We start from the raw sequence: 71,815 nt of genomic DNA on the forward strand, positions 1-71,815 counted from the left end.
TGGAACTACCCGCAAAGAATTGAAGCGGTATGCGGGGGCCATGAAGAACAATGAGGTTTGGGAGGTTACTCACCTCCTAGCTCAAAGGCCCTGGCTGATGGATCAACCCATCACGTTCACGGAAGAAGACACCAAGACAGTGCGTTTTCCCCACCATGACCCGTTGGTCATAGAGACCCCCATCGCCAATAAATTAGTGGCCAGAGTCTTGATCGACAACGGAAGTTCTGTGAATCTACTTTTCAAAGAGGCCTTCACTGCAATAGGCCTGACGGACCGAGACCTCTCACCCAGTGGTTCCCAACTCACGGGGTTTAACGGAACGACACTTATCCCAATGGGGAAAGTGAGACTTCCCGTCACCTTGTGCCTGGATACCCCCCAAAGCACGTTCAAGTACTGCACTTTCGTGGTGGTAGACTGCCCAACCGCTTACAACGCGATCCTCGGCCGACCGGCCCTGGTAGATTTCGGCGCAGTCACATCCATACGACACTTGTGCTTAAAGTTCCCAACCCAGGAAGCTGGAATAGGAACGATGAGAAGAAATCAGGGGGAGGCGAGGCAATGTTACAACGTTGCAACTCACCTGCCCGTACTGATGGTCCGGGAAACCATTGAGCCAGAAATGGCTGAAGAAGATGAGTTGGATCCCCGCGTGGGGTCCGAGAAAATTGTAGAACCTATGGAGGATGTCGAGGAGATATCAGTGTGCGACCTCGACTCCACCAAGGTACTCCGGCTAGGAAAAAGCCTAGACCCGGAGGAAAAAGAAAAAATAATAAAGACACTGAAGGGCGCCATCGACATTTTTGCATGGCGCCAAGAGGACATGACTGGCGTAAGTCCCCATGTCATCACCCACGTCCTCAATGTCAACCCGGACATGCCACCAGTCCATCAATTCAGTAAAGGCCGAGGCTTTAGAGAAAGAGCTGGATAAGCTTTTAACAAATAGCATGATCCGCGACGTATACTATCCAGAATGGCTAGCCAATCCGGTATTGGTGCCAAAGCCTAACGGAACTTGGCGAGTCTGTATAGACTTCACCGATCTAAACAATGCTTGTCCGAAGGACTGTTTCCCTTTGCCCAGTATAGATCAGATGGTAGACGCCACTTCTAGATTCAAGCTACTATCCTTCATCGACGCCTACGCCGGATTCAAGCTACTATCCTTCATGGACCGATAAGGGGGTATACTGCTACCTGGTCATGCCTTTCGGACTGAAGAACGCTGGTGCGACCTACCAAAGAATGGTCAACCGGATGTTCAAAGGCCTCTTAGGGCGAAACATGGAGGTGTACGTAAACGACATGCTCGTCAAGTCTAAAGCATGCAGTAGCCATGCAGACGACTTGGAAGAGTGTTTCGAGGTAGTTCGGAGATACGGAATGAAGCTCAACCCAAAGAAATGCACCTTTGGGGTCAAATCAGGAAAGTTCCTGGGCTTCATCGTCAGCCAGTGGGGGATTGAGGCAAACCCGGAAAAAATTCAAGCTCTCCTGAGCATGCCATCCCCAAGAAGCATAAAGACGTGCAGAGCCTAACCGGAAAGGTTGCTGCCCTGAGCCGCTTTATCTCCCGATCTACAGACAAGTGCATTCTCTTCTTCAACATATTGAAGAAGTGCCAAAAGTTTGAATGGTCGGACGAGTGCGAGGAGGCATTCAAAAAGTTGAAAGAACACATGGCCAAGCCTCCAATCCTGTCGAAACCCCTTCTTGGAGAGGACCTGTTCCTATATTTGGCCGTCTCCGAGCACGCGGTCAGCGCTGCCCTAGTCCGGGAAGAAGAGAAAACTCAACATCCCGTGTACTACGTCAGCAAGTGCATGATAGGGGCGGAGACGCGGTACCCCATCATCGAAAAATTAGTTTTCTACCTCCTGATGGCCTCAAGAAAATTAAGGCCGTACTTCCAAGCACACCCAATCAAAGTATTGACCAATCACCCGCTCCGAGTCCTGCAAAAGCCAGAGGCGTCCGGAAGGCTCCTCAAATGGGCAATGGAGTTAAGTCAATTTGACTTACACTACATACCCCGCATCTCCATAAAAGGGCAAGCCTTGGCAGACTTCATCACCGAATGTAATGAAGCCGAGACAACCGCGAATGCGCCAATACCATCGGTCCCCACATGGAGAGTATTTGTGGACGGAGCCTCTAATGAAAACGGGTCCGGAGCGGGGGTTGCGATGATATCCCCGACCGAACTTCGACTCCAGGCAGCCCTACAGTTTGACTTCTCAGCTTCAAACAACGAAGCCGAATATGAAGCCTTGATAGCAGAGCTGAGATTAGCAAAGGCCGTGGGGGCCAAAAGAGTAGAAGTCTACAGTAACTCCCAACTGGTTGTAAACCAGATATCGGGAGAGTATCAAACACGTGGCGAGCGAATGGCTGCATATGTAACAATAGTCCAGGAACTGCTCCACGAGTTCACAGACTACAAAGTAGAAAGAATCCGCCGCTAAAAGAACGCTCACGGGGACTGTCTGGCTAAGTTAGCTTCAGACAGTGAAATCGAAGGACTGAGGGTAGTACTCGTGGAACGCTTGGCAGAGCCAAGCATCAAAATAAAAGAGGCCATAGTAATGGTTGGGCAGGAACCCAACTGGATGGTCCCCATCATAGAATACATAATAAAAGGTGAGTTGCCCCAAGAAAGGGCACTGCCTAGAAAGATCCAGTACCAGGCTCATCGTTATGTAATGATGGATAAAATTCTCTACCGAAGAGGACTCAGCATGCCTTATTTAAGGTGTGTATCGGACCCTGAAGCTAGGCAAATTATGCTAGAGGTCAACGAAGGGTTCTGTAGAAATCATACAGGAGGACCCAGTCTCTCAAAGAAAATATTGAGACAGGGATACTTCTGGCCAACAATGAAAAAGGATTGCATAGAATACGTCCAAAAATGTAATTCCTGCCAAAGGTTCGCGAACATACCGAGAGCTCCTCCCAATGAAATTACCCTGATGACTAGCCCCTGGCCCTTCGCGGTCTGGGGAATAGATCTTATTGGGTCCCTGCCAACAGGAAAGGGAGGAGTAAAGTATGCAATAGTAGCAGTAGACTACTTCACCAAATGGACGGAGGCTGAGCCCATGAAGACTATAACTGCTAAAAAAGCACTAGACTTTGTTATCAAAAACATAGTGTGTCGATATGGCTTGCCTCACAAAATAGTCTCTGACAATGGAAAGCAATTTGATTGCGAAGAGTTCACTGACTTCTGCAACCAACACGGAGTCGTAAAAAGCTTCTCCGCGGTGGCAAGGCCGCAAACAAACGGACAAGCAGAAGCAGTTAATAAAATTCTAAAGGTCACCCTAAAGAAAAAGCTACTGGCCTGCAAAAAAAATTGGCCCGAAGAGTTACCAAGAGTGTTATGGGCCTATCGGATGACCCCAAGAACCACGACCGGCCACTCGCCTTTCTCAATGGCGTACGGTTGTGAAGCGATTGTCCCGGTAGAAACGTTATTCCCGTCCCACAGGATAACGACTTACAATCTAGCTACAAACCAAGGTTTATTACAAGAAGCGCTAGATCAAGTTGAAGAACTCCGGGACGAGTCACAAATACGAATGGCAGCTTATCAAAAGAAGGTGACCAAATATTTTAACTCCAAAGTTAAAAACAGAAAATTCGCTATTGGGGATATGGTCTTAAGAAGAGTCTTCCTAGCCACCCAAGAACCCGGAGTGGGGGTACTTGGGCCAAATTGGGAAGGACCATATGAAATCGATGACGAAATCAGTTTAGGCACTTATAAGCTAAAAAGGATGGATGGAACCATTGTGCCAAGGGCCTGGAACGCCAATCACCTCCGAAAATATTACCAATAGTCCAAAAGTGTAACTTAGGCTTTGTTTAAAGGGTTTGTACCGTCTAAGTGTACGCAGCCTCTGTATTTTAAATAAAATGAGTACCTTAAAAACAAAGTTTTCATGCCACTCAGGGGGGTACTAAGGCATACAACACGGACAGACAAAAAACAGGCCAAAAGTAAAATATCCTGACCTAAAGGGCAGGTCCAAAAAGAAAAAAAGAGTATGCACCAAAAAGAGCATATATATAAACATCCTGACCCAAAGGGCAGGTCCAAAAAGAAAAAATTTGTGCATAAAAAAGGATCATATATATAGAAACCTGGCCCTAAGGGCAGGTAAAAAAAAATACAAAGGGCCCGGGGATAGGTCTTAACCATTGTTTCCCCTCAAAAAATAAAACAACTATTAAATAAAGATTGTCTTAAATAAAAGCAAATTAGCTGTAAATAAATAAATAAAAAAAAAAGAGATAAGAAAAATCTGGGTTGTAATGGGTTGGATTTGGAACGGCCTAGTCAATGCGAGGAGGAAGGCGAGGACCAATGCATGCCTCTAACATGGCGTCAATCTTCTTCTTCTTCTCCCGGAATTTGGCAATCATCTCAGGAGGTTTTGGGTAGAAGTCGAGCTTGATACTCTGGCCATTTGTTGACCAGGCCATGTAGACGCCATCATCGAAGCGCTAGATGCAACGGCTGCAGGAGATAAGAGAAAGGAGCTCATCTTTCTTAGCCTTCTTCAAGGATTGGTCTTTAAAGTCCTTAAGCTCCTTCAGCTCCACGGCCAAGTTAGCCCTGGACTCCAAGTCCGCCTGGTGCAATTCCTCTAAGGACTTTACCCTAGCGGCCATTTCGTCTAAGGCCTCCCTAGCCTCCCGGAGCTCGCGTTTGGCCTTGGCAACAGCCTCGCCCTCCGCCCTCAATGCTTCCCGGTGCTTTACCTCCAGCCTATCCCTCCGAAGGACCTCCTCTCGGATCATCGCCTCCGCTTGGGCTTCCCTTTGCTTAGCCTCTTCCTCGAACTTGGCCTTAGCAAGGGCCTCCTGTCGCGCAACCTCCTCCTGGAGCGACCGCCTTTCAGCAGACAGGTCCTGCAGGATCTTCACGACTTTATCTATGCCCCCAAATTCGGACAAGACGAAGCCGTGATTAATTATGTTTTTGGAAAGGCGGCCGGCCTCTGCAGCAAGCTGGAAAAGGAAGCAAGAGTGAGTAAAGGCCTTAAGCAAAATAATGAAAAAAGAAGTAAATCACAGAATACTTACCGCGGCCAAGGAGTGGCTGAGATCCTGAGCTTGGAAGACGGAGTTCAAGGATGCACAAGCAGCGTACCGCTTAGGCGCGCACCGGGTTAGCTGAGAGATGTACTCGTCGGTCATCTCCGCGACAAAAGGAGCCAAGGTAGGCCCGAGGAAACGATTGAACCAGTCCGTCAGGGGGTCCAGGTTTAGATCCCACGGGTTCTGGTAGTTCTCCTCGTTAAGGAAATTTTGCACCTCCTCTCGCAAAACCCTCCTCAAGGCCTCCACCTCAGCATGCCCTCGGGACTACTCGTCAAGGGCATAATTGTACTTGGCTATCTGAAGCTCCTGCCTCGCCTCATCTCCGAGAACCGAAGTCAGCACAATGCTAGGAGGCACTGTAAATTCCTCCGCCTCGGGAGGGATCCCGAATTCATGGCTCGGAGCCGGAGTGTCCACCCTCTGCCGCCGTTTAGGTGTCTCCTCAGCTACCATCTTGCCTTTGCGCTTGCACACCAAAGCAACCTCTTGCTCTTCTTCACTTTCTTCAACTTCCCCAGGAAGAGCCCATTGCTCTTCTTGACCTTCTTTAGCTTCCTCAAGAAGTACCTCCTCCTCATCCACTAAGTCTATAGTGTTTGGAAGGGCACTGAAAGAAGCTTTTGTTGGAAATTATTTTACCAGGATCTTAGATCTACTCACAAGTATGTTTATTAACACCCTAAATATGAACTTTCTAAAACGATGAAATAAACACATATAAAGTTTAGGAAACCTTACATTGGGTGCAGCGGAACATAATGACTCCTTCCGTTCAGATATCTAGCCCTTGATTCCTTTCTGTTGCAGAGCATTATCAATATCTGAACGTGGATCTCTTTCTCTGAATCTTTGATGCTGAAACTCCTTCTTGCTGAAAGTCTTTCTTCACGATCTTCCTCACTATGATTGAGGTATCACTTGCTGTGTGTGGGCACTACTCATACACTAAGGTAATTTCGAAATTCAAGAGGAAGAGAGAGAGAGTGGGTTCGGCCAAAGATAGGGAGAGAGAAGGCTCAGGTTTTTCTGATTCAGAAAGTGTCAGAAGAAAAGTGTAATTTTCCTGAAGCCTTCACTATCTATTTATAGCATTCCACTAGGGTTAGGTTTGAATTATTTGGCATTAAAATAATGAAAATATCAGAGATAAATTCCTATAAAAGTGGCCGGCCCTATACTAGTGGATTTGGGCCTCACTTTTTGCAATTTTGCAGTTTTATCTTTTCTGCATCTGATTTTCTGAAAAACGCCAATTTTCTAATTCAACCATTCAAATGCCAATTCTAACTATTTAATAACTATAAATAATTATTAAATAATATTGTCATTTATCATATTTATTAATTGAACCATACAAAGTATCATAATTAACAAATATGCCCCTAATAACTCTTTCTTTACAATTTCGCCCTTACTTAGTGAAAATTTCACAAATAGACATAGTCTAATTTGAGAATTATAATTGATTAATCAAAACCAATTATATGAGTCTTACAAGCAATATTATCTCAACTAGTGGGGGGACCATGGGTCTATATAACTGAGCTTCCAATAAGTAGATCAAGAATTTAGCACTAAAATTCACTGACTTATTAATTCTTCGTTGAATCCACGCATAGAACTTAGAATTGCACTCTCAGTATATAGAATGCTCTATATGTTCCACCATATAGACACATCATTAGTTATCCATTTTTATAATCCTAATGTGATCAATGATCCTCTATATGAATGATCTACACTGTACAGGGATTAAATTACCGTTACACCCTACAATGTATTTATTCCTTAAAACACTTGACCCCGTATAAATGATATTTCAACTTATGTGAAATGAGTACTCCACCATTTATGTTCGTTTGGTCAAGCTCGAAGGAGATCATCCTTTGCTTACTATTCGCCAGATAGAAGCTATAGATTCCATGTTTATGATAGTGCTCCCACTCAATTGCACTACCGTGTTCCCAAAATGTACGTATCACCCTGACCTAAAAGTAGGCTTAACTAACAAATCAAAGAACACGAATACCCTCTCGACATTGAGCCTAATCATAACAGGATTAAGAACATTTGATCTAGGATCAACTTGGCGATATTGACTTGAATAGATTTTACGGTAAGTTTAATTAAATCTAAGTCAAAGTTCAATATCGGCCCCTTCCGATGCATACTCCATGCATCCAACCTGAGCTTTACTTTAACCAATGCTCTGGAAAGAACATAGCACTTCTCCAACTGCAAGTAAAATCTGTTGTATATTATCATATCAGTAAAACTCTATGTCTGATAAATCTAGGAAACTTTATTCACATAGTCATGTTTACTTTCCAATGTGTTGACGGCACAATAAACAGGATCAAGTATGTGAAAAGGGTTTCAGATGAATTTATACATTATGTACATATAATCATGAAATAAATCATGTGAACCTTGCAACATTAAATGTTATTTCTGATCTATATTAATAAGTAAATCTGATTATATTGAAATGAGTTATTTAGGGCATAAAACCCAACAGCTTTCATGGGGGTGACCATCTGGGAAGAAGTTGGAGGAAGGGAAGCATCACGACTATGGGCTCCGGCAAGGGTGGCCAAGATCGCCTCCATGGGATTAGCTGCTGCAACAAGAGAAAAGAGTTAAGTGTTAGAATATCTGTGAAAGCAGTAAACACTTAAAAAGCAATCAAACTAGTCCTACCCTGACCCTCTAATTCGGCCCTAGCAAAGTTCCGAATCTTAACACTGGCTGCATCATCCCCGAGATAGCTGTCCAAGGGACGAAACCAGCTAAAAGAAAGATAGGCTGAAGGATCCAAGGGGACGGGCACCGGAGGTCCATAACCCACCGACCTAAATAATCTCCTAAGTTGGAGAAATAATAATCCTTTGCATGATCCCCCCACCGGGTCGAGGGCATCCTAAACCTAAGGAGACGTTCATTGAACCCTACAGGCCTAAGGCTAGCATATTCGCAAACAGAAGGGACGTAATGTATTGTTAAAGGGGACTTACCAGAGCCGGAAGTACTGGCATCAAGAGCCCCCGTATTCGGTACCTGGACGGTAGGCCTTGGCCTGGGAGCCCTCTTCTCAACCGGGCTCCCAATGCGAAGGGGTCTCCCGACAGCCGCCTGGGTCCTCCTCTCAACCGGACTCCCAACGCGACGGGGCCTCCCCGCAGCTGCCTGGGCCTTGGTGTAAGCCTTCTCCTGGGCCTTCCAGTCGAGATACTCTCGGTACTTCTCTTCTGCAGTGGCAATGATCTCATCCCGGAAGGTCTTCTCCGCGGCCGGAACCCTTACGTTTGGGCAGATAACCTTAGAAAGGTTGGAGTCCTCCACCAACTGATGCCCTAGGATCAGCTTGGCCTTCCAGTAATTCTCCGTCGTGACCAATCCCCCGACGCCAAGATCCTTCTTGTCATAAGTGGCAAAGGTCTTGGCCCGTTGGTGGAAGAGCTGAGTGGGCGCGGTCCGCTCATACGGAGGGATCCTAACCCATTCCGTGAGAAGCTCCGGGTGCTCCACAGCTCAGAACCCGGAGGAGAAGAAGAAGCGATGGCAATACTCCTTGACGTGTTTTTGCTGGTTGAAAGGGACCGAGCCCTCATTCAAAGGGTGGGCCCGGAAGCCGTAAAAGCCGTCCTTAAGTTTGTCCCCCTTCTTGGGGACAGAAACGAGTTCATAAAAGTACAAAATCTCTGCCGGACTGGGAGAGCCCCATCCCCGGGCAGAGTAAAAAATAAATAAGCCTGAAAGCAGGCGGTAAGCTTGTGGAATAAGTTGGTATGGCGCAAGGCCGACAAATACAAGGAAATTAATGAAATAATTCTGAAAGGGAAGCATAGCCCCGGTCATCAAATGCGTCTGGCTCCAAGCATCGAAGCCTCCGTAATTGTGATTGGGCGTCTCCGCGTCACGGGGCGGCCGGTGGTACGTCCCGGAAGTCGCAGGCTTGATGCCGACCACCACCACAATGTTCTCCAGTTGGTGAGGGCAAGTTAAGGTGGAGTGAAGCTCGGTCGCTTCCCACCCTGTAGCACGAGGCCTATACCCCTCCTGGGCGACGGGACCCACCATCACCTCTTATATTGGGTCTTGATTCCTGCCATAAACAGTACGATCTTGTATTCGGTCTTGATTCCTGCCATAAACAGTTTGTATATTCTGATTGTATTAAGACACAATCGAATTTAATAAGGAAAAATGCAATAATTAAAGTTTCCTTTAAGAACTAACTTTCCATAAGAGAATTGCTTCTCTTACAAGAAGTTTCCATACAAGAAAAGTCCAGCTGAAAATGCATCTTTCCCAACATAAAAAAGAGCAATAAAAACCGAATAAACAAGGTAAGAAAATTGATTATGAATGCAAATAGATCTTACCATAAAGTAAAAAAATATTTTTGCATCTAACTTGCCAAAAAAAGACTTTACAAAACATATATAAAATTTAAGAATATATTTTTTTTGATGAATCAGAATTTGTATTAGCACAAGAAACAATTTGATTACACCCAAATAGCACCCAAATAGACCTATAAAAAAGAGCTATACAATTACAATATATTTACAAAGTTTGGAACCATTGAGTGTCTACTTTTGAGACTTTTTTTGGCCAAAACATTTCAATTCTAAGCTTCAAACTAGTTTTTAACTCCTTGAGAATTACTGAGCTTGACTTCTCTTCTTTGGTCCACAACTTCCTATTTCTCAGCTGCCATACAGTGTACACCAAACCGGCAACAGCTGCTGTAAAAACCAGCAGCTTGAATTTTGATTCCTTCAATCTTCCTAGCCATTTGATGATGTTGGGAAGGTTTGTATGCATTGTTCTCATTCCGAGCCAGCTCTTGATATCCTGCAAGTAAATTAGTGTGTTCGGACAAGCAAAGAACAAGTGTTCTGCAGTTTCAGATCTATCACAGCAGAAAATACATGTTGTATCTGTGATGATTTTCATTTTGAAGAGCCGATCTCTGGTTTTGAGTCGTTGATGCATTGCAAGCCATAATATGAAGCAGTGTTTTGGAGCATTAAGACGGCTCCAAACCTGTCTTGTCCACTGAAGCTTAGGTGGATTTTGCACCAGCAACTTATACCCTGTCGAGATGGTATACTGCTGCAACATCATGGGCTGGTTACTCATTTTAAATTGATCCTTGAGCCTCAATAAACATCTCCAATACCAGCTGGTTTGGCTTGATGTTTCATAGGCCCACCAATCACCATTATGAAGATAGACACTATTAATCCACCTCATCCATAAACTATCTTCTTTGTTAGCAATAGCCCAAATGTACTTCCCCATTGCCGCCTTATTCCAAGAGCCTATATCCTTGAAACCAATTCCCCCAGCTACTTTTGGTTGGCAAATAAAATCCCAAGCAATTGCACCTGGCCCATGGTACTCAGCTTTGGCATTCCATAGAAAGTTCCTGCATATAGCTTCAATATTGGACACCACTTTCTTAGGTAGAATCATTACCTGACACCAATAAGAGTGAATGGCCATTAAGACAGAATTGATGAGAACCACTCTCCCCGCAAAGGAGAGATTTCTAGAACTCCACACTTTGATTCTTGCTGTCATTTTCTCAGCTAGGATCTCACATTCCTTCCCAGATATTCTCTTTGCACCAATGGGAACTCCCAAATAAGTAAAGGGTAAGGATTGGTGCTGAAAACCAGATATTGCCTTAATTCTCCTAACTTGATCTTCAGGCATATTACAAGTGTACATAGCCGATTTTGTAGCATTTGGATTCAAACCAGATGTTTCAGAAAATAACTTGAGACCTTGTAGCAGATAGTAAACACTCTTGAGATCCCCATTGCAAAACAGTAATACATCATCAGCAAAAGCTAGGTGGTTTAGAGAAGTGGCTGCACATCGGTCATGATAATAGAAGTCTTCTTTGTCACCTATTCTCCCCATTATTCGAGTGAGGTACTCCATTCCCAACACGAATAGAAGAGGAGACATTGGATCCCCCTGTCGAAGACCTCTTTTTGACTCAAAATATCCATGTAAAGTGCCATTAAACATCAATGAAAAGTGAGGTGTTCTCACACAGTTCATAACTAGTTTAATGAACTTAGGTGGAAATAAGAGTCCCTGCAACATTTCTTCAATAAAATCCCATTCTATAGTGTCATATGCCTTCTGCAGATCTAATTTGATAATACATGAAGGTTTATTATTCTTCCTCCCATAATGTCTCAACAAATCCTGACAAATCATAATGTTATGTCCTATGAATCTCCCTTTAATAAAGCCTCCTTGGTTCAAGGAGACTAAATTAGGGAGAATTAGTTTGATTCTAGAACACAAAAGCTTTGTTGCAATCTTATAAATAACATTACAACAAGCTATTGGCCTAAAATCTTTAACTGTGTTAGGACATTTTTTTTTGGGGACTAATGTCAAGATTGTAGCATTGATCTCTTTAAGAAGATTACCTGATTCCAGAAAAGAAGTCACTGCCTGAAATATGTCGTCTCCCACTATCTCCCAGCAATCTTGGAAGAAAAAGCTCGAGAAACCATCTGGACCAAGGGCCTTGTTTCCTGGAATGTCAAAGAGAGCAGCTTTAACTTAATCTTTAGTAAGATTCAACATCAGATCTTCAGCTTGTTGTGTAGACAGAACTGCACCCCTGCTAACTATCTTCTTGAGAACAGTCCTTCTGTTAGCCATGCTTGTTCCCAGCAACTCCTTATAGTAATCAACAAAAGCTGTTGAGATCAGATTGGGGTCAATGATCCTAGAACCCAGCTGGTTTTCAATGGAGAAAATCTGATTATGTCTTGCTCTTTGCTTGATACTTGCATGGAAAATTGCAGTATTCAAGTCTCCATTTTGGATCCAAGTGACCTTAGCCTTCTGTTGCAGAAATGTTGAATAGTCTTGCTGCACTCGGATTAGCTTAGTTCTCGCAGCCAATTCTCTATCAATCATCTCAATATCAAGCGGATCTTGCTGTAGTTGTTGTTGCACATTTTCTAGATCACCCTGGGCTCTTTGGACAGCCGTGTGCATATCAGAGAAACCATCTTTGTTAATCTCTTTTAGAACTGGCTTTAGAGCTTTGAGCTTGGATATCACTTGATACATCTTGGTCCCATATACCCGATTGTTCCATACATCCTGAACCTTATTGCTGAAGTTCAGGTAACTACTCCACATTCTGAAATACCGAAATGGTCTCCTTGTTGGAATATATTTTACCAGGATCTTAGATCTATTCACAAGTATGTTGTTTAAACACCCTAAATATGAACTTTCTAAAACGATAAATTAAACACATATAAAGTTAAGAAAACCTTACATTGATGCAGCGGAATTAATGTCTCCTTCCACTCAGATCTCTAACCCTTGAATCCTTTCTGTAGCAGAGTATAATCAAGATCTGAGCCCGAATGTCCTTCTTCTTCAAGTTTGATCCTTCACAGTCTTCCAATCTATGATTGAGTTACTGCTTGTTGTGTGTGGGCACTTACTCTTTCACTAGGGTCGAAAAAGATGAAGGAGAAAAGAGGAGAGAGGGTTTCGGCCAGGTATAGAAAGTGGGGAAGCCTCAGTTTTTCTGAAGAGAGAAATTTCTGTCACATTACTAATGAAAGCATTGTATGAGACTGAGCCATCACTTTCTATTTATAGGCAACTACTAGGTTTAGGTTAGGATTTATTTGGCATTAAAAGAATGAAAATATTAATTTGAAAAACTAACTTAAGTGGCCGGCCATGGTGTAGTAATGGGCCTCACTTGATTTTGCAGTTTTATCAAATTTTATCTCTATTTTCTCAAAAACGCCAATTTTCCAATTCTAACCTTTTAAATGACAAAACTAATTATTTAATAACTAAAATAGATTATTAAATAATATTGTCATTTAATTTAATTATTAATTAGACATATAAAGTCCATTAATAAATAAATAAACCTAGAATCTTTTTTCTTTACAATTTAACCCCTGCTTAGTGAAAATTCATAAAATTAGACATAGTCTAACTTTAGAATTATAATTGATCAATCACGAATCAATTAATGAGTCTTACAAGCAGAATGTTCTCAACTAGAATGGGGACCATGGATCTATATGCTGAGCTTCCAATAAGTGAACCAAATTTACCAAGTAAATTCCTACTTATTAATTCTTCGTTGAATCCACTCTTAGAACTTAGAATTGCACTCTCAGACTTATATAGAGCATATTGTATGTTCCACGATATCAATATACTATCTCATTTATCCATTGTTATAATCTTATTATGATTTAAGGATCCTCTATATAGATGATCTACATCGAGATGGGATTTCTTTACCGTTCTCACCCCTCAATGTATTTTGCCACTTAAAACACTTAGCTACCTGTAAATGGTGTTTAGTGATCTAATAATTAGTCAGTTAAACAAGAGCTCATCCATTTACTTCTATTTGCTAAGCTCGAAGGGAATCATCACTTGACTTCTATACACCAGTAGAAGCTATAGATTCCATATTTATGTTCACCACTCCCACTCAATCATACTATCATGTTCCCAAAATATACGTATCACCCTGACCCAAAAGTAGGCTTAACTAATAAATCAAAGAACATGAATAGCACTCCTGAGTTGAGCCCAAGCATATCAGGATTTAGATTCTTTTAATCTTAAGATCAACTACTGATATTGACTTGGAAAGATATGTGTAACGGTAAGTTTGTAATATCTTAACTTAGTTGCAATATCGGTCCAGTCCAATGTATACTCCATACATTCGAAACTAGTATACTTTACTAATGTCCTGGAAAGAACAGAACACTTACTCCAAGTGTAAGTACACATCATCGCTGATTATCACATTAGTGTAAATCCATTAACACTGATGAAACAGGGACCAAAACTTTTGATTCATATGATCACAATCACATTCCACTGTGTTGACAATACTGTAATTGTGAATAAACATATGATCTGGATTTAACTGATTTTGTGTGTAAATGTAATAAACATATTAAACCATTAGCATGTAAAATTCATGCAAACATCAATCACTTCAAATTTCTTATATTGATAACTAATCAGATTGTAAAGAGTTTTATTTAGGGCATAAAACCCAACAAACTCCCACTTGCACTAATATAAAACAAACTGTGCAAATAGGTCAATCTGATGTCTTGATCTTCAGATCAAGTGTAGTATATTTGAATCCACCCAAACTTCTGGAAACTAGTTCATAAATACTCTTATGAAACATCCTTTACTATATGCTTTACTCATCAAGGGATACTGAAATCTTTACTGTTTTAAAAGTACATCTGAATTAACAGAAGACATATCTCTCATATTTTAAAATATGTAATTGAGATAATACAGTGTAGACTTTTCTTCAGTGATATAACTTTCTGGTATTTTCGAATAGACCAAGTTACAATTCTTCTCTGGTAGAGCTTGAATTATTATTCAATAATTCCTCCACCCCCAAAGTAAGCACCATCTCATATAAATCGAAATTAGATGGTGAGATACAAAGACAACTGATACACAGTTCCTTAATATCTAACATATAGATCACTTTCATAAATCTTTCTTGAATATCTTCTAATGTTCCCTATTTGATTACATCTCAGATAGCTCCCACTCAATAGCAGATGTCTGGTTAAATAATACTTTTAACCTCTGATTGTTTAGAGAGTTACCTAGTTGTGACTTTTGTATTAGTCTTAAAACTTTAAGTTAAGACTAAGTCATCAACATAGCAGACTAGTATTTGAAGTGAAAAATACATGCCAGAGATAAAGTAATCAAAATTAAGATACCATCAAATTTTATGAGGATTAAGAATTCTTGGTTCAAGTCATTCGAATGGACTGAACTAGAGTTCTTTATCTTATTCTCATAATTCTGATAAGCTATACCTATCCATGTGAATGGTTAGATTTGCTTTTCAGTAGTGTTCTTAAGTACCTATCACAATTATTAACCTAATGAAGATGGGTATAGAACTTTAAAATTCTCCCACTCAATTAAGGTAGTGTGAAACTTTAACAAAGAACTTTCAAAGGTATCAAACTTTTACTTTCAACAGTAAAATCGAAATGGAACATACAATCAAAATCAAGAATTTATATTGACAATAGCTGACTCATTATATTACTTCTATGTTTAAACAAGATATGTGTTTCATAGGGAATTGTGGAATAGACTCCACCCCTAAGAATATACATATAGGGTACTATGGATAACCTCCACCCCTAAGTATATAGAGATTATGATCCACCCCTAAAGGTTGTAAAGATCATGATTCTCTTAGTGTGATAGAGTTTATGTGGAGTTGAATACTATCCAGAGTTCATTAGATATAAAAGATCGTTGAACTGCATAGTTTTCTTAACTTTTCTCCACCCCTATCAGATCATAAGATCCTTTTATTAAACAAATTCTTAATAATTGTATGAGAATTAACAATTATTGATAAACATAGAAATAATTTCTAGTGTTTATATAATATAACTCTATGAAGAGTTGAAAATATTATAGAATTTGCATCAATAATAAAAACACTTACACATACAAACATACAAATATAATGTGGTAATAATTGATGAAGATGAAATAAATGAAGCTCAATCTCATAATTTGCAATGGTGATTTCAAAAATAAAACTTTATTAATAATAAAAAAAAAATGTATTGCAACAATATGAGAGAAACAGGGATAAATATCCCTGACTAAAATTTGAAATCCAAATTGTCTTTAAACTAAAACAATTAATTCAAAAAATTGAAGAGCTTCATCTTCATCTGGACGATTTCACCCTTGGTCCAGCTTTCTGATCCAACTCAATTGAGTTCAAGTAGCTTGGCCTATAAGAAGAAGAAAACAAATAAACAAAGTTTAGTCCAGAATCATAAATCCAATTGGATAATAATTCACTAAAACTCTTAAAGTTTATAAATGGAAATACCTTGTTTCTTTGCAAGAAGTTTAGGACACTGGGGTTTCCAATGACCTTTCTCATTGCAGTAGAAACACTTTCCTTTAAGTGTAGCATCACCGGAAGGAGCAGCCTTTTTATTGGCTTTTGTTCGCTTCTTGGTGTTGTGCCACTTCCTCTTCGATTTGGGTTTTGAAGCAGAGGCAACATTTGCTTCAGGTTTCATCGTCCCATTACCATTCCCAGGATTATGAGGTTTACTCCCTTTCTTCTTGGATCCTCCAATCAAATTTTCATAAGTTTGAAGGTCATTGACTAATTCATGAAAGTCAATTTCCTTCTTATTCATGACATAATTTGATGTATATGGTAGAAATGCTGGAGTCAGGCTATTCAAGATAAGACTAACTTGAGTAGCACTGTCCATTTCAGCACCATGATCCTGGGCTTCTTGGAAATAACTAGACATGAGGGGAACATGGTCACGCACGTTTTGATAAGGTTCCATCCGTGCATTAATGTACTTCTTAGTCGCGTCAAAGCGTGACTGAAGTGATGCCTTACCGAATAGCTCATTTAACTTCGTCATAACTTCAGCAGCCTTCTCAGTTTTAGAAAACCGAGTTTTGAGGGTGTCAACCATGCAAGAAAGCATAAAGTATAGAGCTTTGTCATTTGCTTTCTGCCAACGCTCATACTTTTCTTTCACAGCTTTGGATGCATTGTCCCCAGGCACTTCAGGTGACGGCTCAGTTAAAACAAACAAGGCACTTTCTTCTATGAGAGCAATATTAATGTTCTCATTCCATTTATTAAAGTTAGATCCATTCAGCTTGTTTTCAGTCAACAGTGATAACATGGGATTCATTCTGATAATACAGGATACTACAAAATAATAGAAATCAACAAATAGAAATTAAATAATGGTTTAACACACAAAATCAATTCAGAAATTATAAGCACATAGCAAGTAGGAATGATATGAGAAAATACTTAAAAATTCAATCCTAAATAATTTCCAAGGTTTTTCAACAAACTGATATCAGTGTCCCGTTTAGGCGAGAGTCAAAGCTACCATTCATTGAATAGAGTTGTCAGCTCATCTAAAATGTTAAACATTCTAGCAACCTTTTATTCGATCAAGATTGGAATCCAGTGTTGTCCCGTTTAGGCGAGAGTCAAGGCTATTCTATCTCATGAGCTTCTACCATTGTTTCGCAATTCGCAAGTCAAATATGGTCGCCACCATGAGGGTGATCTATACCATATAAAACACTTACAAACCACTTATCATGCGAGATTAAACGGTGCGAAATTGCTAATGAACGTTCCTCCATTAGGGAGGATTACTCACTAAAACAAACGCGGTGTAAAACCCACGATGGAGATCGAATATCTTAATAATAATAAAGCTCATTATTTAAAATGTATTTTCTTTATTATTCTAATAAATAAATTCTCATTAAATTCAAAATTTAGAATTGAAATTCAAAATAAGAATTTAATATAATATTTATAAAATTATACTTAGATGGTGATTGAAATAAAATTAATTATTTCCACCTTAGTAATAATCTTAAATATAAATATTAAGGAAATTACTTTAAGTTGAATTAAATTAAATAATTAGCAACTTAAAAATTTTCTCTGAGAATATATTTATTGAATTTCGAAAAATTAAGTATATATTAAAAATATACAATTTTCGAAAATAATAAAAAAATAGAAAAGAAATACTTCAAGCAAAAATATCACCTATCTAGATTTTCTTTTGACTAGTTAATTCAATTTCTAATAATATATATATATATATTTTAAATTCATTTATTTTAAATTAATCAATTAAATGAAAAAATCATTGATTGTAGTTGGTCCAAGAATTAATTAAAATAAATAATTAATTTACAACTCAATCTATTTTTCAAAATAAAAAATTCGAAAATATTGCATAATTAAAATGTAAATTTCGAAATTGATTAATAAAATTAAGAAAAATATATATATTGAAAATTATTTAAATTTAAGTTGAAAAATTAAATTTCAACCTAAAAAAATTTTCTATTTAATTAAGTGTCATGAAAAATCAATAAATATTTAAGTATCATGATGAAAATCAACTTAGATATTTAGATTCTTCAAGTTAATTAAATGTATTAAATTCAAGAAATAAATAATTAAGTGTAGAGAAGGCTTAATTATTAATTTCTATTTAATACTAGGAAAAATATACTTAATAAAATTGTACCAAAATTAATTATTTAAATAATTAATTTCACAAAGTATAATATTTTCCTATTTAAATATTAGAAATAATAAGTAGTCTAGAAATTACTATCTAGAAAATATCTTATTTGACTAAGTATCTTTTCAAAAATTTGAAAAATATCTAATTTAAGTTAGATAGAAAAAATCTAAAACTTAAATAATTTCAAATTTAGATTTAATTAAATATCAAAAATTAAGTTGTAACCACTTAATTTGAAGATATCTTTTTAAAGTTAATATTTGAAAAGATATTAACCTAAAAAAATATCTAAAATATTCCATTTTAAGTTAATATTCGAAAAGATATTAACTTAAAAAATATCTTAAGAATCTTTAATAATTAATGCTTAGGATTCCTCAACTTGATTTAAAATTTAAATCAAATATTCAAATTTAAGTTAGATAAGAAAAATCAGTTGTTACAACTAATTTATAACTTAAATAGGAATATTTAATTAAATAAGCTCCAGAAAGAATCTTAGTTAGTTAAAATTCTATATTTAATTAAATACAAGAAAAATACAAATAGTTTGTCTAGAAATAATATCTAAACTAAAAGTGTTTTTCTTAAAATTAACTTTAAAATATTAAAATGAAAATAAATTTCATATATTTTAAAAGTTAATTATGTTGCTAATTCAATTTTATTAGGTCAAACTAATATAATTAACCTAGTACAGTTATTCAAATCAGGCAAATGGGCCTTCACAATTGGGGTAGTTCATGTGAGGGGGTGTTGGGTTCAGTATGTCGTACCCACTTCTATGGCTCCCAACTCTCACACAAGGCCCAAAAGAGAGGAATTTAACCTTAAAATAAATAACTGTTATTAATTGAATAGGTCCAATAACTAAATGGACCTAAATAAAATCTATCATGGTGTGACATTTTATTTAGCAACAACCTATATGTATCTATATTAAAACAAAATAAACATATAGGCTCACACAGGCACACTTTGGATGGATCCTATCATGTTGCTAGGTCATACACAGATGAAAGAAGATTGTAAAATTTACCTGTTACAAATTATTAACTTGACCAAGGGAGCCATCAGATCATTAGATTTGGCAAAAAGTAATCATGGCTATTTGCAATCAAGTAATAATAGGTTTTGAAAACTTACATACAAGCTAAAACCACATACTCCTGCAACAAGGTTAGCTGGATAGTTGGAAGTAGGATTTATTTAATTTTAAATAAACAATTTCGAAAAATAAATAATTAAATAATTAAAAAAAATTTAATTTAATTTTCGAAAAAATAAATAAAAAAATAAATATTTATTTCGAAAATAAAAAAAAAATTAAATTTCAAGATTATTTTAAAAAAATATATTTAAAATTAAACCTACAATTTTGAAAAATTAGGTTTCAACCAACCTAAATATCATTTCAAAAATTTGCTAACTACTTTTAAAAATTAAATGTTATTTTAAAAATAAAAAATTAAATAAAAATTAGAAAAGATAAATGAAATATCTTTTCAGATTTTAAATTTAATTTAAATAAATAAAATAACAAAATTTAAAAGTTAGCAAAATATCTTACATCTATTTAAAATTACATGATTATAAATATCTTATTTTAAATTTAAATAAGGTCAAAATATCTAAAAAAGATTTAATTTTAAAAAAATATATATATAAAATCTGACCTTAAATTTAAAAATAAGATAAGATATAATCAAATTTAAAAATAAGATAGATTTTTAAGCAAGAAGATAGATACTAATTCTATTCAAATTCAAATTACACTAATATCTTGAATTAAATTTAAAAAATATAAAATTAATTCAAAATGATAATTAGAATTGAATTAGGAATAGTAATAGTATATATACAAAACTATACAAAAAATCGGAAGTTAATTCCATGAAAAAGCATGAAAAATCGAAGAAAAACGAAAAAATTGTGAACTGTACGGACAGTTTTCGCGATCATGAAAATTTCAAAGATGTACCCGATTTTTTCAAATCTTCAAAAATTCATAACTAATTCAAATAAAATCGAAATTGAGTTCTGTAAAAGGCTAACTTGCTTAATTTTTTCCATACTATCCAATAAAAATAATTCCAGAAACAAAATCACAATTATTTTTCACGAAAATTTACAAACATCAATCAATCATCAAATAACACTCAATACAACATGATACTATCCAAAAACAAACAAACAATCGTTTTAAAGTCCAAATTTCATGTAAGTAAATCAATTACCATGGCTCTGAGGCCAGTTGTTGGAAATTATTTTACCAGGATCTTAGATCTACTCACAAGTATGTTGTTTAAACACCCTAAATATGAACTTTCTAAAACGATAAATTAAACACATATAAAGTTAAGAAAACCTTACATTGATGCAGCGGAATTAATGTCTCCTTCCACTCAGATCTCTAACCCTTGAATCCTTTCTGTAGCAGAGTATAATCAAGATCTGAGCCCGAATGTCCTTCTTCTTCAAGTATGATCCTTCACAGTCTTCCAATCTATGATTGAGTTACTGCTTGTTGTGTGTGGGCAATTACTCTTTCACTAGGGTCGAAAAAGATGAAGGAGAAAAGAGGAGAGAGGGTTTCGGCCAGGTATAGAAAGTTGGGAAGGCTAAGTTTTTCTGAAGAGAGAAATTTCTGTCAGATTACTAATGAAAGCATTGTATGAGACTGAGCCATCACTTTCTATTTATAGGCAACTACTAGGTTTAGGTTAGGATTTATTTGGCATTAAAATAATGAAAATATTAATTTGAAAAACTAACTTAAGTGGCCGGCCATGGTGTAGTAATGGGCCTCACTTGATTTTGCAGTTTTATTAAATTTTATCTCTATTTTCTCAAAAACGCCAATTTTCTAATTCTAACCTTTTAAATGCCAAAACTAATTATTTAATAACTAAAATAGATTATTAAATAATATTGTCATTTAATTTAATTATTAATTAGACATATAAAGTCCATTAATAAATAAATAAACCTAGAATCTCTTTTCTTTACAATTTCACCCCTGTTTAGTGAAAATTCATAAAATTAGACATAGTCTAACTTTAGAATTATAATTGATCAATCACGAATCAATTAATGAGTCTTACAAGCAGAATGTTCTCAACTAGAATGGGGACCATGGATCTATATGCTGAGCTTCCAATAAGTGAACCAAATTTACCAAGTAAATTCCTACTTATTAATTCTTCGTTGAATCCACTCTTAGAACTTAGAATTGAACTCTCAGACTTATATAGAGCATATTGTATGTTCCACGATATCAATATACTATCTCATTTAACCATTGTTATAATCTTATTGTGATTTAAAGATCCTATATGTAGATGATCTACATCGAGATGGGATTTCTTTACCGTTCTCACCCCTCAATGTATTTTGCCCCTTAAAACACTTAGCTACCTGTAAATGGTGTTTAGTGATCTAATAATTAGTCAGTTAAACAAGAGCTCATCCATTTACTTCTATTTGCTAAGCTCGAAGGGAATCATCACTTGACTTCTATACACTAGTAGAAGCTATAGATTCCATATTTATGTTCAGCACTCCCACTCAATCATACTATCATGTTCCCAAAATATACGTATCACCCTGACCCAAAAGTAGGCTTAACTAATAAATCAAAGAACATGAATAGCACTCCTGAGTTGAGCCCAAGCATATCAGGATTTAGATTCTTTTAATCTTAAGATCAACTACTGATATTGACTTGGAAAGATATGTGTAACGGTAAGTTTGTAATATCTTAACTTAGTTGCAATATCGGTCTAGTCCAATGTATACTCCATACATTCGAAACTAGTATACTTTACTAATGTCCTGGAAAGAACATAACACTTACTCCAAGTGTAAGTACACATCATCGCTGATTATCACATTAGTGTAAATCCATTAACACTGATGAAACAGGGACCAAAACTTTTGATTCATATGATCACAATCACATTCCACTGTGTTGACAATACTGTAATTGTGAATAAACATATGATCTGGATTTAACTGATTTTGTGTGTAAATGTAATAAACATATTAAACCATTAGCATGTAAAATTCATGCAAACATCAATCACTTCAAATTTCTTATATTGATAACTAATCAGATTGTAAAGAGTTTTATTTAGGGCATAAAACCCAACACTCCTTCCTTCAACTCTCCTTGAATACAAGGATAACACACAAGGAGAATGATCAAATGTCCCTTCGCTCAGAAAGTTCGCCTCTGCTGTCAGATATTGATCAAGCCATGCTTGGTTAGCCATAACTCTATCAATTTTTGAACAAATTCTATCTTTCCCTTGTTGTTTGTTTGACCATGTGAAAAAATTCCCAGTTGCCTTCACATCTTCCAACCGACACTGCTCAACACAGTTTGCAAAAGCTATATCTGGATAATACTTGACTTTATGTCCTATTCTCTCCTCCTTTAAGAGAATATCATTAAAGTCTCCCATTAAAAACCAGCTCTCCATTGTTGCTAAAGCTGCCAAATCTTTCCATAGTGTCTCTCTCCTAGCTTTATTATTGAAAGCATAAATGATAGTAGCAAAGCTACTAAAGGTATGATCCATTGTAGAGATTTTTAAATGCATTAGTTGACTTGTACATTTAATAATATCCACAATGTATCTTACCGGATTCCAAGCAATGACAATCCTTCCACCTCGATGCCAAGCGATGTTTGTTGAGAAACACCATCCTTCGAACACATTAAGATACAAGGTTCCCAATTTGTGAACCTTGACCCTTGTCTCAAGGAGCCCCACAAAACCAACACCCTGATTATGAATAAGTTGCTTGATTGCTCTTTGTTTTTGAGTGTTGTTGGCCCCTCGGACATTCCAACAAAGGAACTTATCCATTTCCAAGAGAGGGATCTCCCCCCCCCCCCCTCTTGTATTGATCTGTATGGCCCCAATCTCAGTTTCTTGTTCCTCTTGTTGCTCTTCCCCTGTACCATCTAAAATACTAAACACATTCTGTATTTCGGTTTCTACAGGGTCTTCTTGCATTCTGATCTTTTTGCCTTTTGATACCGGTTGAAAACCATCTTCATCCTGTGTATTCTTCCTGGGTTCTGCTCTATTATCTGCCTTCACAACCCATTCTTTCTTGGCCTGAGTTTTCTTTTTACATTCAGCAGTCACATGGCCCATTCCATAACAATGTTGACACACACTTGGCTTCCATTCGTACTGGACTGTTACTGTAGTGTTGCTGCCATATTCATTTTCAAATTCAATCATTCCTGGTAAGTCTTGTTCAATGCTAACCTCAACCAAAATCCTTGGGAACATAAGCCTTTCTCTTTCTCTTGTAATTGTTGGGAATTATTTTACCAGGATCTTAGATCTACTCACAAGTATGTTTATTAACATCCTAAATAAGAACTTTCTAAAACGATAAATAAACACATATAAAGTTAAGCAAACCTTACATTGATGCAGCGGAATAAATGTCTCCTTCCACTCAGATCTCTAACCCTTGATTCCTTTCTGTAGCAGAGTATAATCAAGATCTGAGCCCGAATGTCCTTCTTCTTCAAGTTTTGATCCTTCACAGTCTTCCAATCTATGATTGAGTTACTGCTTGCTGTGTGTGGGCACTTACTCTTTCACTAGGGTCACGAAAAAGATGAAGGGAAAAGAGAGAGGTATTTCGGCCAAGGTAGAAAGTGAGGAAGGTTCAGTTTTTCTGAAGAGAGAAATTTCTGTCAGAAAGCTAATGAAAGCATTGTGTAATTTGACTGAGCCATCACTTTCTATTTATAGGCAACTTCTAGGTTTAGGTAAGGAATTATTTGGCATTAAAATAATGAAAATATTAATTTGAAAAATCTATTTAAGTGGCCGGCCATATGGTGTTATTGGGCCTCACTTAATTTTGCAATTTTATCAAATTTTATCTCTATTTTCTCAAAAACGCCAATTTTCCAATTCTAACCTTTTAAATGCCAAAACTAATTATTTAATAACTAAAATAGATTATTAAATAATATTGTCATTTAATTTAATTATTAATTAGACATATAAAGTCTATTAATAAATAAATAAACCTAGAAAACTCTTTTCCTTACAATTTCACCCCTGCTTAGTGAAAATTCATAAAATTAGACATAGTCTAACTTTAGAATTATAATTGATCAATCACGAATCAATTAATGAGTCTTACAAGCAGAATGTTCTCAACTAGAATGGGGACCATGGATCTATATGCTAAGCTTCCAATAAGTGAACCAAATTTACCAAGTAAATTCCTACTTATTAATTCTTCGTTGAATCCATTCTTAGAACTTAGAATTGCACTCTCAGACTTATATAGAGCATATTGTATGTTTCACGATACCAATATACTATCTCATTTAACCATTGTTATAATCTTATTGTGATTTAAAGATCCTCTATATAGATGATTTACATCGAGATGGGATTTCTTTACCGTTCTCACCCCTCAATGTATTTTGCCCCTTAAAACACTTAGCTACCTGTAAATGGTGTTTAGTGATCTAATAATTAGTCAGTTAAACAAGAGCTCATCCATTTACTTCTATTTGCTAAGCTCGAAGGGAATCATCACTTAACTTCTATACACTAGTAGAAGCTATAGATTCCATATTTATGTTCAGCACTCCCACTCAATCATACTATCATGTTCCCAAAATATACCTATCACCCTGACCCAAAAGTAGGCTTAACTAATAAATCAAAGAACATGAATAGCACTCCTGAGTTAAGCCCAAGCATATCAGGATTTAGATTCTTTTTAATCTTAAGATCAACTACTGATATTGACTTGGAAAGATATGTATAACGGTAAGTTTGTAATATCTTAACTTAGTTGCAATATCGGTCAAGTCCAATGTATACTCCATACATTCGAAACAAGTATACTTTACTAATGTCCTGGAAAGAACATAACACTTACTCCAAGTGTAAGTACACATCATCGCTGATTATCACATTAGTGTAAATCCAATAACACTGATGAAACAGGAACCAAAACTTTTGATTCATATGATCACAATCACATTCCACTGTGTTGACGATACTGTAATTGTGAATAAACATATGATCTGGATTTAACTGATTTTGTGTGTATGAATGTCATAAACATATTAAACCATTAGCATGTAAAATTCATGCAAACATCAATCACTTCTAATTTCTTATATTGATAACTAATTAGATTGTAAAGAGTTTTATTTAGGGCATAAAACCCAACAGTAATCGCATCTACCATGATAGGCTTTCCCAATTGCCGAACAATTTTAAACAAAGACTTCTCTCCCCAATACTTGAGTTCTAAGCCCTCTAATTGTATCCAAATAGGTACTAATTTCACATCTTCTTTCTTAACACTTGAATTCGGGTCCCATGGCTTCATAATGACCGGTTTCCTATTGAAGAAAATATGGCCCCCATTCAACACTTCATCTCTTTGCTCAATAGAATGAAATCTGATCAAAAACACCCCATATGCTAATAGCTTTACTTTGTCCACTTTCTCAGACCATTTTCGTTTTGCAAAACCTTCAAGGATGTGCAATGGTGGATTAGAACCAAGCACATAGCACACCAAAGATGGTTTCCAATAGTTAATCTCATCCTCTATGTCCTCTAAATCAATCTTCACCTTCCTATCCTGCTGAGAACTTTAAAAAGAGTTCTCTAAATTCCTCACTACACTGGCAGATCTCAGAATAGGGGGAATAGGGTTCATACCTTTTGAGATACTACTATTACATTGCTCTGTAGCTTTAAGAAAACTCACAAAGTCACGCTGGACATCCTCTTGCCTTTGAATTTCCCGTAGAGAGCTTCGAGGAGACAGTGGCTCTGGAAAGTCCTTCGATCCCTAGCTCCTTCTCCCCAAATCAATTTCATCTGGTTCGTCTTCACTCCCTGAGATTTCTAACGCCTCAACCTCATCAGGAAGATTGATTTGCGATTTCATCTCCATGTGCCCCGCACGATTCCCATCTTTCTTGAGTTTTTTCGAATCCGATTTCAGCTTCCCGCCCCTCTTCGATTGCGTTTTCGCCATAGCTTCAGCAAAATGCTGCACGGCCAAAGCAGAGAGAGAAAACTTAAAATTTAAGAATATTAAAATTAAACATACTGCTAATATTAAAAATAACAATAAATAATAATATTACAAATATATATTAATATTTATATATATTTAAATTAATCTAAAATAAATAATATTAATATTTATATATATTTTTAATATTAATCCTACTAACAAGGTTAAATTTAACAAGATATTCTGTTATTTTAAAGCATATTCTGTTATACCAACTAAAATAGTTAGTGTTGCCCCTGATTTTGCCCAATATACGTGGACCAACCACACAGGGACACGTGGACACGAAGATCTTAACACTCAAATTATTAGCTAAGTCTTTATAAAGGCTGGTGTCATCCCGGACCTGCCTCCCGGAGAAGGCCTATTAAGTCCTCTATGCTCCCGAATGCCTAAGCGGTATCAAAGCATCTCCGGGAGGTGTCAGGCTTCCTCTGAGCAGTCATCTCGCATTTAATGCCGCATGGGAGGAAACGTGTTGGAACTGCCACACGCAATAAAGTTTGACGACACAACCCCTGATCTGCACCTACAAAGATATGATCACTTAAGTCTATTGACGGCTACACTGTGAAGAGTCACGTCAGTCAAAAGGCAATAAGGACATTCCACATAAAATTCCTACAACACATAGGGATTTGACCATGCATTACCCATGGTATATTCATTGGGAACACCCAACTTTATTGATAGTTACAGAAATACAATACTATAATTCTGGGAATCACCCCACCAAAAACACTATAAATATCCCCCTCAAAGCTCATTAATGGGGTCGAGAATTTTGGGTTGCATAAGTGCAAGAAGAGTAAATACTCACCAAGAACATTCTCTGTATTAAAGACACTCATAAATATACAGACTCATGGACTAAGGCTCATTAACGCCCCAACCACGTAAAAATCCTTCTCTTAATTTCTTACAGCTCTTTAATCTTTTATTATTTTATTGGTTGCCGAAAACCTCGGTCAACAGTTAGATATATAGCCACTTTTTATATATAAAAATATTTAGCAAAAAAAGTATATTAAATAAAAGGAAATCCTCTTATATACATCTTTTTAACTTTTTTTAGGAGGCGGTTACGTGTGATGTGCTTGCAATTGTTCAAGCACTACAAAAAATCTTACTTTTAGTCACAACAAAACTTATGACTAAAAGTAAAAAAGTTGTAATTAATTATAAATCATCATTCTTATGTTATGACTAAAAGATCCGTGGCTAAAGATATTAGTCACAAAATTTATAATTGTGACTAAATGTATTTTTAGTCACAATACTTGTTGCGACTAAAACTAAATTAGTGATAATTTGTATTTAAATACTATGTTTTAGTCACTAGTAACATTTTTTTGTGACTAAAAGTCACATTTAGTCACAAAGAATTTATGTTGTGACTAAAAAATTATCACTAAAGGTAGCAATTTTTTGTAGTGAAGATTGAAGGAACATGAAACAACTTGGGGAGCCTTCTCCTCTAGAGGATGCCAGCAACCCCAGGGTTATCGTGGTCTTTACTGATGCGGCTGTTCGTGGCTCGTTGGCTTATGAAGTGGCTTTAGTTCTTAATTCTGAAGGAGTGTTTGTGGATGCAATGTCGACAAAAGTCTCAGTCTCTTCTTCCCTAGAAGCAAAACTCCACGGCATGTTGCTAGCCTTGGAAATGTGCATCTCTGCTGGTTGGCCTGAGGTTTGCACCTTCTCGAAATGCTAATTTTTGGTTAAAGCAATCGTAGCTGGAAAGTGCCCTGTTTCGCAGATCAACCCTGTATTTGATCATCTCTTCCAATTGATTTTTAATCTTAATAATGTTAAGTTTATTTGGATTTCTTGTATTTTAAACCATGTTGCTCATTGGTATGGCAGATTGGGCTGCGTCCCATAACTTTTGTTGTTCCATTTCTGTTGAGAGGCTGCCCCTTTTCTTGGGAGCCTAGACGTTCTTGTTTAGTGTTCTGTTTCTATTGAATAAAGCATGGTTTTAGTAAAAAAAAATGGGGTTTTTTTTGCATTTTTAATAATTTGAATTGTTGTGTGGGTTACGATCTGGGTTGCATTGATAATTGCGATATAAATTGAGTTACGATTTAGGTTGCTCCGTGAGTTGCACCGTATATTCCGTATAAAAAAAAAATAGACATACAGATCATAGCCTCCCCTTTCATCATTACAATTTAGGGTATAAATTTCTAACTTTCATAATGTATTAAAATTAATCCCCTTAATTGAATATTTCATATAGAAACATTCTATTACTGATATTTTTATATAAATCCTCATTTTCAGTTTCAAAAATAGTGACACCCTTTTACAGTTGTCATGCCAAATTCACTTTTGGTGAGATCACATTCCACCAACACCACAAAATAAAATGTAAAAAGTTTTATAATATTAGTTAAATTGTTTTTTTTTTCTATTATAGGAAAAAAAAAAAAGGTTCTAAATAGTCGTTTAAAAATAACTACACCATCAATTACAAGGCCATTTTATTAAAATTAGAAATATTTTTTTTCATTTATTTTATTAGAAAAATAAATGCAGTTTCTTTATTAGTTAAGTTTTTAATATTTGTCACAAAATCGTCATCTTTCTATATATCTTAAAAATAAAAAATTATTCTAATTTCAATAGTATTATTTTTTTTTGTAATACACACATCAAATTATTATATTTTAAATTATATCGCTGAATAAATATAAAAAATATATAAATAAAAAGGTTATAAAAGTTAGATAACATGATCGCGCGAAGCCAACTTAGTTTCCTAGTTAAATATAGGAAAATTTACATAGTATACTAACTTTTGCCATTTTTTTTACAAAAATACTGTCAGGCGGTATTTTTTACTTTTTTACTGTATTTTTTTTTATAAGTTTCATACTGCAGTATACTGTGTTAAGTTTTCACTGTTGTTCTAATTGTTCTACTGTTATTTTGAGTTATTATGTTCTGTGTTCTACTGGTGTTTTATAAAAACACAGTATTTTTGAAAAAAAAAATCGTGTGACAGTATTTTTGTAAAAGTTAACCCAAATTCCAGTATTTTTGTAAGTTTTCCATTTTATTTCAAATCAAAATATTTATTAATCATAGATGTATGTATGAACAATGAGACCAGAACATAAACCCACAGAATTATTCAGATTATCATGAACAATAACTCAATGTTAGAGCATCTCCATTAAGTGATATAAATGCAAAATATAACTCATTTTGTTAAAACTCTATTTTAATAGTATGCCAAATTGTGATGCAAATATATCACATAACAAAAAGTGATCTAAATTTGGATCGCAATATAAAATCATATAAAATTTACATCACAATAAATAATATATTTTTATATTTACCATTATGTTAGTTTTAATATTTTATTATTAAATTTTAATTAACATGCTCATTTGCATTAAATGACTTGCATTATTATTATTTAATATTTTTTAATAAATTATTAAGTATTAAATAACATATTAAATTTTATATCAAGATTTACAATTAGCAATAGAGTACAATAGTAAAAGTTAATATAAAAATATTACAAAATTACTTTTTACGCCAAATATAATTCAACTTTTACATCTCTTATTAATTAAAATTAAAGTTTTGATTAATGCTCTTTATATATGTAGTAAACCACTACATCCCCAGATTCGAACCACTAGGGATGCACAAAATATGGGTCAAACCATTCAACCTGGCCAACCCAACTTATTTTATGTAGTAAAGGGTTATGTTAAGAGTAGGCTATGACTCATTGGATTGAAAAGTGATAGACCATATAATTATGGGTTCGTTATAAGTTGGACACATTTTAACTCTATATAACCCAAACCAACCCATTTCTTGAAAGATGTTCTAAATTTAAGACAACTTTCATACATAAAATATATTTGATATTCACAAAATACATACAAATATATATTTTACGTTTTCATAAATAAAAAAAATTACATTGTGATAACCTTAGAACGTGAATTAAATAAAACACATCACTAACATGTAGTCTATAATTACTCTACTACTTCTACCAACCAGCCTAATGTGAGAATCATTCACTATTATTAACTGTGCTACTCACACAATGATACCACTACTATCTTAGTTTTTTTCTAAAAGCACTATATTACACACACACACATATATATATATATATATATGTATCGTTTTTTTGTGTATGCACTAGGTTGAATAATATATCCTGTTTGTAACATAAATATTAAAGTTTAAAATATTCATCTCAATCCAATGAACCCAAACCAACACACCCCATATATCTTTATATATTAAAAGTTCCTATCTAACGGCATTTCTTGGTTTAACAGAATATACTTTACAAATAAAAGAATATTCTGTTAAATTTAACCCCAAAAGAACCATCCACCATTTTTTTAACTTTCCTTTTAACGCAGTTAACTTATTATTCTTATAAAAAAAAAGTTTCTCACTCTCAGTTGGAGACGACGATTGAAAACGATTTGGGTTCTTAATACCTACTTTCTAAACAAAAACGATTTGGGTTCTTAATCGAAGCTCAACTTTTCCAAGTGTTTAGGTGGGGCTTATTCGAAAGAGACTGATTGCCTTGTTTATTCTGGGTAATCTGGATTGGATTCCCTGGTGGTATTGAGTTCATTTGGGCCTGGCAAAAATTTAGGCATTCCGATTGGTCATTCAATTTTACTCCTTCTGTTAGAGTCGACGATTGAAAAAGATTTGGGTTCTTAATCCCTACTTTCTAAACGAAAACGATTTGGGTTCTTAACCGAAGCTCAACATGGAAAGTGTTTAGGTAGGGCTTATTCGAAAGAGATTGATTGCCTTGTTTGTTCTAGGTAACCTAGATTGGCTTCCCTGGTGGTATTGAGTTCATTTGAGCCTAGCAAAAACTTAGGCATTCCGATTGAGTCCTCCTTTCGCATTGATCCATCGATTTTTGAAACAAATCGTCGCTCAAAGTAAGCATTTAATATTAAAGTATGAAAAAAAAACAACAATTAAAAGAGTTTCTAATCCAATCATTTGAACATTGTTCTACTGCAGGAAGCACTCATTGAATCCCAAGGTTGGAGTCTCGTTATTCGCTGCTTAAGGCATGATGCATTCATCTCCAAGGCTGCTATTGAATTGCTTTATGAACTGTTACAAGACAGGTCTGGTTGGAATGTGTCTGTTTGCAGAAAACTCTCTCAAAAAAGCAATGCTATTCTTTTTCTTGTCACTCTTTTGAAGGGTTTTGTGCAAGAAAAATAAGTTAGCAATAAACATGTTAACACTTCTAGGTTGTTTTTCATGTTTGATTCATTAATGGGGATTAGTAGGTCCAACTTAAGTTGTGAGTTTGGGAACAAGACCAAAATAAGGTTGAGAAAGGAAAAGGCTGCTCTTGGTGCTATATTGTTTTTGTTTGCCTTTCTTTATGCATTTTGGCATATGGGCATTCACTTTCCTATGCCTTCTCCTCATAAAGGTTTCCCCTTTTTCTTTCTCTTCAAGTATATATGTATATATACTTCTATCTGAATTCATATTCATTCATTCACATTTCATTCTCAGGTTTCTTCACCATTCCTCAATTGCAATCATAGCTCCCAATGTAAGAAACTTTTTCCAATGTTTTTGCCTAATTAATCATTAAATGACATCAAATTTATACATTAAGTTTCTACTATTTTCAATTGCATCCAGTTCGTTAGAAGTGTAAGTGTAACGTCTCCGCTTCAAGCCTCTATTGGGCCCTTACACCCACGGACAAATGACTCTTATACACGAGTACGCCACTCTGGCTGCTTTATGGACTGATGACTGACCCTACAGACCAACACGAGTGTTTCCAGCATGCTTTGTCCCCACTCGCATGCTTCTTGGGAAAACTTCCCAAGAGGTCACCCATCCTGAAATTGCCCCAGGTCAAGCACGCTTAACTGTGGAGTTCTTTCGAGATGGGCTACCGAAAAACAAGATGCACCTTGTTGATATAGGTAGTACCAATCAATCCATTTAAGCCTTCTTCAACTGTGCAGTCTCATACCTACACAGCCTCAGAATCATCCCACTTGACCTTCCCCAGGCGATGTGGGATTACACAGCTTACCCGGCGTTTCCCCTTACGGATCACGGGACTACTGACTGTCACAATCACCCCCTCTTACGGGGTCCGACGTCCTCGTCGACCACACTTCCGGCTGGGTCAAGGCTCTGATACCATTTGTAACGTCCCCACTTCAAGCCTCCATTGGGCCCTTACACCCACGAACAAATGGCTCTTATATACAAGTATGCCACTCTGGCTGCTTTATGGACTGATGACTGACCCTACAGACCAACACGAGTGTTTCCAACATGCTTTGTCCTCACTCGCACGCTTCCTGGGAAAACTTCCCACGAGGTCACCCATCCTGAAATTGCCCTAGGTCAAGCACGCTTAACTGTGGAGTTCTTTCGAGATGGGCTACCGAAAAACAAGATGCACCTTGTTGATATAAGTAGTACCAATCAATCCATTTAAGCCTTCTTCAACTGTGCAGTCCCATACCTACACAATCTCAGAATCATCCCACTTGACCTTCCCCAGGCGATGTGGGATTGCACAGCTTACCCGGTGTTTCCCCTTACGGATCACGGGACTACTGACTGTCACAGTAAGAATTTTTTTTCTCTTCTGATATAATTTTCTAATTTTAAGCTATTTTTGTATCAACCTCTCTACCATGCAACTGTTAGTATATCTCAGTTTTTTTTTTTTCAAAAAAAAAGATTAATTTAACAATCTCAATAGTCCGGGGGGAATTTTTAACGACCAAAAAAGTTCAGGGGGCACGATTTAGTACATGTCAAAGTTCAGGGAGAAAAATTACTAATTAGCCTTTTTTCAAAATTGATTTGAAAATGAAAAAAGAATAGAGAGAGAGGGGGAGGTCGATTAGGGCAAGAAGTAACCAGAAAATGAATTTCAATTTTCTCAAAAATTGGATTTTAGTTGGTCAGATGATCAAAATGCCCCTAGGGCCAAACATAAATATAACAATATAATCAAGGGTACTATAGACATTCCACACGCACACACATAGCATATTAATTCAGATTTTCAAAATTGACATATTAATGCCAAATTAAATCCCAAAAATGTATTTTGGACCCCGAACCCAGTTTGGCCCAAAATACCCGGATGTGACTATACTGCGCCGACTTGTCAAAAAACACATGCAGATAGACAGAATACATATACTATATAATAATATAGCCCATAAGCACGATATATCATTAAATTATGATTTTACCTTCTCGGGTCAAAATTACGAAAAATGCTCCTAGTACACCAATGGGGTCTTAAAATACAATTTATCAGTATAGTTTTACATATTTAATTATATAATAATATAATTCCACATTAATATATAATTAAACTAGTTAGAGTTGCTAATCTAATTCCTTAAACCTTAGGGTATTATAGTAGCTTAGAAGTCTAGACTAAATTTCTAAGTCGACAAGTTGGCTGGATTTGAGTTTGAAATATACTTTTATAGCTATGACCTTTTGTTTTGATGAGTTGTAAGTTTAATATTGGTTTGGGAATATGTGAATATATAAAATTTTAAGCTCAAATCTTATTTCATAATTAAATATGATTAATTAATAAAATAATAAAAATAATAGTACTTTTGATTAAAATACTATTAAAAAAATTTAGCAAAAGAATAAGGAGCTCATTACATTTAGATAGCTCCCTAGTAATTCTTTATTCTAGAGAGTTATTTTTTTTATGATTGGAGTTTATTTTATACAGCTCAAATCTCTAAAAAAGAAATAAAAAATACAGTTCTCCCTATAGGCTCTTAAGAGCATTTCCATCTCCAATCATGCTCTCTAAATATACTCTTTAGCTAAAATATGGAGTGAGGTTTAAAAAAATAAACTCCACTCATATAAAAAAGGGAAATTTGCGGCAAAAGTCCCCAAAAAGTTCACGTTGATGCAGATTAGTCCCCAACCTCCAAAAATAGCGGCAATAGTCCTCAAGGTCACACTTTTTATTTGTCCGTCGATACCCAGTTTGACAGCCCCGTTAAGTACTGGCAAGAGTGCCACGTGTTGAAGTATTATTGGTCCAAATTTTAATTTTAATTAAAAATAATTCAAAATAAAAAAAAAATAATTAAATAAAAACTTTAATATTATTTTTTATTTTCTTATTTAAAATTAATTTCTTTTTTCTTTTTCTTTTTTTTTTCTTTTTCCTTTTTCTTTTTTTCTCTTTTTCTTTCTTTTCTTCTTCATCTTCTTCGTCTTCTTCTCCTTCTTCTCACTGCCATCACCATCAACCCCCAACTTTAACCCCAAACCAGCAGCACCACCACCTTCAAATAATTTCCAATGCATTAATAAATTTCTAATGCACAAATAAAAAATCCTAGAACCCCAAAAAATAATTTAAATAAAAAAACAAATCAAAACCCCAAATTAAAAAACCCCATGGCTGTCGTGCTTGGAATCTTCGTCGGCCAAGGATGGAGTGGCGTGCCATGGTTCGAGGCTGGAGCTGACCCATCAGCCATAGCTCCATTCTCGTTCGGCTCCCTTTTGGGACCCCAACTAATTTTAATGGGTTGGTTAGAAAGCAAGAGATGGGTGGACTTCTTCAACCCTGAATCACAATCGGTGGAGTGGGCGACGCCATGGTCGAGGACTGCCGAGAACTTCGCCAATGCCACCGGAGACCAAGGATACCCCAGTGGAAAATTCTTCGACCCATTGGGACTGGCCGGAACACTGCAGAACGGTGAGTACATTCCCGATGTGGAGAAACTGGAGAGACTGAAGCTTGCTGAGATTAAGCATGCGAGAATAGCGATGTTGGCTATGCTTATTTTTTATTTGTGGTGAAGATCCAGTTACATCCAACACATCCATGGATGGCCACTACCGATGCATCAGATCACGTTTCCGTTTGGAATTGGGAACATCGACAGGTACCTTTTCATCTCATTCTTCCTATTCAACTCATCCGTAAACTGGGGAATCAATCTCTGGTCTATCTTACTTTTGATCTATGGATTATTAGGTAATCTACGAGCTCAAAGCTGGTGGTGTTGATGATAGGCGTTTGGTCGGAGCGAAGTTGGAGAAGCTTGCCGAGGGTGAATCAGGTACAAATGTACTTCTTTATCGCTTTGTTATTTTTTATTTGTGCATTAGAAATTTATTAATGCATTAGAAATTATTTGAAGGTGGTGGTGCTGCTGGTTTGGGATTAAGGTTGGGGGTTGATGGTGATGGCAGTGAGAAGAAGAAGAAGAAGACGAAGAAGATAAAGAAGAAAAGAAAGAAAAAGAAGAAAAAAAAAGAAATTAATTTTAAATAAGAAAATAAAAAATAATTTTTTAAATATTTTTTTTATTTTTAATTATTTTTAATTAAAATTAAAATTTGGACCAATAATACTTCAACACGTGGCACTCTTGCCAGTACTTAACGGGGCTGTCAAACTGGGTATCGACGGACAAATAAAAAGTGTGACCTTGAGGACTATTGTCGCTATTTTTGGAGGTTGGGGACTAATCTGCATCAACGTGAATTTTTTGGGGACTTTTGCCGCAAATTTCCCTATAAAAAAATAGCTCTCTATAATAAGGAATTACTAGTAGGGAGCTATCTAAATGTAATGAGCTCCTTATTCTTTTACTAAATCTTTTTAATAGTATTTTAATCAAAGGTATTATTATTTTTTATTATTTTACTAAATTAATTTATATTTAATAAATTTAAATTATAAAATATTATTAGAGGATTGATTGAAGAAAAATAATAAAAATAGCTCCTTATTTTAATTTTTTAACTATTTTTACTAAAAAATAAAAATTTGATCAGAGATGCTCTAACAAACCATAACAAAAAATGACAACTCATCACAAGATGGCCTAAGCATGGCTGAGGTGAGCAAGCTCCAACCATGAAATGCCAAGTAACAACCTATAATTGGACCAACACAACAGAAAGAAAAAGTGATCAAATTTTTTTTTTTAATTTACTTATCCATCATATTAAAATCATCCTTTTAAGGTCAAAGAAACTGATTAAGTGACCGACTTTTGGCTTTAGCTGTTTACGAGATAGAAAAAAAAGAATTAAAAAAAAAACGTCCAAAAAAAGGACCATATATTATAAATTGAGTAGTCACAGATTTTAATATGTTTCCATTTTTCTCTTTTTGTCACAATCCAACTTTTCTGTTTCCTTTTATACCCACCACCAACAACATTACCTTCTTTTCTAGTTCAAGCTTTCTATAATCACCTATTCACTAAAAGAAAATTCCTTGCAACACTCATTTCATTTCTCCAACACATAATTTTGGTTCCAAATCCAATTGAGTTTTAATTGTTGGTCACAATTAATTTTCTTATAGTGTGGTCTAGTCTAATCTAGCCTACTTGAGAAGTGTAGCCACCACCAAAGCCGTTTTTTTTTCTTTAATTTTTATTGAGTGTTTATAGCTGTGGCTAAATTAAAAGAATACGTTATGGCAGAGGAAGAAGCCAAGAGGGTTGAGCCTCAATCGCCCGAAAATCCATCACCGGTAGCGGCGGAACAGTTGAAGAAGGAGGAAGCAAAAGAAGAAGAAGAAGTTGTAAACAGTAAGGATGTTTGTGCTTCTGATGAGAAGAGTTTGAGCCCGGTTCCATTAGAGAAGCCTCTTCCTGCCCCTGCAATTGTTCAAAGTACACTTTTCTTTTTATATTTATATTCTAATAAAATCTCTTACTTCATCTATATATGTTCATTTGTTTGTTTAAATTTTTGTGCTGAATTTCCATGCTACTTTTTTCTTCTTCCAATAATATATAACTCTATGCTGTTTATTTTACTGTTGTTGTTTTGCAAAAGGTGGAAGAATCTTTTTAAGAAGTTTTCTTTATAATTGTTTGAATTTTATTTTGGTGAAAAGCCAGAGAGAAAATTAAAACTGTGTTGAAGTAAATTTCCAAATAAATTACTTTGTATTATTATTGTTTGCTCTATCTAAAATTATAGAGTAAATTATGATAAGGTGAATCAGCTTACAATTAAAAACTATAAGAATTTTATTTATTTTTGGGTGAGGACAAGAAAAGTTGTTAATTCTCATGGAAAAAGAAAAGGGTTCTCATCTCTTACCATAAATTTTATCAAAATTCACACACTGAATGAGGCTGCTTTGTAATTATTTCAGTAGAACTAAAGTGACTTTATCAAAGATAAAGATGGGCTGCACTAGTTTTAGTAATTTGGTTGTACATTGTACTCAATTATGTCATAACTTAATTTCTTTTAGCTTATTTTCTTTCTTTTAGTTGTTTTTCAATAATTTATTATTATAATGTTGTTTTTTTTTTTGCTTGAACTTATAATGTTATTATTATTTTTATTATTATTATTATTTGAAAAGTATAATGTTGTTATTTAGAAGGCTCTTTTTTTTTCTTTCTTTTTTTTTTCTAAGGGGAAATATTGCTTAGAAGTTTATTATGCTTGAAAGATAGAGCTTTTCTTGTTTAAACCATGCCTCATGAGATAAAAAAAATCACTGTCAATAATATCAGAGCCACTAAAGTTAATTCTAGTGTGTACAATAAAGCTTGTTCTTGAAAAATTAGATGAGTAATTTGTTCTTCATTGACACTGATTTTTTCATTATCCCAGAAGTTGTTGATCCTTTTGTTGAGAAAAACTCAGAGGTTGCAGTTGACAGGGGTATGTATATGTTTGATCTTTGTTTTTCTTGCATTCATATATTTTTTTGAATAAATCAGGAGATTTATTAAATAATAAATTCGTTCAAAATAATAGAATGCACTTCAGAGGAACAATCCTCCAACTGAAGCGCACAACCTGTAGAGAAACAAGAGTCTCTTGTCAAGCAATGAGTCAACTTGTTTGCAGATCGTTTAACAAAACATAACTCAACAAAAGATAAAGCCAAAAGTAAATTTCTAATATCTTGAACAATAAGACCAAATTGTGAGGACACAAAAATATTACTTTGGACTGCTTGGACACACACCAAACTATCCGTTTCAACTATTGTTGTTGTTTTTGTATATAAAAAAACATATAATTTTATATATTTCATGGTCATATGGAAAATTAGTCTTTTCTGCATGTAGATGCAGTGCTTGCACGAGTAGAAGCAGAGAAAAGATTGGCCTTAATTAAAGCATGGGAAGAGAGTGAGAAGACAAAGGCAGATAACAAGTAAGTATTATGCTAATTCAATTATGTGATTTTCATACTCTTTATTTTTGTAATCAATTGATAATTTTACTTGAGGGATTGTTGTTAATTTTACATTAAGTACTAACTTTTTTGTTTATTATTTTAATCTTAATCCTATTATAATTTGTTTTCATTATAGGGCATACAAAAAGTTGTCTGCTGTTGAATCATGGGAAAACAGCAAGAGAGCTGCTGTGGAGGCCGAGCTCAAACAAATTGAGGTAAAAATAATATTTGTTAATCCAACTACACTATGTACTTTGATTAGCATGATGATTCTTTTTGTTCATTTAAATAGAAGTTTTTACATACACAAATTATAATAAGAAATATATTTCTGATCCCATGTAATCTAACTTTAGCCATGGATTAAACAACAGTCTATAATTGAACAAACAACAAACTATTTTTATCTCACGCTGATGTGAGAGTACAAAACTTTATACATATTTTTGTCTTAATTCAATAATAATGTGTAACAGGAAAAGTTGGAAAAGAAGAGAGCAGAATACACAGAGAAAATGAAGAACAAAGTGGTGGAATTACACAAGATAGCAGAAGAAAAAAGGGCAATGGTTGAAGCCAATAGACAAGAAGAATTTCTCAAGGTTGAAGAGACTGCAGCAAAGTTCAGAGCTTCTGGTTATTCACCTAAGAAATTCTTTGCATGCTTCTCTGCCTAATCTAATAATAAAAATCATTCCTAAACAAAGTTTAGTTTTGGTGTGTGTGTGATCACTTAAATAACTTTTATTTTCTTTTGATTGTTTGTTTGTTTGATTTGGATACGTAAACCATGTTTCTCATATCATTTTGTGTATATGTTCTTGGATATTGGTTTTCACTTATAAAATGCATGTTATGTTATGTGGCATCATGAGTATCCAACTACACACCCCTTTCTAGTTTTCATAATAAACATCATTTCAGTTTTAATTTCTTATTGGAGTTTTTATTAAACTCATTCAACTTAGAAAATGACAATCTTAAATCATTCCCTTCATTTATATTCTTTTTTACATTTTTACTGTTCCACTAAAAATAAACAATTTATGAGTAAGAGTCTCACTACCAAGAGATCCAAATTAGAATTTTGATCTCATCCCACTTTCCAATCCTCCCGTGACTAGGGGTGCAAATGAGCTGGGTTGGCTGGGTTAGAAGTGTTTTAATAGGCCAATCCAATGATTGTGGTTTGGATAAGCTATAAACCATTTAATTTTTTTTATTGTACAATCCAACCTTACTTAGTACATTAATATAAGGGGTGAGTTGGGTTGGGTTCATTGGGTTGAAATGAATATTTTAAACTTTAATATTTATGTTACAAACAGGATAAAATTATTCAACCTAGTGCATAGACAAAAAAAAAAAAACGATGCATATATATGTATATACATATATATATATATATATATATATGTGTGTGTGTGGAATATAGTACTTTAAAAAGAACTAAGGTGGCAATAGTATCATTGTGTGAGTAACAAAGTTAGACTGTATAATTAGTATAGTTATTTATTTGTTTTAGGTGTTTTAAGAGCTTAATAATATTGAATTAATTAATTGTAATTAATATACACAAAAAATTAATTAAAAATCATTGTTTTTTTTGTAATTAATATAATATTGAATTCTATTACATATATAGTTTTTTTTTTTTTAGAAAGTATATTATTGGATTGAAGCTGAAATCATATTAAAAAATATCAACCAAGATTTTTATTACATGTCGTGTGATTTTTGTAATAAGAAACTTATGTTCTACAACGACAACGAAGAAACAGATTGTGAAAATCCAAAATGCGGAAAAAGATGTCTTCCTACACCACGGTAAGTACATCATAACTAAATTAATATTTGAACTTATTGCATATTCATACTAACCGTTACATATTCTGTATAAATTATTAGTGCAAGGACATATGTACAGCTCGACGATGGTACAGAGTTACTAGATGCTGTGATGTTGCAGAAAACATATTCTCATGTACTGCAGTTCAATTAAGATCATATTCAGACGAGGTAACTATAAAAAAATAAATATGTAAAATTTATACATTTTCATACATAGAAATACATTAAAACTTATAACTAATCATTTTTTTTTTCAGAAACATAAGTTGTTTGTCCAAAAAACTACGAATCAATTATCTGCCAAAAAATGGAGAATTCAGTTGTACGTAGATGCAAACCGAACAATGAGTTCAAAGTACAATCAGTTCACCATTCAAGCAGCTGAACCAATGGAAGATTAGGCAGAAGTTACCCTTTTTTTTTACCGTAATTTTATTTTATTTAGTGTTGAGACTTTTCTTGGTGCCGAGCTTCTTTTTCTTTCTCTTGACTTGTTATTTATGGATTTACATGGAGTAGTGTATGCAAGTATTTCATATACCTAATTTTCTAGAAGTAAATAATAAGTATTATTTTATTATAATTTATATATACCTAATTATATTTTACCAACCAATTATAATAGCACAAATATTAATTTGATAAAACAAATCATTCGTATGATCATACCTTCACATACAATCTAAATAAGAAGAAATAAAAAAAAAAAAAAAACTAAACTTCACCTTAAACTAATATTTACGTGCATCGGCACGTAACTCCTACCTAGTATATACATATATGTGTGTGTGTGTGTAATATAGTGCTTTAAAAAGAACTAAGGTGGCAGTAGTATCATTGTGTGAATAACAAAGTTAATAAAAGTAATTGATTCTTACATTAAGCTTCTTGATAGAAGTAGTAATGAAAACGTAAAATATATATTTGTATATATTTTGTGAATGTAAAATATATTTTATCTATGAAAGTTGTCATAAATTTAGAAGATCTTTCAAGAAATAGATTGGTTTGGGTTATATAGAGTTAAAATTTGTCTAACTCATAACCAACCCATAATTATATAGTCTATAACCCTTAACATAACCCTTTATTTTGGCCCATATTTTGTGCACCCCTACCCGTCACATTATCATCTTACTCTTTGAATTTGGGATAAAATGAATGAAGTTCTATCTCAAAATCAATTGGCAATAGGAGGAGTAGTACATTCATCTTATATGTAGTAATTTATTTCTAACACTTAATCCTATTTGTTTCTGAAAGCATCTTACTCGTATTTTAACAATATTAATTTTAATATTCAAGCAAACAATAACTCGTCATAATTCTTATTTGATATTTCATATCACTATGTTCTCATCATCCGAATAAATGTTTATCAACTCTAGAGTGCTGACATGCAATTTCGTTTCTTATAGGGGCTATAAAGCCAGATGAAGAAAATACTCATAACTAACAAAGTAAAGATTTTGTCACATATTTGAATTGAGTTAGTGATTTGTACGTTTGCAACATATATGCCTCTAATCCGGGTAATCCCTTTGTAGCCTCCTTCTTCTCAAGTTTCTATAAATGGTCATTCACCTTAAACATAAGAGAAAACCAGCCCCCAAAAAGGAAAGCCGTTACATTGGTTTACCCAATGTATTCTATCTAAAGATCTGGTCAAACAACTAATCTGGTTCTCTAATTTGTCTCTTTGCCTTAACTAAAAAAAATGTCCCAAAAGAGATGGAAACCCCATCACGTGTCCTAAAATTACAACACCATTAACCATTTCCACTCATTAATCTATTTCATTTTGAGCCTTTAATCGTTATTCAACTTGACCTGTACAAGTACAGGGCAAAGGGTGGCTAAATTTTGTAGAGTTCATCATCATCATATCTCAATTTTTCTGAGATATAGAGAAAAAGAACTCTTCCTGTGGTTTCTCACTGAACGTTTTATCATTTATTGTATTTTGGTATTGTATATACCATTATTGATCTTTCTCTGTTGAGCTTTTGAAGTTTAACAACAGAAAGAAAGACAAAAAAACACAACAATGGCGTTCAGTGGAACCCAACAGAAATGCAAGGCATGTGATAAGATTGTTCATTTCATTGAAATGTTATCAGCTGATGGAGTTATTTATCACAAGACTTGCTTCAAATGCAGTCACTGCACTGGCCTTCTTGTGGTATGTTTTCAATAATGATTAAGCCTTTTCTTGTCAATTATTTTCTTTAACTTGATTTTAGGGAGGAAAGATCCTTAAGGGACTATAAAGATTATTCAACATGAAAATTTTTTCACATGGAAATCATAAGAGAAATTCACAAAGTTTCATGTAAAAGAAGATAAGGGTAAAGTAGTGATTAAAATGAGATGACGAAGCACTTATCTGATATATGACATATGACATCTTCTTTATGCAGATAAGCAATTACTCCTCCATGGATGGAGTCTTGTATTGCAAGCCTCACTTTGAGCAACTCTTCAGGGAAACTGGTAGTTTCACCAAGAAATTTCAATGTAAGAACACCCTCTTTCACCTTTGAAGATTGACTGATCTTATTTCCATCATAAACTACTAATAAATGTTTCTTCATCATGTCTGATCAGCTGGAAAGCCACCAACAGATCAACTGGTACATCCAAATCTTTTACATTTATCTTCATATCTTTTTCTTCTAGGAAATCTCTACTCAACTTAGCATATATGTATTCATTCAATCTCTCAAAATTCCTTCATGCCATACTTTCTCAGGCCAGGGCCCCTAGCAAGCTCTCCTCCATGTTCTCTGGAACTCAAGACAAATGTGCAATCTGCAGCAAAACAGTATATCCACTGGAAAAGGTAGGTGAAGAGTAAAATATAATCAAATCCCAATTGTACTTTTAGGCTTTGGAGTTCAGCACTCAAGTCATTAATGAGAATACATAACTTTTTCATTGTGGCAAATAATCAAACATCTGGGCCACATTGTATTTTGTGTTGCTGTTTACAGGTAACTGTGGAGGGAGAGTTTTACCACAAGTCATGCTTCAGGTGTAATCATGGTGGTTGCTTCCTGTCAGCATCATCCTATGCTGCTTTGGATGGAATTCTTTACTGCAAACACCACTTTGCCCAGTTATTCAAGGAGAAGGGAAGCTATAATCACCTAATTAAAACTGCTTCAATGAAGAAAAATGGAGTTCTATTAAATCAACAGAAGCCTGAGATAATAGAAAAAACTAAAGCTGAAGAAGGAACAGAAGTAAACCCAGATGAGGATTCAGTCCAAACATAAAATCAAGTCAATAAAAATAAGGAAGACAGTCAGTCAGTCAGCTTGATTTAATAATTTTGGTTTGATATATTTTTCAACATGTAGCAATGCTTTTTTCATTATGTATTAATTGTATAAGGAAGTTGTTGCTATAGAATTGTTCCTGGCTTTCACTTCAATATATAGCATGAATTTTTCAATCCACATTTATTTTTTTTTTATATTTCATAAAATAACAACAATTATCATATATTAGTATTGAAATTAAATACTAAAAAGAAACTTGTTTTTCTTTTTCTTCTCAAGTGAGCCCTAACAAAGAAAAAAAAAACCTTCAATCAAAGTAAAATTTGTCAAAATAGCCTTTTGCCAAATTAAAATTTACAAAATAATTTTACCTTCCTTTTTTTTTTTTTACTTTTATTTTACACTTAACTCATTTAAAAAATTAATTTTATATTAAACAAAATTGATTAAAACCTCATAAAACAAAAAACTAACCCTAACTTTCTTTTTTACCGAGAAGAACTCCTCTTCTTTCTTGTAAACTCCTCTTTCTTTTTGTTCTTCTTCTCCTCTTCTCCTCCTCTTTCTTATTCTTGCTAAGAAGACTAAAAAGATCATGAATGGTCACAAGTGAACCATTCTTCTTATTCTCCTCCTCTTCTCCTCTTCTTTCTTCTTCTTGGTAAGACCAAAAAGACCAGTCATTATTCATGAATGGTGGCAAGTGGTGGCAGCCATAGACAAAAGAATTTGAGATTTATTCTAACAGAGGTAAACCCCAAATAATTTCCTTGTCTCTTCTCATTCTGTTTCTTTTCTTTAATATTTTTTTTCAGTTGTAGCCATTAATATTTTTTTTCTCTCAATCTCTTACTTGCAATAACTAATCATTCAGTATTATAATGGAATCAATAAGTGATGCATCAACCACAATACCCACACCACCCAATGAACATGAACAGGTAACATATATATTTTATTGCAGTCTTTTGGATTATAATTTTGATTTTTGTAATTTATGGGTAAAAGACCTTGAATATGCTCTGAATAACCATAAACGACCTTGAATTTACACTATGCGACCATCATGGTCTTTTATGTTCTTCAACTAACTTTAAATAACTTGAATTTTCTCTGAACGACCATAAATGACCTTAAATTTACATTATGCGACCATCGTGGTCTTTTATGTTCTTCAACCAATTTTAAAAAACTTGAATTTGCTCTGAACGACCATAAACGACCTTAAACTTACATTATGTGACTATCATGGTCTTTTATGGTCTTCAACCAATTTTAAAGAACTTGAATTTAATCTTGTAAAGTCCTTTTTTGGCAAGTTAGTTGACAAAATATTTTTTCTTTTATGGTAAAATTCTTGTGAATTCATAACCGATTTCTTACCTTGTTAATTCGGTTTGTAGTTGCTCTTTTCCTTGTTAGGAAAGTTGCACTTTTCAGCTGAACTTTCCTTTGTTTGGAAACTTCTTAAAAGAGAAGCAATTCTCTTTTGGAAAGTTGTCTTTTTTAGGGAAACTTTAATTATTGTCTTTTCCTTATTGATTTCGATTGTATCTTGATACAATCAGAATATCTAATCTGTTTTTGGCAGAAATCAAGCATTGATAGAGGATCGGACCCGATTATAGCAAGTTTCCCGTTTCTGGTCTGATATGCTGCGTTAGCATCCGAATCTGATGCTGCAGATCGTGTTTTCTTAGGAAAGTTTTTGTACAGCTGTAGATTCGATCTTGTGACTGTCTCTAAGGTTTTTATGTTCTATAAATAGAGCCTAGAGAGCAGCCATTCGAATCATCTCTTCGATTATTCATTTTTTTGCATTTATCTTTTGAGAGAAGAGAGTTTTCTTTGTTTTGTGAGAGCCTAGTTGTTCATCTAGGTTCTAGTTATTTATTTCTGTTCTTACTCTGTCCTAGAGGTTGTGAAGAACTACTTGACTGAACAAGAGATTGGTCTTCGGGAGAAGACTTGATAAAGCCTTACTTCGGGAGGAAGTAAGCACTTTGGTCTTCGGGAGAAGAATTGTTGAAGTCTTACTTCGGGAGGAAGTAAGCACTCACACTTCAAAGATGAAGGGAGTTCGGGCTTGAATGTATTTCAAGAAGTCAGATTGATAAAGTGGATTACAAAGGATTGCGGCAATACTTTAGAGGGAGTCTAAACTTGTTTAAGTCAATTATCTTTGTAATTTTGATACTTTATTAATTGATTTCATTCTCTGGGCGTGGCCTCGTGGACTAGTAGTGTTCGGAAGAACACTGATACCACGTATAAATCTCTTGTGTCAAGTTATTTATTTTTTCTGCAAATAATTTATATTCTGCCTGTTTTGTTTTGTCACTACAAAACGAGTTTCTGCTGTAGCAGAATTACTTTCTGCTTCCGCAGACGCATACAGTTTTATATTTTCTTATATATAACTGACATTTGCAAAAACACGGTTTTTCAAATCTGAACAACCATAAACGACCTTGAATTTACATTAAGCGATCATCATGGTCTTTATGGTCTTCAACCAATTTTAAAGACCTTGAAATTGATCTGAACGACCATAAATAAACAACTTTGAATTTAGATTATGCGACCATAATAGTCTTTTATGGTCTTCAACCAATTTTAAAGAACTTGAATTTGCTCTGAACGACCATAAACGACCTTGAATTTATATTATGCAACCATTATGGTCTTTTATGATTTTTAACCAATTTTAAAGAACTTGAATTTGATCTGAACGACCATAAATGATCTTGAATTTACACTATGCGACCATAATGGTCTTTTATGTTCTTCAACCAATTTTAAAGAACTTTAATTTGCTCTGAACGACTATGAACGACCTTGAATTTACACTATGTAACTTGAATTTGCTCTGAACAACCATAAACGACCACTAAGGTCGCACACGGTCTCACTAGTCGCATAGGGTCGCACATGGTCGCACTATATATTTTCATACCACGTGCGACCTTGTTCATTTAGTTAAATTTGTAATTCTTTTTGTACTTTTTATATTTATGTTCTTATCGTTTATATATTTTTATTTATTTCACACATTATTATTGTAGATGTCCAAAACTATAGTAATAACAGAGCTTCCATGTATACCTCGTGCCATTATTACTAATACAGCTACAAAATCTAAAGTTACCATCAAATCCTCGCTAAGTGTAATAGGCCAAATAAAGAATTAGCTCACAAAGTCTGACCAAGATGTTTTTAAACATTACTCCCAATTGGGTCGTCTCTTGGACCTCGACACTATTAGGGTTTTTTCCTGGCACGTTAGTAAACTAGATAGTTTTGAGAAGGGTAGATTGCCAAAAGAGATATGAGTTATGGTTTTTGATTAATGGAAAACCTGTGAGATTTTCTCTCCAAGAGTTTGCAATAAATCTGGATTGTACACTGATGGTGGTTGGACACCTGAAGAAATAGAGCTTGTTTCTTCTAAGAACAAGTTAAAGGAAAAGTACTTCAAGAACACGATGTCTATTAAAATAACAGATATTGCCATTGCTCTAGATAACATATCTAGAGAAGCAAAGACTGGAGACAGAGTGAAGTGGTGCTTTATCTATTTGCTCAGTGCATTTCTAATAATGCCAAGTCCTTCTTCGGTAATAGATCTTGAATGGCTATAACTAGTGGACAATCTACCAATATTTGACAATTATTGTTGTGGAAAGCTGGCATATGAGAAAATCACAAAAAAAGATATGAAGAATAATCCAACTGAGAAGGATATTAAGTGGAACCTCTTTAGTTGTCCTTGGATATTTCTGGTAAGAAATTTGATTATAATTATAATTTATTTATTTTTGAATATTTTTTATTGTATTTTGAGATATAATTTTGATATGAATTTTTCTTTTATAGATATGGATTTGTGAAGCAATACCAAATTTTGGTGAAATGGTAAGACAAAGAGTCCCAGGAAATCATATTCCTCGATGGTCGACCATTGAGGTAAAGAAAACGTGTTGCAAGCTTGAAATCACCTTTCACATCGTGGCAGAGGAAATATCGGTACTCTAAGTTAGAACCTCCTACTTTCAATCCTTTCAGGCAGCCTATTGAAAAGGATGTGCAAGCATTCTTTAGGTGGTAAAATGGCGATACAAACGGTAGAAGAACCATTCGTTGTGGCTAGACATCACATGATAGAAGTTTTTTGAGATATTGTTGGCAAAGCAATGATATATTAATAGTGAAGTAAGCTTTATCATTCAAATAAATCATAATAATTATATCATATTATCATCATAACTAACAATGAGAAAATAATTTTTTTGGCAGCATGTAGATGAAATTATCTATTTATTTAGTAAAAGAATGGATAAGTTTCATAATATCTTTCCAAAAGATGTATGCATATTGACGGATGAATTTGAACAACATGAGCGTGCTTTGTACAAAGAATCTCGAAAGGAAAACAATAATATATGTAAGACCAATGAAGAGCTAATGATGTTTGTTAAAGGTACCAGACCAATTAGGGAGAGAATTTGGTAGGATGTCAATTACTTCTATGTGCCTTTGAATGATGATACACACTGGATGTTAGTTGTAGTTGACAGACATAGTCGGACAATATCGATTTATGACTCGATTCCAGATCACTGGATCTCTATAGAGGCAATGAAAAAATCTGTGGAGCCACTTGCAGCATATTTTCCTTTTTTACTTAAAAACAGTTGCCATATTGGGAGCCTCCATCATCAGTGTAGTGATCTCATGAGTATAAAAGTAGCTCCTGCAAATATTGTTCATCTGAACAAGAGAACGTAAGTTTTATTTAATATGTTCGCCTTTAAATCCAAACTGTTAACACTAATGCTAGCGTAGTTAAATTTGTCTTTATAGTAGAGATTATGGTATATTCATGCTTAAGACAATAGAAATGCACATTGCTGGTAAGTGCAACGAATCAGCTACAATGTTGCTCAACGACGATAACATAGATACATTCAGGAAGGCATATGCAGTTCAATTATATGTGGATAGTGCATATCCTTAATTAACTATGTCCTTGTTCATAATTTTGATTTTTGTAATTTTGTGAATAAACTTTAATTTTCTCTGAACGACCATAAACGACCTTGAATTTACACTATGCAACCATCATGGTCTTTTATGTTCTTCAACAAACTTTAAAGAACTTGAATTTGCTCTGAACGACCATAAACGACATTGAATTTACACTATGCGACCATCATGGTCTTTTATGTTCTTTAACAAACTTTAAAGAATTTGAATTTACTCTGAACGACCATAAACGACTTTGAATTTATACTATGCGATCATCATGGTCTTTTATATTCTTCAACAAACTTTAAAGAACTGGAATTTTCTCTGAACGACCATAAACGACCTTAAATTTACACTATATGACCACCATGGTCTTTTATGTTCTTCGATAAGAACTTAACTTTGCTCTTAATGACCATAAATAACCTTGAATTTACACTTGTATATTGTGTACTCTAATTCTTTAAATAGTTTAAAATTGGCTTATACCATGTAATTCAATGATTGAGTTATTTAAAATATGTAATTAAATAGTCACCAAGACTTATACAATGTACTTTAATGGTGAAATCGCTATATAATTATAAAATATACTTTAATTATAATCTATAGATTATACTTAAATAGTTATACATACATATTTTATAAAATAATTTGATTTATATATTAAATCTCATATATATAATGTAATTAAATAGTCACCTAGACTTATACAATGTACTTTAATGGTTAATCGCTACACAATTATAAAATATACTTTAATTATAATTTATAGATTATACTTTAATGGTTATACGTCCATATTTCATAAAATAATTTGATTTATACATTGAATCTCATATATATAATGTAATTAAATAGTCACCTAGACTTATACAATTATTTAATATACTTTAATTATAATTTATAAATTATACTAAATGGTTATACACATACATACTTTATGAAATAACTTAGAAAATATAGTTAAATAATTTATTATCATCTATATAATGTATTTAAATGATTATATTGAAATATATTATAGTCGCACATGGTCGCACAGGGTCACATAGACCAATATTAGGATATACTTTGAAATATACTATGGTCGCATATAGTCGCACTTGGTAGCATAGACCAATATTAAAATACAAATTTAAATATACTATGGTCGCACATAGTCACATAGGGTCCCATAGACACATATTAGGAAATACTTGAAATATATTTGGTCGCACAGAGTCGCACAAAGTCGCACCCCACCCTAGTGGTTAATAAAATGAACCTTAGTGTCGCACCCCAGTGGATGAATTCTATACCTGCTCGCAAATCGGGGTCGTAGCACCTACCAGAGTGTCACTGCCTCCACTTCTGCCTCTGTCCACCTAGCGGAGACGATTAGAGTGAGCGATGCCGGGGAGAGAGAGAGAGAGAGAGAGAGAGAGAGAGAGAGAGAGAGAGAGAGAGAGAGAGAAAGAAAGAACTATCATGCTCGGGCAATGGTGTGGTTGTTGATCAATTGCTGGCCTCTTGGTGTGGTTGTTGATCGATCGCTGGCCTCTTTACAGTTGTCGTCGTCATGCTTGTGCGATGGCCAAGGGAGTGTACTCTGTCCGCCATTAATGCCAGTAAGGAACTGTGCCGTGGAAAAAGAGGGAAAAAAGAGTTGTGACAGAGAGTAGGAAATCATGATTTTCAAGCTCGGGGAGTAAAAAAAAACTAATATAACTAATTTCAAATTTTATACACTTAAATACTTTATCTTTATTTTTGGAGACAAAAATATCCAATATTACAATTCTCTTACACCTGTTACTACCACTTCCGTTAACTTATAAATATGGACACGTGGAGGGCTCAAATACATTACATTTTTTTTTATTTTAAAACTAATATTCTTAATATCAGAAATTAAATGCTACTTGTTTCAATAAAAAAATCAATTCTCATAACAATTTTCACATTTTATTGGCACTTTAATTCAATAACCATGTTCCATATACTGCACTGGTTCACTTAGCTATGGTAATCTAGTATTGCATCTCTCTCATTTGTTTAAACAAATAGTATTTAGTTTGTGATATTTAAAATATTAAATTTCAAAATAAAATAAATAAATGTAATTTATCTAGGCCCTCCACGTGTCTATATTTATGAGTTAACGGAAGTGGTAGTAACAGGTATAAGAGAATTGTAACATTAAATATTTTAGCCTCTAAAAATAAAGATAAGGTATTTAAGTGTATAAAATTTAAAATATTAGGTATTTATGCCGCAATTTATCCTTAAATATATATTATGTAAAATAAAATTATTTTTGTTTTTAGGGTAATTTCAATAATAAATGTTAAATCAACACAATAATGATAAAATTTTGACACTAATTTTTTTTTCTATTCCAATCACAATACAAAAAGTTATACTAAAATCATATTCTTTATTATTATATTATTTCATTAAATTATAAATAAACACAAATAATAAATATACAAAAAGTTTAAGTATAAATATATTATTTAAATAGGGATATTTACAGCGAAACCCCTTAATGTTTATAATCGTTACACATATGACCCTAATAAAAAAAAAGTGACGATAAAAGTACCTTATCTTATGAATTTGTTACAGTTAACCCTTTTTTGGTCATTAAGTGTCAACTCAAAAATACGTAGCGATATATTATTGGACTACATATTAAATAAGCTAAAGAAATATATCGCCACATGTTTCTGAGCTGGTATTTAACATGCTTAATTAGCACTTAACAGCTAAACAGGGTACGATTGCAATAAAATCGTAAAATAAGGTACTTTTACCATATTTTTTTTATTAGGGTCATATGTATAACAGGTTTGAATATTAGGGAGGTTTTGCTGTAAATATCTCTATTTAAATATTAAAAACTAATAGAAAAAATATTTAGTGTGTAATTACCTCCAATTACACACAAATCCAATTACATTGTGGTTTTCCAAACGCACCCTTAATGTAGTCTATAGTGTCACACTGATAATAGTGGGACATTATAGACAATATTATAATGGAAACTAAGAAAAATGGAATGTTGATTATAATAAATAGTAATAAATAAAAGATTTGGACATCCACATAATTATTAATATTTATAACACTCCCCCTTGGATGTCCATAATAACTGCCTCATTAAAAATCTTGCAGAAAAACTTGATCAAAAAGAAAAAGAGTATAGTGTAAACTAACTCCCCCTCATTTAGGCATTCGTGGAGATCTTCTAATCGACGAATTTCGATCTTGTCTGTCGTCTTCTCAAATGTTGATGTTGGTAATAACTTTGTGAATAAGTTTGCAAGATTGACACTTGATTGAATTTGTTGAACACCAATATGCATTTTCTTGAAATGTATAAAGAAGAATTTGGTGAAATGTGTACTAATTCTATCTCTTTCAATGTACCCTCATTTTAGTTAAGCGATGTAAGCAGTTTATCTTCATAGAGAACTACTTGTGTGCTTTATAGAGTGCAATCCATATGTTTCCCGAATATGCTATGTCAATGATCTCACTCCCACACATTCTCTACTTGCAAGTATGTTAACATGATTTAAAGTTGCCTCTTTAAAAACCTTGTCAGAAAAACCCAGTGGGACAAAATCTGAGCTAAGAAAAAAGAGCGCAATATATATTTCATATTTATAACTATTTGCAAGTTGCCTCGTTAAAAACCTTGCCAGAAAAACCCAGTGGGACAAAACCTGAGCTAAGAGAAAAGGAGTGCAACGTGAATATGTCTCCCCCTCATGCACATATGATCCATAACTCTTTTGGTGATAATATATCTCATAAGATTATTGTTATTACTTTTAAAATATCACCATATACAATCTTTGATCATATATTTTCTGTAACGCTTCCAGAGTATGTATGGACTGTTGGAATTAATTTTACCAGGATCTTAGATCTACTCACAAGTATGTTGATTTAACAACCTAAATATGAACTTCTAAAACGATAAAAAAAACACATAAAAGTTAAGAATAACTTACAGTGATGGCAGCGGAATTAAGTGTCTCCTTCCACTCAGATCTCTAACCTTTGATTCCTGTCTGTAGCAGAGTATAATCAAGATCTGAGCCCGAATGTCCTTCAGTTGGATGTGATCCTTCACAGTCTTCCAAACTATGATTGAGGTACTGAATGATGTGTGTGGGCACTTCTCTCTCACAAGGAATTCGAAATTTCACTCTCTTTTCTTCTCTCAATTTCGTGTGATACAATGCATATCAAAGCATTCAAAAACTTGTTATGAGAAGAGAGAGGGGGCGGCTATATATAGGAAAAGGGAAGAGCTCAACTTTCCAAACAAGCAATTTCCTCTTTTACTGTGTAATTGATTAACTGCCTTATTTAGTGTGATCCACCACTTTCCTATTATTGCTAGGCTTTGATTAGCAATTACATGGCAATTAAAATTGAAAATAATAATTAGGAAACATGCAAAGGGAGTGGCCGGCCATGGTGTGTTATGGGCCTCACTTGGATTTTGCAGTTTCCTCAATTTTATTTCTATTTCTCCAAAAATGCCATTTTTCCAATTCTAACCATTTAAATGCCAAAACTAATTATTTAATAACTAAAATAGATTATTAAATAATATTGTCATTTAAAATAATTATTAATTAGACATACAAAGTCTCTCAATTAATAATTAAACCTAAAAACCCTTTTATTTACAATTTCATCCTTAAACTGTGAGAATTCACAAATTACACATAGTCTAACTTTTAGAATTATAATTGATTAATTATAAATCAATTATAGAGTCTTACAAACAGTATAGTCTCAACTAGAATGGGGACCATTGTAATACCCCGGAATTAAGAAATGGATTAGCAAAACCCTAACTAGATAATTATGTATAATTGAGGAATTATATTATTATATAGTTCAATATATGTGAAATTATATGAATTTTATTATGTTAAGACTCTGTTGGTGAGCTAGGGGTATTTTAGTAATTATGACCCGAGAAGGGTAAAATAATGAAATTAATTTAATTATGTGCTTAATAGAACTATATTATTATATAGTATGCATGTGTTGTCTTTTCAGGTGTGTTCTGACAGGTTGACGCGGTATAGTCACAACCGGGTATTTCGGGCCGAACCGGGTTCGGGCCCGAAATGCAAATTGGATTGAATTAACTGGCATTATATTTGATATTATGAAATCTGAAATTTATTTGGGACAATATTGCCCTTAAAAGTGTTTATGCGTGTTATTTAGCCCTAGGGGCAAAATGGTCTTTTTGACCTTAATTTTCTAAATTTAATAAAAGTTGATTTTTATGAGAAAGAGAATGAATTTTCTGAATTGACTCCCTCTCACCCGACCCCTCTCTCTCTCAAAACCCTCTTCCTTTAAAAAAATTGATTTTTGGGAAGGAACTTGATTCTTGGTATGAATTGAAGCTAGCTTTTGAAGAATTAAGCTTGATTGTGGCTTGAATTTGAGGTAGTTCTTCTCCTCAGCCCCTTTAATTATGAATTTGTTGTTGAGTTTGGAATTGAAAGCATGTTTTAGGTTTGAGTGTTCTTGATTATTTGATGAATGAATTTATGATTGATTTGGATGAATTGGAACTCTATTGCATGAAGTTGTTGTGGATTTTATTGTGAAGTTGTGGTTGTGTGTTTTAGGGGATTTTCTAGGTTGAATTTAGGTATTATTTGGATAATTTGTTTCTGGAAATGGATTGAGTAAATTGGGTATAAAGCTCAAGTTTTTGAACTTGACATGTTGTGGGTTAAAGCATGATTTTGGTGATTTTGATGCAATCTGATTTTGGAGGTTTTATGTTGGAATTTGATGCATGATTGTGTGTTTTTGACCCTCTATTATATGCTAGCAGCTCTATTTCGTGATTCTGAGAGATATGTATGTTTTGGGTGAGTTTGGGTGAGTTTTGGTACTTATTTTCGAAGCTGGAACTGAGTTTTTTGGGTTTTTAAACCCAGTGGTCGCGACTATCATAGATCTGGTCGCGACCATGATAATGGCAGATTGTTATTTTTTTATGTTTTTGTTTTTGCCATAACTTTTGACTCGGGACTCCGTTTGGGACGTTTTTTATACCGTTGGAAAGCTCTTTTCGAGCTCTATGTGATTATCTGTGATTTGGATGCCAATTTTATATTTTTGTGGAAGTGAATTTAGGGATTAACCCTATTTGTGTAAATCCCAGTATTGTGACTAGGATTACCGGCACCTGGTCAGGAGCACCCGGGGATTTGGAATCTCTACTATTGCGGGACAACAGGTAAGACAGTGATTAGCACGTAGAGTATGCGTAGTGGCGCTTATGTTGAGAATGATATGCATGAATGTTTAGTAACCGGGATTAGGGTTATTACCCTAATAGGAACGGTCTAATAGCCTAGGGTTATTACCCTAGTGAAATATGTGTATAAATGCCATGCCATGTTAATTGAAATGAAATTTAGGGATTATGCGCTCAAGGCATAATCAGGTTGGACTCGGTACACATAACCGAGATGAACCACTTCTAAGGCCTTAATGTAATTAGATGTGTGAGAGCAACATGTGGGTCTACATCACGTAGATTTAATTAGATGTGTGAGCGCAACACATAGGTCTACGGTACGTAGACATAAATGGGCATGTTGATATAATGATCAGGTCTGTGCTATACAGACATATGTGAATGAGCATATTATATTTGTTATGATTTACACTGTCTTGTTGGGCTTGGCTCACGGGTGCTCTACTGTGCAGGAAAGGGTAAGGCATTAGCTGATCAGCCATGAGTTTCAGGAGTAGGACGAAGAATGTACATGTTCATGCCACTTCAGACCAAGCGGGTTATGGGTCTAACAGTGTTGACTTCTGTATTCGGTTTTGCCGCTTAGGTCGGCTAGTAAGAAAGAACTTGTAATAAGTTTGTAAGTATTTTTGGGATCCCAACTATTTTGAAAAGTTTAAATATATTACAAGTTTATTTTCATTCTGATTAATATAAAAGTTTAAATTCTGCGCTATTTTAATTAGTAATCCTGATTAGGGGATTAGGGTTTTATAAGCATTTTGGGTAGCGTGCCTAATTATTTAGGGCGTTACAACCATTGATCTATATACTGAGCTTCCAATAAGTTGAACCGATTTACCAAGTAAATCCCTAACTTATTAATTCCTTGTTGATTCCACTCTTAGAACTTAGAATTGCACTCTCAGACTTATATAGAGCATATTATATGTTTCACGATATCAATATGCTATCTCATTTAACCATTGTTATAATCTTAATGTGATTAAAAGATCCTCTATATAGATAATTTACATCGAGATGGGACAAATTTACCGTTTACACCCCTCAATGTATTTTGCCCCTTAGAACACTTAGTTACCTGTAAATGATGTTTTAGTTATCTAATATATAGTCATTGAAACAAGAGCTCATCCATTTACTTCTATTTAACTAAGCTCGAAGGGATCATCACTTGACTTCTATACACCAGTAGAAGCTATAGATTCCATATTTATGTTCAGCACTCCCACTCAATTATGCTATCATGTTCTCAAAATATACGTATCACCCTGACCCAAAAGTAGGCTTAACTAATAAATCAAAGAACATGAATAGCACTCCTGAGATTGAGCCTAAGCATATCAGGATTTAGATTCTCTTAATCTAAGATCAACTTCTGATATTGACTTGGAAAGATACAACGGTAAGTTTATAATATCTTATCTAAGTTCAATATCGGTCCAGTCCAATGTATACTCCATACATTCGAAACTAGTATACTTTACCAATGTCCTGGAAAGAACATAACACTTACTCCAAGTGTAAGTATACTTTATCACTAATTATCACATCAGTGTAAATCCAAAACACTGATGAACAGGGACTAAGTCTTTGAATCATATAATCACAATCACATTCCACTGTATTGACAATACTGTAATTGTAAATGAATATATGTTCTGGATTTATAATGATTTTGTGCATATATTAAATATATATATTAAACCATAAACATATAACATACATGTAAACATAAATCACTTCAAAACTCTATATTGATAACTAATCAGATTGTAATGGGTTTTATTTAGGGTACAAAAACCCAACATGGACTTCTAAATTAAAGATGAGGGGTTCGTGGAACATTAATCTTTATCCAATTAATTTTATCATTCATGTGTATACAACTTTATTCATACTAAAATTTAACATTTCAAGTAGATATGAACATAACACATTAATGATAATATAAATTTTTCATTTGCGACAATGATGGTACTCCAAGACCATATATTTGTTCCATTCTTGTTGTATGATCTTAATTTTCATATTAAATGATCATATATCTATAATTCTTGATGCATATGAAGTACTTCAGGACTTCACTACTAACGAACAAACTTTATACATTTAATATTTCTCGATATACAAAAGAAATAAAAGTTTGTTCTTCAAAAACTCTTCAAAAGTCTATCACAGCATATAATTTACGAATTTATATTATATAAACAACCATACGTATTTTTCAAATAATAATTTACTTACATATCTTTATTTCATACAAAGATCTTTGTCATATAGTGCGTGCGACTTTGAATTTATATCACTTAAGACATGTATTAAATTATTCTAGAATTTTTAGATAAGGCTTATTTCAAATTCTCACTATATTAGGAGCTCCAAATAAATAATATTTTGTTGCAACATTTATGTGACGCTTATAAATTCTCATAAAATATATTCCAGGCTATAATCAAATCATGATTATATTTTCTCAATATTTAAGCCTTACTTCAATCAATCTCATGTCTATGCAAAATTTGTACAACAATTCATTTTGTGCAAATACATATATGCAAATTTCTCAGTATAAATATTTATTTGCACACCCTACAGGTCTTACTTCACTTTATGCGAGTAAACTTGCCTGGACCGCGTCATAATATTTTGGCCAAAAATAAAATGTATGTCGATAATTCTCGACAAATCTAATACCATGATCCTTGCTATCTCATGTTAGTTTATTGCATATGCAAACATTCAACTTCTATTGTCGACAAAAATTTCAGTATATTATAACTTCCTCCCATATTGACATAACTTATAGAGATCTCTTTAAATTACATATTTTCAAATATGTTTATAATTTATAGGTACCTATATAGAACCACTTCAGGGATTCAATTATAATCAAATGTGTTATGTCTAACTTCTCTTAGGAGTCTCTTCTAGAGTACCGTTTCCATCACGGTTATCATTTTTAAATCATCAATACTTTATAACATTAAGGTATCTCCATGAGTGCCTCTAGATTTAACAACTTCAGGGCAAATCAAATGAACATTTACTAATAATTTCTATATTGTTCATTTACGCTTTAGGCGTTTTCAATTCATTCTAACTCAACTTTGAATAATATTGATTTGCAGTTGGTATATATCATTTTGAACTATATCGTTCTTATATACTTTGTGCAAGGATCATTTTTCAAAAATTATCATCGATCCCAACTGCTTCTCTCCCCCTGATCGAGAGAATTTTTAAAAATTGTGATATCTAATAATATTAATATACCTGTAGGGATTTCAATATATCACAATGAATCAATATTTATTTAAACTCATATATACTATATGACATTGAACTTCAGGTTCAATAAACTTCAGTTTCAAGTTCAATCCTTATGAACTTAATTCATTTCTAAGAATGAGTCATACATGTATAATTAGAAATACATACACATTTTGTAAATACATGATCATATAATCTTATCACATCGATAAGAAACTATGCAATAAAAATATAACAATGGCTCAAGATTGTTAAAGAAATATAATTTAAATATTTTCTATGTGTAAGTATATGCACATTTGTCTTTTGAGCCTTATAAATTAACAATGAGAAGAATCTTCTAGTTCTTCAACAAAATTTAGTCAAATCCTTGGCAATTTATTGCATATGATTGATCATGTCAAAATAACTTAATTCATGAATTTCAGGTTCACTATAATTTGTATTTCAATGAAACTTTCATAAGGTAATGTAAAATCACTACAACATAATCATTACAAATTTTATTTTTATATACACGAATAATATAATTATATTATTCTCCAAAACATATGCATTCTTCAGGAGTCACTATTATGTTTATCAAACTTTATATTTCTTCAAGAATTACTATCATCAATTCAATGATGTGTATAATTTAAAAGATACATGACAACTTCATCATGTTATTGTAATGGTCAAATAGATATAACCATAATATATCATTCATTTTTCCTTGTATCTTTCTAACAAGTTGTCTAATTTATTAATAGACTATTTATCAGTCTAATTATCATGACTTGATATATTATATATTTAAATGTACAATCAGTACATATAATAAATTATTTCTTATCACTTTCATAACTAGATAAAGTTATACATCTAGGTACATACAAAAATATTTTACTACTCCAAGTAGCAATTGTATGTAAGACTTCTTCAGGAAGCTTTTCAAATAATCATTTTGTGATTCTTTATCACTTTGATTATAGTGGAACACTAACAAATATTAGTAAATTATATATTCACTTCTGGGAATATATAAACTGAATTAAATAGTAACTGTATATATACATATCTTGTACCAGCAATAGTTTGAAACTATTGATTTCAAGAAATAATAAAATATGTATATACTAATTTACTTCTGGCATTATCAATATATGTGAAATCTATATTCTTTGGAATAGAATTTCATGTCTATCCATTCTCTTCAAGGAAAGATATTTAAATATTCTAAATGTACAATTCATATTCTATTCAATAATCAAATATATTTTTATCTTGATTATAAGTGTGTCTGTACTACAGGTACGCGATTACTATTATTTAATTCCACACATGATATAAAGATTTCATGCACTTTGATTGTGTGTGGTATTTCATCTTTTGGTTGTTTTCACTTCCTTCTAGAAATATTTGAGTAGTAAATAGTACCATCGATTATTTAAAATCATTACATTCACTTCGGGAAATGACATTGAACAAGTAGAACATTACTATAATTTTCTTAAAAATTTATTACTGTTCATCCATAAAAATATAAAAAATTATTCAGTAATTTCTTTTACGATATTTCAAAGATTATATGAATACAATTTTTGCATAATCTCCAAGATGTATGCAAAATTTGATCTTTAATATATGTCACATGCAATAATTGCCAACATTGCAAGTAATAACAATGTATAATAACATGACTAATACGAACAATCTTTAAAAGTAATTGAATTCAATTCGTATCATTCTCTACAGGGAATGATGAACAATAAATACATGTCTCATGTATTTAAATAACATTAGTCATGCTCATTGTTATTCTTAAACTTTGATGTTTCAATGCAATTTTCTTAACATTCTCTTTTTTTTTCTTGGTATTCAAAACTCTCTATAAAATTGCATCAATAATAATAATCATTTTTTATGATTCTTTAGTTGTATTCACATAAATACAATTATTTTTTTTCGACAAATATAAAACATTTACTTCAGGAAATGTTTGTCAAAATCTATATCGATATTAGATTACTTTTCATTGTCTTCAAAAAATACAAGAACATATATATAAATATGTATTCATCTCTTTCATTATACATCCATCAACTATATAATAAATATTACGTTTGCATAATCTTCAGGATATATGCAAGATTTTATTGAGGATGCATAATCTTCAGGATATATACAATATTTCATCGAGGGTGCATAATCTTGAGGATATACGCAATATTTTATCGAGGATACATAATCTTCTGGATATATGTATAATTTATATAGATTTTCTCTATCATATCATAGACACACATATATTGTAAATATTATGAATGATAAGAACATAATATATATATATGAAATCAATAATAAATATATAAAAACATATACATATATATACACATATAATATATAGATATGTAGATAAAAAGAAAAAGGAAAACAAAGCATTCTTGAAATTGTTTCAGTCAGATGAGTATATATATAAATATATATTTAGTGTATCGTGACTTTAAAATAATTCAAGAACTTTAACAAGATACTTACATTGGGACTTGGCCAGAGACTCATGCTTGAAGCTTGGGCAGAGACTTGTACTGATAACGTGTTATAAAATAATATAGAATAATATAAAATAAGTAAGAAGAAAAGAAGAAGAAGAAGAAGAAGATGAAGAGATAAAGAAAAAGTGAATGAGAATTTCTTAGTTGTTTATTCCAATGGGGTGAACCCTTATTTATACAAATACAAGAGTCAAATATTAAGAAACTAAGAAAAGGGGGAAACTAAGAAAAATGGAATGTTGATTACAATTAATAGTAATAAATAAAAAGATTTGGACATCCACATAATTATTAATATTTATAACACATAATATATAAATTACGTTTAATAGTTAAACTATTTATTTAAAGTTTGTATTTTGTAGTGTTTATTTTGAAATTTAGAATTTATAGTTGATAATTTTAATTATACTTTAATATTATTTACATATGAGTATATATTTTTTTATTCAATTTTTTTTTTTTTTCTAAATATTGTTTAATACTTTTATGTTTATTCAATTCATATTTATTTTTTTAACATTAATTTAAATTATAACTATTTAAATTTTGAAAGGCATATATTATACATCTATTTTTTCAAATTAATGAACACAAAAAACTAATGAAATAAATAAAAAATAAAGATCGGTTTAAACGGGTTAACCCGACCAAACCAACAAAAATCATTGGGCGGGTTATACTTTTTTTTTTTATTGAACGGGTTATAATTAAATATTTGCGACTCGACATTTATATTGGGTTTATAAAAATACACTATAACCCAACCAAACCGACCGATGTACACCCCTACTAAATCATACTCTTTAAATTTTAATATCTACCAAATTATATCTTTCAAATTTTGACATGTATTAAATTAAGCTCCTTAAATTTTTATATATGTTAGATTTTGAAAATAAATTTATAACTCTAATAATCCCAATAATTTAAAGTAATTTGTAGAGGGCATAAAATTCTAATTAGTCAAAATATTCATTAGCCCCCAAAAAGAAAAATCAATTTTATTGTGTTAAGGAAGACAAGAACAGAGGTGCCACGTCACCGGAATCTGTGGTGGATAATAGAATTGAGTTGAGATTCTCTACTCTCCAAAACTTTTTCACTCACTCTGTTTGTTCTTCTATCTCGAAAATTCACACATGAACTGGTGCCTCAATCCTACACAGAAACTCGTTTATACTAAAGCAAGTTGAGAAGAAGATTAAAACCCACCAATCCAATGCTCTTTTAGAGCTGTTTGATGAGCTTAAAGCTTGTTACATCTCTGAGATAATGGACGGTCTTGCTCTCACTGTTACCTCTCCCATGGCTTCCACTTCTTCTTCTTCTTTCTCAATTTCTCGGACACCCATTTACTCTTTTCCCTTTATTACGACGAGAAGACTTATAAAAGGCCTTTCTTTGTCCAAATACCCCAATAAGTTTGTAGTTTGTGCTTCTCAAGATGAGCCTAGACTCGACCCTTCGGACCTAATGGAGCTCAAGTTCGGTCGCATGCTCGGTGAGGACCCTAAACTCACCCTTGCCAAGGTCCTTTCTCTCTCTCTTTGTTCTTCTCTCGTGATTTTTTTGAGTGTTTTTGGTGAAGTGGGCTCTTTCAAAGTCTTATCTTTTATTTATTTATTGTTTTTTAATTTCAGATATTGGGTAGGAAAGCAAACCCAGATGTTAGTTATATTGAAATAGAGAAAACTTTTCACAAGAACAAGGGTAAAATGCCTGACGTGAAAGAGATTCCTATCGATTGGTCTAATGATGGGCAGCCTTCAAAATCGTTGGATGGTTTGAATTTAGTCAGACCTGTTCCTAAGAAAGGCTTTGAATTCAAAGATGATGATGATGATAAGGCATTTGTACCTGAGATTAAGAAACCAATTCGGCCAGTTAGGAAGGGTGCTGATAGTGTTAGGCGTAGTCTTCCTAATGTTATTTTGAGGAAACCAAGTATGTTAAATGAGCCTGATGTTGGAGATAAACCATCTAGATTGAGACTTAGACCGAATTTGTCATTGACAATGGGGAATGTGCAAAAAAAAGATGAGGGATTTAGTGACATGACTCTGTTAAGAAAGCCTGAACCAATGAGTGCCAATGAAAATGTTGATTCGAAAGAAGACAATTCTGATGATGTAAATGTTGAAGAAGTTGGTGATATGGAGTTGACAATGAAAAAGGAAGAGCTCAACGATGGATTTAGCGATTTCACTTTGTTAAAGAAGCCTGCTGCAATGCCTGTCAAGAAAGTAGATGAAGGTTCCATCCAGCAGCATACTAATGCAGATTATGTAGAGTCTGGTGTTGTTGATGCTATTGGAAATGAGAGCTCAAGAGGTTCATTGGAACTGACTGGAACTGGCAATGAATTGGAGGATCATTCGATATTGAAGAAACCTACTCGTAAGGATGAATCTTTTGTTGGTATAGATCTTTAATGTTTGTTTTAATAAAGCTGCAAATTAATGTTATGCTTGGATTATTTTCTAAGGATTGCAGCCAGATGAGCAGAGTGTTGTAGGTTCCAGTGAGGAGATAACAGAGAAGGAACCTCCTCCAGCCACGAGTTCAGTTGATTCCAGTGTCAACTTCTCTGCGGAAGCTTCACTAATAGGAAAACCGAAAAGGTGCATTGTAGTCATGCCTTATATTTGTTTGTTTCCATTACTCTTATTCTAGTTTTTTATCTCTGACATTTGCACTTATAGATTAGACCAAACTACAAAGGATGTGTCAGTAAGCCCGGACAGTGTTAAGAAACCTGATGAGTTTGAGAATCTCCCTGTTAAATCATCGATGGAGGTAAGTTTATGCGTTTCATGTCTATAGGTTTCTTAATATTTGAGTTTTTGTGTTGGCTAATAATTGTGGATGCTTATGAGTAGGGATTTGAAGATGCTGATTGGACAAGAGCAGAAAATTTGGTTAAAATGGGAGATAGAGGAGAGGTGGAACTCATAAGCTGTAGCAGTAGAGGCTTTGTTGTAAGTATACTATACGTTTGCAGTAAAGTAGGCTTTGGAACAGGCTGCTTTTGCTTTGTATTTTTCATTTGTAGGCTAAGGTACAACTTGTATGAACTAGATATATTTTTTACAGGTATCTTTTGGCTCTTTGATAGGATTTCTTCCATACCGAAATCTTTCTTCCAAGTGGAAATTCTTAGCATTTGAGTCATGGTTAAGAAGGAAGGGTCTAGATCCATCATTGTACAGGCAAAGTTTAGGAGTTATTAGCAATTATGAGGCTGGAAAAAATAGTCCTCTTCTTGATAAGAGCCTAGATCCCAATATTGATATGAAAACTGGAGGAGAGATTTCATCAGACATGAATGTTGAAGAACTTCTCAGGATTTATGATCAAGAGAAAATCAAATTCTTGCAATCATTCATTGGCCAGGTTTCAAAAGCTTGTCTCTGTTTTCACAAGTGTTATTAGTTTGTGTTTAAGACTTGGTTTACTGAGCTTTTTGGCTAATTTGTATTTTTTTGCTCTTCTACTGACATAAATAAGATCAATGCTTTGCAGAGACTCAAAGTAAATGTACTGCTGGCCAACAGAAAATCTGGAAAACTTGTATTTTCTCTAAAGCCAAGAGAGAAGGAAGAGTTAGTTGCGAAAAAGAAAAGTTTAATGGTTAGAGGATGTATCTAATGTATTTGTCTTTTGATTTGATCTTTGACTAATGACAACTGTCTTACATTTTGACAATGGTATTGATATACCTCATGACAGGCTAACCTTCAAGTTGGAGATGTTGTGAAATGCTGCATCAAGAAGATTACTTATTTCGGTATTTTTGTGGAGGTAAGTGGAAGGTTTCCCAACTGCATTAGTCTTGTAAATCCATTTCTACACAAGGAGCTTTGTATGCAATTAGTCTCTTTCTTTTTTATCAAATGAAAATGAAATTGGCAGCGGGTGCCATGTTGCCTTAAATTTCAATGGCTTGTAATGGTAATGAATGAACAACTTCTGAACATGGAATTATAAGTGCAGATCCTGGTTCTCAATCACAAGATATTTTTCGTTGAATTCTCTTAACTATATTGATGTAGGTTGATGGAGTGCCTGCACTAATACATCAGACCGAAGTATCATGGGATGCCACACTGGATCCTGCAGCATACTTTAAAGTTGGCCAGGTTAGTCAAAATTAAACAGTATCACACTTTCAAATAGATAATTGTATGTTCATATAGATTGGTTTAAGCTAAAACTCTGATAATTCTGCCTTGCTCATTACTATTTTGATTAATCTTGTGACTCAAACTATTATTTTTCTGGATTCAGATTGTGGAGGCAAAAGTTCACCAGTTGGATTATTCCCTTGATCGAATATTCTTATCCCTTAAGGAAATTATGGTATTTCATGTCTTTGCCTTTCTATCTTATTAAAATCCTATGTGAGAGCAGAGACCCAATTTTTTTTTTCTTGTTTACTAAATTAGGCTAATATTGTATATGGCAGCCTGATCCACTGGTTGAGACTTTAGAATCTGTGGTCGGTGGTCGTGATCCCATGGATGGGAGACTTGAAGCCGCTGAAGCAGATGCTGAGGTTATTGACTTTTTTCTTTAACTAGTAATTTGTTAGTCTTTGTCATGGCTTCAAAGTGTTTTGAGATTGGTGTTAGTTGAATGGCCAAACCTATGATTCACCCATGTTTAAATTCTTCATCATAAGAACCTATCTAGCAATTTTTCTAGAGATTCCTATCTCCCACCAATCGTAGGTTCCGCAGGAGGACATACTAAAAAAAATGTTTAAAGAACACACTTGACTTATTTCACATTTTGGAAAATTTGGAAGATCCACAGATTTAAAGAGATCTGATTTGGAACTTTGACAGTGGGCTGATGTGGAATCTCTTGTCAAAGAGTTGGAACAAATTGAAGGCATTCAGTCTGTGTCGAAAGGCCGGTTTTTTCTTAGTCCCGGTTTAGCTCCAACATTTCAGGTATGAATGCTTGAATTTTTATACAAATTGTGGTGATCTTTTTTTTCGGTGAAGTGTTACAACTCACCTTATAACGAGTGCATCTTCTGTATGTTTTAGACTAACAGTTTACCTTGTTGTAGGTTTACATGGCATCCATGTTTGAGAATCAGTACAAATTACTTGCACGTTCGGAAAACAAAGTACAAGAGGTAAAAAATTTCTGAACTGGTCAGATGTCACCAGTCTGCTTTAGATCATGATATTACTGCCATACCATGTGCTAAAAATGAAAATCTGAATCCATTCGAATTCATTTTCGAGTACTAAATGAATCAATGCTCTTACACTTGGTACTGGTAGGTCATCGTTGAAACGTCCTTGGATAAAGAGGAGTTGAAATCTGCAATTTTAACAAGCACCAACAGAGTGAAATAGTTCAGACTACAGAAGTGTTCAAATTCCTTTAAAGATTACTCTTGACACAGCTATTTTGAAGAATATTTACTATTTACTTACAGGTTGAAAAGAAAAAAGGGTTTTCAAAGGGGAGAATGGATCATTTTTGCTTTCTTTTAAAGATTCATTCTGTAGACAGAATCTGTATATTCTTTTTTTAACCATGTAATGAAAACTTTAGTGATGTAATTAGTCTTTATTTGACACACTTGCATTGCATCATACAATATATACAAATATCCAGCAGATTGTCTTTTTGTTGAAAAAGAAAAAAAGAAAAAACAGAATGCATACTGTATACTACACTAGTATGATGTATTTAGATTTTTTTTTCCTTTTTAAGTATTTAGTCTTCAAAATGCATCTCATATATAACTATTTTATATTTGGGGAGTATGTGTCCCTATTTTTAAGGGTTGTATTAAAATATTAGAATTCGATATTTAGATATAGCAATAATAATTGGGTATTTGGGAAAGAGAGGCCAAGAACGAGTTGGGTAGATTGGTATGAGCAATGACCAAGTTTCTTAAACAATAATCTTTTTCAGTGTGAGCTTGAATTCGGCATAATTTTGTTCTATGATAAAAGTTGATAATTATAAGTTTTATCAGGTAGATACAGGCTTACACTTTTTGAAAAAAAACTCCCAATAGTTTTGTGAATACGTCTTCCTTACCATTCATGAAATATGTCATTTTATTTTGCATAAACATGCGTCCCTATGAGAATATTATTACACATTGCTTTTTTTTTTTGCCTCTATTATTACAATATAAGGTCATCATATGTAATAGAAGTAATATTGTATATGTTGTAATTGTAAGCCAAAATAAGTTAGACTTGTAGTTTTAGTTTAGTTTGGACTTGGAGTCTCTTGGGGTATGGTTTTTGACCGAATTTAGGAGCTAAAAAATAGGTAAGAATAATAATAGAAGAGTAGTAGAGTTATAGACCTGGCCGATCTAAGCAAAAGGTTTTAAATCTGTGTCCGTTATTCTTTGTCGTGTCGTGTCCAATGGTGAACCTTGGAAAAAACATGAGCCATGCCCAATCCCATTCCCATGTGCTACTAATCAATGTAACGCAGCTCATTTGACCATTTCACCAAAATACCCTTCTTTCTCAACTCCATCTCCAAATTTGACCCAACACTTGACTACCCACCAAAGAAAGAAAGCTTCGCCATTCTATTTTTCTTCGACTCCAACTGCTTCATCATCACTTTTGTAATAAGTGTCTTTCAGGAGAAAAAACTCATTTTTTTTTATTCATTCATTTATTTAAAAAAGATACCTGTGTGCCCAGAAAACTCTCTGACATTCTCTATCAACCTCTGTCTCCTTTCGCTGAGAGGTCCACAAGAGTAGAAGAGAAAATGGGTGTTGGAACCAGCACCTTTGTGATCAGATGGGTCAATTTTTTAACCATGGTATTTTCTTTCTTTTTCTTCTTCATCTTATTTTCTGTACAAAACCCTTCTTTTGATTACTCCAGTTCATGCTATTTCTCCGCTGTTGTTATAGGTTATAGCATCGATAATAGTTTTCAAGAACTTCTAACTTCATTGTTCAAACTGTTATGCTGCAATGTACACTCACTTTTCTATTTTAAGCTCTTTGCGTAAAAGGGTCTTTATGAAACGCTGTTCCAACTTATATTTACCAAAGTATGGTGTTTTTTTAAGTTTTCCATTTTGGGTTTTTACATGCTTTGTATGTAATGTATGAACATTGAGCAGCTTTTATCAGTGGTTGTGGTGGTATTTGGGATATGGATGAGCACTCATCATGATGGCTGTAGAAGGTCCCTAACTTTTCCAATCTTATGCCTCGGCGGTGTGATCTTTTTTGTGTAAGTTGCTTAATCTTTTTAGTTCTTTTTAACTTCCATTATTATATATTCTCTAAACACAGACAAGTGAGCTGTTTTGGTTTTGCATTTTTGGCTGTGTATAGATCTATAATCGGTTTCTTGGGCGCATTGAAGAACAGTTCCATACTGTTGTGGATTGTATCCTTGCCATTATGGTATTAAGACTGTAATTTTGTACTTATGTATGTATAAATTTATTTTTTTCTTTTCTGGGCTTTCCTTGACTTTTCACTTGCAGTATTTGATCATGCTCTGCTTCATACTGATTGGAATTCTGGTATTTACAGTGTTGGCGTAAGTACTCTTGTTCTACTAAACTTCATTGTTTCACATTATTGAAGTTTCCATTAATGTTGATTAGTAACAATCAATGTTGCCTAACAATGATTTCCACTTCTAAGTTAATTCTCATTCAGATGATTATCTTGTTAGAGTGGAAGTGTTAACTGCAAGTAGAGTTTTTAAAAGTTCAGTTGACAGATGAAAGTCATAGGCAATGCTCAATAAAAGGTGTCACCAAGATTATATGCAGCAAGAAATGAGAGTGTCTTAATGCTGTGCTGATGAGAATTCTGATGTTATATTACCCTACCGTCAGTGTTAGATTATATTGTTCTTGCTTTATAAGTATTACTAGGAGTAGGGGTAGCTCAAACTGTCAAGCATGTGTTTGCTTTTACAAGGCCTAAAGTTTGAGTCCTTTGATACCAAAATAGCAATTGCTATAGTTTCTTGTTCCTCTTGCTAACCATATTGTTCCTACTTTGTAATTATTACTAAGAGTATTCAAGAGGGGTAGCTCAAACAGTCGAGCATGTTGTTTGCTTCCATTTGATCTGACTTTCGAGTTCCTCTTGAGAATCAACATAGCAATTGATATAGTTTCTTGTTTATGAGATATTATAGGATTAGGCGGAGAGATAAAATCTAATGTCTCTGTCACCCTGTCTCCAACCTCACATTGAATAGAAGAGAGTACATATTTCTCAAAATGGAAAAAAAAAAATAACAATGATCAAAATATGGAGAAGTAACTGGTTGGAGACAGGGAATTCAAGACAGCTGACTTTTGTTCAAGCTAGGAATTCAGTTTCAAAAAAATGAGAATTAGTAAGAGTGTCATTCAGCTATCAAGGACTTCGGATGTTAAATAAGCTCTCTTTATTCACTTGTAGGTTCATTGTAACAAACAACGGTTCCGGTCATAGTGTGGATGGTTTGAGGTAACGAAAAAGTAACAATGCTTCATGCTTCAAGCTTTCTAAATTGTCTGAAGAATGGGGCTTCATGCCAACAATCATTTAAAATTGATTATAATCTAATGCATAAATTGGTGTAATGGGTAGAAATTATTGCTGTCTTTGTTTGTCAGATACAAGGAGTATCAGCTTAAAGATTACAGTTCTTGGTTTCTAAATCAGGTAAGCGAACATTTTATTTTGCAATATGAGAGATATTGAAGATTGAATATCATCTTTATCGTGCAGTCGTTTCGTGATATTAAATATTAGTCATCTTTTTACAGTTGAACAATACACATAATTGGAAGGAGTTGAAGATATGTCTTGTGAAATCCGAAGACTGCAATAACCTGTCGAAAAAGTATAAGGTGTATGCTCTACTCTCAACTTGTTGAAATTCCTATTTTTATGTTTCGTGCTTGCTTGCTTTTTAACATGTCATATTGGCTTAACGTATGTTTCATCTTCGTTGTAGACTCTTAAGCAATACAAATCAGCAAAACTGACCCCTATCGAGGCCGGCTGCTGTCGGCCACCTTCTGAGTAAGTAACCTTTTTCTATCTCTGTTTATGTGCAATTAGTAATCAGCTCTTCACTTCTCTACAAGGGTGTTTTCAAAAGTTTAAGGAAAAAAAAAAGGTGATAATTGTCAAATTTTTAAAAGGACATAATTTAACTGACATTTTTACCATATTGTTTATAGCTGTGGTTATCCAGCTGTAAATGCTTCATTCTACGATTTAAGTTTTCATCCAGTAAGTTCCAACAAAGACTGCAAATTCTACAAGAACTCTCGCCAAGTCAAGTGCTACAATTGCGATTCTTGCAAGTAAGCATCATCACAATCTCTGTTAGCCATGGATTAGAACAGCCAAAATCAATGGGGGTAATGTTTTGGTAATCTGCAATGGTTACATTCCTCATGTATGTTGTTACTTTCTTCATGGTTTTTACAGGGCTGGAGTAGCACAATACATGAAAACAGAGTGGAGAGTTGTAGCAATCTTCAATGTTGCCCTCTTTCTTGTCTTGGTAAGCTATTCTCTTCTAATCACCCAACTCACATTCAAATGATCAATAATAGACAAGTTGAGTTAAGTTTACTTTTCTTACCTATTGTTGTGTTATCAAATGGCAGTCCATGATATATTTTGTGGGATGCTGTGCTAGAAGAAATGCTTCAAGAAGCCAATCCAAAACTTAAAAGGGTTTTCCATGTAATTGAATTTTTTTTCTTCCTTTCAACGATGAACAATGAGTGGTTGTTGAAAATGGGGGAGTTCGATGACAACAAAGTAGCCACTTTTAAGATTGTTGTATCAACCAGAGAAGAAAATTGAGTAAGAAAGATCTTTTTTGTTGGGGGGGCTTTCGGAGTAAGTGAAGTGTTGGACATGAAATGAAATTATGTAAAAAGGAAAAAAGAGTAAAGAAAATAGAATTCTATTCTTCTTGTTGTGTCATGTTATGATGAAGAACAATCTATATATGCTTTATTTGTTCTAACCATTTGAGGTTTGAGTTATCATTTAATTATTTATACTTTGAGCAATGTTTGTTTGGTTGGAAAACTTACAAAACGACACCATCAACATCAGGTCTTTGGTTTGGTGTGGAACAAAGGAAACACGAGACAGAATAAGGTTATCAATTGATTATTATTATTATTTGAAATAAAGTAAGATCTTCTTTCAAGAATGAAGAGGCAAATCAATTGATTAGTTTTGACCAGGGAAAAAAAGTTAGTTAAAGATTTTACAATGTATTAAGTATAGGATATTATTGATTTTTTCCTCTCAACTAGTACTACTACTAAATTGTATACTTTGAATTTTAAATAGATAATTTTGTTAAAATTTTAATAAACTACTGTTGTACTTGCTACTAGGGATGTAAACGGGACGGGTGCGGGGATTGCTCCCTCATCCCATACCCGTTTCTTAAATTCACACACCTACCCGCCCCAATACCCGTTTAAATTAAAGCAGGGGCGGGGCGGGGATTACCTGACGGGAGAAGGACTTCAATTGGGTACCCATTACATACATATTTTTTTAAAAAAATGATGTTTGAAAGAGAATTGAAAAAAAATAATCATAAAAACTTAGTATAACAATAAACTTAAGTGGAATAGTGTGTACAATAATAATAAAAAAAGAGTATAATTAATAAAAAGCCTAAAACATGAAGTTATTTTAATTGTAGTAGTTATGATTTTAAAACTTAATTATATACATATATCATATCGGGGCGGGTATCTATTTCCCCCGCCCCCGCCCCGTTTCCGACTCGGGTATGAATCTTTAAACCCATACCCACCCTTGAAAGTCAACCCCCGCTCGCAGGCATAATTCTCATACCTAATTGCTACATGTATAATTTAAAA

The 71,815-nt window shown here is 33.8% G+C and overlaps 6 protein-coding genes and 1 long non-coding RNA gene across 9 annotated transcripts; 5 read left to right on the plus strand and 2 right to left on the minus strand.

Moving 5' to 3' along the window:
* Positions 1–4,521: 4,521 nt before the first annotated feature.
* On the minus strand, positions 4,522–26,345 carry LOC133038266 (uncharacterized). Its single transcript, XM_061116357.1, has 10 exons — positions 26,226–26,345; positions 25,519–25,943; positions 22,437–23,519; positions 11,778–12,310; positions 9,793–11,690; positions 9,361–9,415; positions 9,205–9,265; positions 8,136–8,614; positions 7,656–7,741; positions 4,522–5,058 (listed from the first exon to the last, which is right to left on the minus strand). Exons 1-10 carry the CDS (start codon positions 26,343–26,345, stop codon positions 4,522–4,524), a joined length of 5,277 nt encoding a protein of 1,758 aa, XP_060972340.1.
* Positions 26,346–34,856: 8,511 nt separating this feature from the next.
* Positions 34,857–35,348, plus strand: LOC133037869 (chlorophyll a-b binding protein CP24 10A, chloroplastic-like). Its single transcript, XM_061115602.1, has one exon. The coding sequence runs from the start codon at positions 34,857–34,859 to the stop codon at positions 35,265–35,267; it is 411 nt and encodes a 136-aa protein (XP_060971585.1). The 3' UTR covers positions 35,268–35,348.
* Positions 35,349–36,468: 1,120 nt separating this feature from the next.
* Positions 36,469–39,510, plus strand: LOC115716872 (remorin). 2 transcript variants are annotated; one of them, XM_030645783.2, is made up of 5 exons: positions 36,469–37,102; positions 38,064–38,114; positions 38,528–38,615; positions 38,776–38,857; positions 39,119–39,510. In XM_030645783.2, the coding sequence occupies exons 1-5, from the start codon at positions 36,904–36,906 to the stop codon at positions 39,317–39,319; spliced, it is 621 nt and encodes a 206-aa protein (XP_030501643.2). In that variant the 5' UTR covers positions 36,469–36,903; the 3' UTR covers positions 39,320–39,510. The 2 variants fall into 2 exon arrangements, with proteins under 2 accessions (XP_030501643.2, XP_030501644.2); XM_030645784.2 differs by having other exon boundaries at positions 36,579–37,102; positions 38,067–38,114.
* A 2,456-nt stretch (positions 39,511–41,966) lies between these two features.
* Positions 41,967–43,954, plus strand: LOC115715855 (LIM domain-containing protein WLIM2a). Its single transcript, XM_030644521.2, has 5 exons — positions 41,967–42,675; positions 42,914–43,010; positions 43,101–43,126; positions 43,246–43,335; positions 43,487–43,954. The coding sequence occupies exons 1-5, from the start codon at positions 42,541–42,543 to the stop codon at positions 43,769–43,771; spliced, it is 633 nt and encodes a 210-aa protein (XP_030500381.2). The 5' UTR covers positions 41,967–42,540; the 3' UTR covers positions 43,772–43,954.
* Positions 42,731–43,643, minus strand: LOC115715856 (uncharacterized). The gene is made up of 2 exons (XR_004011467.2): positions 43,511–43,643; positions 42,731–43,304 (listed from the first exon to the last, which is right to left on the minus strand). It is a non-coding gene; the product is annotated as an uncharacterized LOC115715856 (long non-coding RNA).
* A 17,979-nt stretch (positions 43,955–61,933) lies between the features above and the next one.
* On the plus strand, positions 61,934–66,520 carry LOC115716440 (uncharacterized). Its single transcript, XM_030645234.2, has 14 exons — positions 61,934–62,449; positions 62,560–63,316; positions 63,405–63,540; positions 63,622–63,715; positions 63,799–63,897; positions 64,013–64,312; positions 64,442–64,549; positions 64,649–64,720; positions 64,972–65,058; positions 65,207–65,278; positions 65,385–65,474; positions 65,767–65,874; positions 65,997–66,065; positions 66,217–66,520. The coding sequence occupies exons 1-14, from the start codon at positions 62,192–62,194 to the stop codon at positions 66,289–66,291; spliced, it is 2,325 nt and encodes a 774-aa protein (XP_030501094.2). The 5' UTR covers positions 61,934–62,191; the 3' UTR covers positions 66,292–66,520.
* Positions 66,521–67,226: 706 nt separating this feature from the next.
* On the plus strand, positions 67,227–70,938 carry LOC115717375 (tetraspanin-10). 2 transcript variants are annotated; one of them, XM_030646343.2, is made up of 11 exons: positions 67,234–67,744; positions 68,054–68,166; positions 68,271–68,325; positions 68,426–68,481; positions 69,363–69,410; positions 69,560–69,608; positions 69,713–69,796; positions 69,904–69,971; positions 70,133–70,258; positions 70,386–70,461; positions 70,568–70,938. In XM_030646343.2, exons 1-11 carry the CDS (start codon positions 67,691–67,693, stop codon positions 70,631–70,633), a joined length of 795 nt encoding a protein of 264 aa, XP_030502203.2. In that variant the 5' UTR covers positions 67,234–67,690; the 3' UTR covers positions 70,634–70,938. The 2 variants fall into 2 exon arrangements, with proteins under 2 accessions (XP_060971584.1, XP_030502203.2); XM_061115601.1 differs by lacking the exon at positions 69,363–69,410 and having other exon boundaries at positions 67,227–67,744.
* Positions 70,939–71,815: the final 877 nt, after the last annotated feature.

Source organism: Cannabis sativa, chromosome 5 (genome assembly GCF_029168945.1).
Source record: "Cannabis sativa cultivar Pink pepper isolate KNU-18-1 chromosome 5, ASM2916894v1, whole genome shotgun sequence".
Lineage (NCBI taxonomy): Eukaryota > Viridiplantae > Streptophyta > Magnoliopsida > Rosales > Cannabaceae > Cannabis > Cannabis sativa.

Excerpts from the sequence above, each read along its gene's own strand:
- LOC115716440 (XM_030645234.2), top strand. The coding sequence starts at position 62,192 with ATGGACGGTCTTGCTCTCACTGTTACCTCTCCCATGGCTTCCACTTCT. Across the intron at positions 63,317-63,404 it reads GATATTGAAGAAACCTACTC|GATTGCAGCCAGATGAGCAG; the intron begins GTAAGGATGAAT and ends TTATTTTCTAAG. Across the intron at positions 64,313-64,441 it reads TGCAATCATTCATTGGCCAG|AGACTCAAAGTAAATGTACT; the intron begins GTTTCAAAAGCT and ends AATGCTTTGCAG.
- LOC115715855 (XM_030644521.2), top strand. The coding sequence starts at position 42,541 with ATGGCGTTCAGTGGAACCCAACAGAAATGCAAGGCATGTGATAAGATT. Across the intron at positions 42,676-42,913 it reads ACTGCACTGGCCTTCTTGTG|ATAAGCAATTACTCCTCCAT; the intron begins GTATGTTTTCAA and ends TTCTTTATGCAG. Across the intron at positions 43,127-43,245 it reads AGCCACCAACAGATCAACTG|GCCAGGGCCCCTAGCAAGCT; the intron begins GTACATCCAAAT and ends ATACTTTCTCAG.
- LOC115716872 (XM_030645783.2), top strand. The coding sequence starts at position 36,904 with ATGGCAGAGGAAGAAGCCAAGAGGGTTGAGCCTCAATCGCCCGAAAAT. Across the intron at positions 38,115-38,527 it reads AGAGGTTGCAGTTGACAGGG|ATGCAGTGCTTGCACGAGTA; the intron begins GTATGTATATGT and ends TTCTGCATGTAG. Across the intron at positions 38,858-39,118 it reads CCGAGCTCAAACAAATTGAG|GAAAAGTTGGAAAAGAAGAG; the intron begins GTAAAAATAATA and ends AATGTGTAACAG.
- LOC133038266 (XM_061116357.1), bottom strand. The coding sequence starts at position 26,345 with ATGGCGAAAACGCAATCGAAGAGGGGCGGGAAGCTGAAATCGGATTCG. Across the intron at positions 8,615-9,204 it reads ATCAAGACCCAATATAAGAG|GATCCCTCCGTATGAGCGGA; the intron begins GTGATGGTGGGT and ends GGAATGGGTTAG. Across the intron at positions 7,742-8,135 it reads TGCCAGTACTTCCGGCTCTG|CAGCTAATCCCATGGAGGCG; the intron begins GTAAGTCCCCTT and ends CTCTTGTTGCAG.
- LOC133037869 (XM_061115602.1), top strand. The coding sequence starts at position 34,857 with ATGGCTGTCGTGCTTGGAATCTTCGTCGGCCAAGGATGGAGTGGCGTG.
- LOC115717375 (XM_030646343.2), top strand. The coding sequence starts at position 67,691 with ATGGGTGTTGGAACCAGCACCTTTGTGATCAGATGGGTCAATTTTTTA. Across the intron at positions 69,609-69,712 it reads GTTCTTGGTTTCTAAATCAG|TTGAACAATACACATAATTG; the intron begins GTAAGCGAACAT and ends ATCTTTTTACAG. Across the intron at positions 70,259-70,385 it reads TACAATTGCGATTCTTGCAA|GGCTGGAGTAGCACAATACA; the intron begins GTAAGCATCATC and ends TGGTTTTTACAG.